Source organism: Myotis nattereri (genome assembly GCF_964212035.1).
Source record: "Myotis nattereri genome assembly, chromosome: 8".
NCBI classification, from domain to species: Eukaryota; Metazoa; Chordata; class Mammalia; order Chiroptera; family Vespertilionidae; genus Myotis; species Myotis nattereri.
In genome coordinates, this window is record NC_138083.1 from 37832673 (window position 1) to 37903435 (window position 70763).

At 46.5% G+C, this 70763-nt stretch overlaps 3 protein-coding genes and 1 pseudogene across 6 annotated transcripts in view; 2 read left to right on the plus strand and 2 right to left on the minus strand.

The window, feature by feature from the left end:
• Nucleotides 1–13808: 13808 nt before the first annotated feature.
• Nucleotides 13809–32715, plus strand: TGIF2 (TGFB induced factor homeobox 2). 2 transcript variants are annotated; one of them, XM_081097078.1, is made up of 3 exons: nucleotides 13809–14114; nucleotides 18860–19085; nucleotides 30005–32715. In XM_081097078.1, the coding sequence occupies exons 2-3, from the start codon at nucleotides 18894–18896 to the stop codon at nucleotides 30524–30526; spliced, it is 714 nt and encodes a 237-aa protein (XP_080953204.1). In that variant the 5' UTR covers nucleotides 13809–14114; nucleotides 18860–18893; the 3' UTR covers nucleotides 30527–32715. The 2 variants fall into 2 exon arrangements, with proteins under 2 accessions (XP_080953204.1, XP_080953205.1); XM_081097079.1 differs by lacking the exon at nucleotides 13809–14114 and having other exon boundaries at nucleotides 18598–19085.
• A 3037-nt stretch (nucleotides 32716–35752) lies between these two features.
• LOC308523286 (splicing regulator RBM11-like) lies at nucleotides 35753–37781 on the minus strand (annotated as a pseudogene). The gene has a single exon. The product of its transcript is annotated as a splicing regulator RBM11-like (transcript).
• Nucleotides 37782–44912: 7131 nt separating this feature from the next.
• Nucleotides 44913–54014, plus strand: RAB5IF (RAB5 interacting factor). Its single transcript, XM_081097081.1, has 4 exons — nucleotides 44913–45697; nucleotides 47133–47236; nucleotides 52563–52692; nucleotides 53630–54014. Exons 1-4 carry the CDS (start codon nucleotides 45584–45586, stop codon nucleotides 53669–53671), a joined length of 390 nt encoding a protein of 129 aa, XP_080953207.1. The 5' UTR covers nucleotides 44913–45583; the 3' UTR covers nucleotides 53672–54014.
• A 152-nt stretch (nucleotides 54015–54166) lies between these two features.
• SLA2 (Src like adaptor 2) overlaps nucleotides 54167–70763 on the minus strand; it is a 23457-nt gene continuing 6860 nt past the window's right edge. For both annotated transcript variants that reach the window (XM_081097077.1, XM_081097076.1), the window contains exons 3-8: nucleotides 69548–69647; nucleotides 69097–69183; nucleotides 67342–67445; nucleotides 56726–56875; nucleotides 55665–55797; nucleotides 54167–55243 (exon numbers count right to left, since the gene is read on the minus strand). In XM_081097077.1, coding sequence (XP_080953203.1) covers nucleotides 55090–55243; nucleotides 55665–55797; nucleotides 56726–56875; nucleotides 67342–67445; nucleotides 69097–69183; nucleotides 69548–69647 — 728 coding nt within the window. In that variant the 3' untranslated portion in view covers nucleotides 54167–55089. The remainder of the gene's footprint in view (nucleotides 55244–55664; nucleotides 55798–56725; nucleotides 56876–67341; nucleotides 67446–69096; nucleotides 69184–69547; nucleotides 69648–70763) is intronic.

The window sequence follows — 70763 nt, forward strand, 5'->3', positions numbered from 1 at the left end:
CACCATTCTCTCTCCCTGCATTAGGGCACAGCCTTCTAACTGTTGCCTCCTCCAATTGTCTGTTCTCTACAAAACCACCACTGCCATGCTTTTAAAACATGGTGATGCTATGTCTCCATTCCCCTATTCTCAACTCTGCAATGATTTTCCATTGTTTGTGGAATAAAATAGCGCTCTTTGCCATGGCCTACCAGCCCTGCAGATCTGGCCCCAGGTGTCACTCTCCCCTTTGCCTGCAGGGGTCCAGCCACACTGTTCTTGTTATTTCTCAAACTCGCCCAACTTGTTTTGATCTCAGGGTCTTGGCCCTTTGTATCCTCTGCCTGAACACCCCCCACCTCTAAAGACCTACGCATGGCTGGAGTCTCCAATTCACTGGAGAGCCTACTCAATGTCACCTCCCAAGACAGTGCTCCTCTGGCCAACTTACCTCCAGCAGCTCAGACTCTCACAGTCCACGCGGGAACTCTGCTTTCTTTTTCTTCCCAGTACTTATCTCTACATGACATTGTCTGTTTATTGCCTATCTCCTTTCGCTAGAATGTGCTCTCCCTGAGGCGGGGCCTTTGCTTTATATGGTGCTTTTACCTCCAATGCCCAGATCAGAGCCTGGCACATGGAATGTACTCAGTAAATATCTACTGAAACAGAAGTGAAAGCTCAGCAGTAGGACCCACAGAAAAATGGGACTTTGTATTTGGTGTATGATAAAGTTGGCATTGCAAAAAGGCAGACAAGTCAACACAGGTGTTGGGACCATTGGGAAGCCATGTGCAGGGGCTGGGGGGGGGGGGGTGCAGAGAAGACAGGGATTTATCACAGGCATGTAATTTGGCTCCCTCTTGAAATGCTACTTTCCAAATGCATAAACCCACAAGAAAGAGGAGAAGGGAAGAGGGGATGACAACAGAATTTTTGAGGGTAGAAAGTAAATGGACAAGTACTATCAGACAACGAAGCCAAGCAGGCAATAAGAAAAAGGGAAAATTTAACCTGATTTATACCTGAATCTTTAAAAGGCTCAGAAATTTTAGAAGGGGGCTGGAGGTGAGGTGAAGGGGAAGCTGCTACAGGAAGGAAGATTAATAGAAGAGGATTTTAAAAGGTTACAAAATAAAAACAGTAGAATCCTAGATCTCCCGCTCCCCCCACCATACCCCTGCATCCTCATGATTGCAACCCAGAACCTGGCAGATCCGAAATGTACTTTTAGGAGAGGGGAGAAGGAGGTCCCTAGACAGGTGGACACTAGACACAGGAGACAGAGAAGATACCAACAACAGAGGCATTTTACCGAAGTTCATGTACTAACTGTTGAGGATGTCCAGACCCTCAACCCTCTTTCCACCCTTCAGCTCTGGGAACATTGCCAGAGAGGCATGGAGCTCATAATACTAAACGGCGAGCCTCCACCCCCACCCTAGGCTTTCATCCCCAACTTAGCTCCCAGCACACTGGGAAAAAACAGACTCCTATCAGGGCATACTATCAAGAAATTCCAGTTCACGAAAGATGATAGGAGATTCAAAAAAGTCCTAGAGAAGAAAAATTAGCTCATATACAAAGTATCAGTATTCAGAATGACGTGAGACGTCCCAACTGCAATACTGAAAGCTGAGGAACAGCAGAACAATGCCTTCAAAAGCTTATGAAATTCCTGGGCATATACCCCAAAGAAGGGAAAACAGAGACTAGAGCACCCCTGCTGACAGCAGCATTATTCAAAAGTGGAAACTCAGGTGCCTAATGAATGAATGGACTTAAAGACTGTGATAAATACACACAATGGCTATTATTCAGCCTTAAAAAGAAAGGACCTGCCCTGGCTGGTTTGGCTCAGTGGATAGAGCGTCAGCCTGCGGACTGAGGGGTCCCAGGTTTGATTCCAGTCAAGGGCATGAACCTTGTCTGCGGGCACATCCCCAGTGTGGGGTGTGCAGGAGGCAGCTGATCGATGTTTCTAACTCTCTATCCCTCTCCCTTCCTCTCTGTAAAAAAAAATCAATAAAACATAGTAAAAAAAAGAAAGGACCTTATGACACAGGGTACAATATAGATCAGTGGTTCTCAACCTTCTGGCCCTTTAAATACAGTTCCTTATGTTGTGACCCAACCATAAAATTATTTTCGTTGCTACTTCATAACTGTAATGTTGCTACTGTTATGAATCGTCATGTAAATATCTGATATGCAGGATGGTCTTAGGCGACCCCTGTGAAAGGGTTGTTCGACTGCCAAAGGGGTCGCGACCACAGGTTGAGAACCGCTGATATAGATGAACCCTGAAGACGGTATGTAAAGTGAAGTAAGCTAGCCACAAAAAGACAAACACTGTATGATTCCACTTATGTGAGTTACCTAGAGTAGTCAAATTTATAGATACAGAAAGTAAAATGTTGATTTCCAGGGCTGGAGAGAGAGGGAACTAGGGAGTTACTGCTTAATGGGCACAGAGTTTCAGTTTGAGGTGATGAAAAAGTTCTGGAGATGGATGGTGGTGATGGCTGCACAACAAAGTGAATGGACTTACTACCACAGAACTGTATATCTAAAAATGGTTAAAACGGTACCTTTTATATTATGTATATTTTTCTTTTCTTTTTTAAAATACATTTTTATTGATTTCATAGAGGGAGGGAGAGGGAGCTAGAAACATCAATGATGTGCCTGGCTGGTGCAGCTCAGTGGCTGAGCATCAGCCTATCAACCAGGAGATCACGGTTTGATTCGCGTGAGGGACATGCCCGGGCTGTGGGCTCCACCTCTGGTAGGGGGCGTGGAGGAGGCAGCCGATCCAGGATTCTCTCTCATCATTGATGTTTCTCTCTCTCTCTCTCCCTCTCCCTCTGAAATCAATAAAAATCCTATATAATAGAGATAATATGCAAATTGACCATCAAACCCTCACACAAGATGGCCACTCCCATGTGGTCAAAGATGGCCACCCCCATGTGGTCAAAGATGGCCGCCCCTACGTGGTCAAAGATGGCCGCCCCATGTGGTCAAAGATGGCCGCCCCATGTGGTCAAAGATGGCCACCCCATGTGGTCAAAGATGGGCACCCCATGTGGTCAAAGATGGACGCCCCTACGTGGTCAAAGATGGCCGCCCCATGTGGTCACAAGTTGGTCACCACAAGATGGCCGGCAGGGGAGGGCAATTGGGGGCGACCAGGCCTACAGGGGAGGACAAGGGTGACAAGGTCCAAAGGGGAGGGCAGTTGGGGGCAATAGGGCTGGCAGGGGAGCAGTTAGGCGTAGATCAGGCTGGCAGGGGAGTTGTTAGGGGGCAATCGGGCTGGCAGGGGAGCAATTAGGCATAGATCAGGCTGGCAGGGGAGTGGTTAGGGGGTGATCAGGAAGCCAGGCAGGCGAGCGGTTGGGAGCCAGCAGTTCCGGATTGTGAGAGGGTTGTCTGACTGCCAGACATCCCCCAAGAGGTCCCAGATTGGAGAGGGTGCAGGCTGGGCTGAGGGCCCCCCCCCAAGTGCATGAATTTCGTGCACCAGGCCTCTAGTATATATATATTTTTAAAAGTGTCAAAATCAGAGTAAAGGGCAAGAAGTTTCATTGTCTAAGAGGCTAAGGGGACAAATTATAAGCAGATCTTCTGAATGAATAAGGCTTAATCTTTGCCAAGATATTTATCTAAGGGTTGAAGGCAGATACAGGTTTTGTGGAACCTGAAACATAATTTGGGAGGCCTTCATTAAGAAAAAGAATGGCCCTGGTTGGAGCATTTGGTGTTGTCCCATACACCAAAAAGACTGCAGGTTCAATTTGGGGCACGTTTGGAGGGCAACCAATTTATGTTTCTCTCACATTGATGTTTCTCTCTCTCTCTCTCAGTAATCCTCACTCAAAATAAAAAAGAAAGCATAGGGAAAAAAGAAAGTGTGTAGGTAAATAGGCTTTGATCACTGGTATTCTTTCTGAGGCTAAAAGCAACAAACATCACAAAGATTGACATTTAACCAAGTGAAAAGTTTAAACATTAAAAAAAAAAAAAAAACAGCTTAGAAAGATGTAAGGCAAACAATACTAGTAATCTTGGTGGGGAAAACCTACCTGCAACAAATATGACAAACAAGGGTTAAGTAAGCAGCCTCACTACTAAAAAAAGGGCTTGCAAGTCAAGTGGGGGGTGAGGGGGGACTGGAAGCAAATCTTCTGGATTATTTCAGGCTGAAAACAATCAAACCCCAACAAACTCAGGCAGAGTTTGGCATGTTCCCCCTTTCCTGCCTAAAGACATGCAGAGGGCAGGGAATCTTAGCATATCCAGTTTATAGCGCATATGAATACAGTGTGGCAGACAGGGAGGAGCCAAGCAAAAATCTGCACTATAGATTCCCCTCTGTGTCATTGTTTCTGGGTGACTTTGCAGGAATTTGTTTGCCAAGTGTTTGCTTTCTCAACTGCCTATGAATTGCTTGCCTCCCCCTCCTTAGTCCACAATGACATATATACCTCATTTAGCCTCACTCTCTCCGGAACTTTCAAGCTTCTGTCAATTCCCCACGAAAACATATTAAATTTTATTTTCTCTTGTTACTCTGCTATATAACATTTGAATTATTCTACTAGTCAGAAGAACTAAAGGGTATGGGAAAGTTTCCCTGGCTGGACATCAGAAAAAACTCATGCCTAGCTGGGTGTGGCTCAGTGGTTGAGCCCCGACCTAGGAACCAAGAGGTCACGGGTTTGATTCCCAGTCAGGGCACATGTCCGGGTTGTGGGCTCAGTCCAGTGTGGGGTGTGCAGGAGGCAGCTGATCAATGATTCTCATTCATCATTGATGTTTCTCTCTCTCCCTCTCCCTTCCTCTCTGAAATCAATAAAAAATATTAAAAAAAAAAAACTCATGAGGACTTTATGAGATAATTCAGGTGACAAATATCCAATAATTATTAAATTTTAAAATATTCAATCTCACACTGAATGGCAGCTCAGTGGTTAGAGCACCAACCTGTGAACCAGAAGGTCCTGCATTCAATTCCCAGTCAAGGGCACATGCCTGGGTTGCACATCGAAGTTTTACTCTCTTCTTTCTCCTCTCTCCTCTCTCTCCCTCCCTCTCTCCTTCCCCTCTCTCTCTCCCTCTGTCACCTCCCTTCCACTCTCTCTAAAAATCAAAGGAAAAAATATCCTCACTCCTTAGCTGAGGATTGAAAAACATATATATATATTCAATCTCAGTGATAATAAAAAATGCAAATTAAAAAAAAAAAGGCTCTGGCTGGTTGCTCAATTGGTTAGAGATTGGTCCCTATATGCCAAGGTTGCAGGTTTGATCTCCAGTCAGAACACATACAAGAATCAATGAATGCATAAATAAGTAGAACAAGAAATCAATGTTTTTTTCTCTCTCTCCCTCTCTCTCTCTCTCTCTCTAAAAATCAATTTTAAAAAGTTTAAAAAAAAAACCAATGGATACTCTTTAACCACCAAATAAGCAAAGATTAACTTAAACTTGTACCACTTGATGTGGCTAAGGACTGAACTAGAACTCTACAAATGCTGTCATGGAGAGCACTTCAGTAATATGCCTTTAAATTATTCACTCTTAGTCTTTGCCCCAGTAATTTCACTGTAGAGAATCTATTTCAGGAGAGTGTCAGAATTGCAAAGATACTTATGTAAAAAATATTAATTGCAGCCCTGATGAAAACTCAGAAGGAATGTAAATAAGAGGAAGGAGAGAAAACTCTCAGGCTGCGTGTATATTTGCATGTGTGCACATGAACACAGAGAAAGGTGAGAAAGAACACATACCTGTTATCACGGCTAATGCTGGAACATCAGAGTGAGCGGGGGGTGGGGGGGGTGTTACTTTTTCTTTACATACTTCTGCATTGTTTATATTTGCCATAATTAACATGGTGTATTTGCTTTTGTAATTAAAAAATACTCCAGAGATAAGAGAATTCCCACATAGAAAAAAGATGAAACCATTCCAAAGGGAATTTGATCCCCATCTATCCTATCACCCAGACTCTAATAAAAACAAGGACTTAAAATACAGTCATTAAGTCTCCCAGGCAAAACAGGCAACTCTGACCAGCTGGTTTCTATAGCTGCTTGAGTAGCTGTAACTAGAAGTGCCAGCACCCAGTGGCTTATGGGCAGGAGAGCAGAATACCAGAAACTCAAAACAGATTTTTTAAATCCCCAAATTAAAAGCACAATACTCTCTATTTAACCTGTGGCTAGAAGCCAGGAGACATCAAGAAAAGCGACTGTATATGGAGTTTCCTCAAAAAATTTAAAATGGAACTCCCATTTGACCCAGTAATCCCACTTCTAGGATCATATCCCAAGAAACTAGAAACACCAATCAGAAAGGATACATGTAACCTTATGTTCATAGCAGCACAATTTACAATAGCTAATATTTGGAACCAGCCTAAGTGCCCATCAGCAGATGAGTGAATTAAAAAAACTGTGGTACATCTACACAATGGAATACTATGCTGCTGTAAAAAAAGAAGGAATACTTACCATTCACAACAGCATGGATGGGCCTGGAGAGCATTATGCTAAGTGAAATAAGCCAGTCGCAGAAAGATAAATATCACATGCTCTCACTCATTTGTGGGATCTAATAAACAACATAAACTGATGAACAAAAATAGATCCAGAGACAGAGAAACATCGAACAGACCATCAAACTTCAGTGGGAAGGCAGGGAGGAGGAGGGGTAAGAGATCAACCAAAGGTTTTGTATACATGCATATAAGCCTAACCAATGGACACAGACACTAGGAGGTGGGGGTGGTGGCCGGGGAGAGGTCAATGGGGGAAAAGGAGACAAATGTAATACTATATGTAATTCTTTAAACAATAAAGAATTTAAAAAAGAAAGAAAGAAAAGTGACTGTGGCATCCCTACCTGCAGGCCACCACCACATCCCTGCCACACCGACACCCCTGAGTTATTATGCCATAACTCAGGCCCATCTGAAATATTCTTTTCATGCAAACTGTTTACACAGGAAGAAAATTTGATAATTAAGCATAACTAGACCACAGCTTAGCCTGGTTGTTTAAGAGAGCCATGCAGAGCAGACATATATAATTTTTAGGTAATATTCCTCACCATTTAAACCAGCAAAGATAAAATAAAGATAAATACCAATATTGCCTAAGCTTGGGCAAACAGGCATTTACGTTTATATATGACTAGTGGCCTGGTGCACAAATTCGTGCACATTGAAAGGAAATTAATTAGAAGAAATATTTTAATATCACTATTAGCCCTTTCTCTATAAGAGAAGTGTCAACCAAATTCATGATCAGCAATGACAGATCGAAACACACGTGTGCAACTGGCGCAAGACCTTTATATGTATCGCACATGCGCAAGTCAACTTAGCCTTTTATAGATATAGAATAAACTTGCTTAATTAGACCTGCTATCTGATTTTGCTAAACTTTTTCCAGCCTAGTGAAGCACCCCAACTTCTCTTTCAGGTAATTGTCAGTAACACAGCAGTAAATATCAACACGAAGCAGACAATTATTGCAGATCACGCAGGAAGAACAAAGGGTAACCTATTTAACTGCAGCAGTGTTTGACTATATTCTGTGCAGTGAGAAAACCTGAAGTCATTTTCAAAGTCTACCATTTTCTTACTTCTTTTCAGTTGGGTCAAGTTTCTAAGCTTTCTAAATCTCCATTTTCTGGCTAATGAAAAGAAAACAAGATTCCACTGAGTCTCCTATCTACCTACTCCAGGACTTCTGTGAGGATCAAATGAGATGAGGCACAGGAAAACGCTTCACAGACATTTGGTTAAAGTGTAAAATATTTGCACCTGGCTATAAAGCAAGTTGTGTTCCTGGGCTGAAGAAACTCCAAGGAGGCTAGTCGCTAGGGAGAGGAAGCCGGGCGTTGCTATGTAATGTCATTACCCAGCGACCATTGATGGGCTGGGCTGGGCTGAGCTGGGGGCTGCGTTTGCGCCATGGGGTCTCGGCAGCATGGGCTGCGATTTGGCCGGCTGTGGCTCCAGGGTAGTGGTGGGGCCTGTGTCCCACTTGGGGGAAGCCGAGTGTTGCTTTGTCGGTGCCGGGTCCATGCCAGGTCCGCGCTGCCATTTCTCTGTAAATGGCCAGTGCGCATCATGGCAGCTCCTGTGTTGAGCATCTGCCCCCTGGTGGTCAGTGCATGTCATAGTGACCGGTTGGACCATGAGAGAGACACTCAGCATATTAGCCTTTTATATATATACTAGGGGCCCGGTGCATGAAATTCGTGCACTGGGTGTGTGTGGGGGGAGTGTCCCTCAGCCCAGCCTGCCCCCTCTCACATACTGGGAGCCCTCAGGCGTTGACCCCCCATCACCCTCCGATCGCCTGATCGGCCCCTTGCCCAGGCCTGACGCCTCCGCCAGAGGTGTCAGGCTTGGACAGGGGACCCCCATCTCCCCCCGATCACTGGCGCTGGCCCCCGCCCAGGCCTGAGGCCTCTGGCCCAGGAATCATGCCTGGGCAGGGGACCCCCATCTCCCTCTGATCGCTTGCTCCACCCCCCGCCCAAGCCTGACGCCTCTGACCCAGGCTTCAGGCCTGGGCAAGGGGACCATCATATCCCCCCAATCCCCGGCTCCGCCCCCCACCCAGGCCTGATGCCTCGGCCAGAGGAGTTGACCCTCATCACCCTCCGATCACCAATCACCGGATCGGCCCCTTGACCAGGCCTGAGGCCTCCGGCAGAGGTGTCAGGCCTGGGCAGGGGACCCCCAGCTCCCCGCAGTTGCAGGCTCCGCCCCTGCCCAGGCCTAACGCCTCTGGCCTAGGCATCCAGCCCAAGCAGCGGGGACCCGCAGTGGCAGCGGGGGGCGCCGCGATCATGGGCTTCGCTTTAGGCCCAGGCAAGGGACCCCTAGCTCCTGGGACTGCCAGCTTCGACCGTGCCCAGCTCCCATCGCTGGCTCCACCCCTACTTCCTGTTATCACTGGCCAGGGCAGCAAAGGCGCCTGATTCTCTGATCATGGCTGGGGGGCAGGGCAAAGGCGGCCCCAGGGCCGCCTTTGCCCTGCCCCCCAGCTCTTAGCTCCCCCCTGGGTTTCTGATCACTGTCAGTGGCAGGGGGCTTCTTCCTGCTTTCCCTTTCGCCTCCCTGCATTGTGCCTACATATGCAAATTAGCCACCATCTTGTTGGCAGTTAATTTGCATATAGCCCTGATTAGCCAATGAAAAGGGTATCGCCGTACACCAATTACCATTTTTCTCTTTTATTAGTGTAGATAGATTACTTTAAAAAATATATAAGCTTTAAATGACAGAATGTGAAAGAAGAGATCTTTAGGATTATCATGTCCAACCCTCTCATTTCTCAGCTGAATTTTACATCTGGAGACTGTTTTATAACTGCCAATTTATACTTCTTAATCCATTCACCTTGCCCAAACCCTTCATGAATGGTCTAGCCCAGTCGTGGGCAAACTACGGCCCGCTGTTCTATCCGACCCGCGGAGCCGAAAGAGCGGAGGGTTCTCTTGCTCTCCCCTCCGCTCCTTCACCAGCAGCAGTGTTAACATGTATTAGTTCACACAAACACTCCATCCATGCTTTTGTTCCGGCCCTCCGGTCCAGTTTAAGAACCCATTGTGGCCCTCGAGTCAAAAAGTTTGCCCACCCCTGGTCTAGCCAGTGGGTTCCCCATCTTCAAACACACAGCCTGACATGCACTAGGCACAAAGAACTATATGAATGAGTGCATACCCAACACTAAGAGCAAGTAAATTGTGGTTGACTAACAAGATATTACGGGCTTTTAAGAAACTGTCAAGCTGAAAGTCACATTAGATGAAAATGTAGAACCTCATGTGAGAAAGCCACAAATCTCCCAGATCTTAGAGCTAGGACTCCATTTGTTTAGCCTTAGTTACCCAGAGCTGCTTCACCTGTTCCTCCAACCTCTTTCCACCTTTCCCGAGGCACCATCTCAGGACACCCATAGCAGCCCCTGCAGGCCAACTGTCCTAATAAATATACCTTGACCATCCCCCAGGTTAGTGTGCACAAACTTACCCATTGCAACATCCCGTTGCATGGAGGTCCCAGAGTTGCTGTGAGCTGTCATCTCCTGGTGAGTGGCCATGTAGTTGCTTGCAATTTTCCACCGGAATGCAGAGTGCTAAAAAGAACAGTCTTGTATAAGCATTTATCTTTGGGCTGAGATTATTTTTCATAGAGAGTCCTAAATGGACACATTTTAAATTCTGATACTAATTGAGAAACTTTACATGGCAATTCTCAAACTTCATGTACTTAGGCTTTACCTGATGGATTTGTTTACAATGCACAATCCTAACAAACAACAAGTGATGGTGAAGATGTGGATGAAAGGGGACCTTGTGCTTTGTTGATGGGAATGCAGACTTGTGCAGCCATTACAGAAAACAGTATGGAGGTTCCTCAAAAAATTAAAAATAGAACTACCTTATCACTCAGCAATTCCACTTCTGAAACACTAACTCAAAAAGATATACGCATCCGTACGTTCATTGAAGCATTATTTACAATAGCCAAGATATGGAAGAAACCTAAGTGCCCATCAACAGATGATTGGATAAAGAAGATGTGAGAGAGAATGTATTCATATATAAAATATTCCATAATGAAATATTACTCAGCCATAAAAAATAATATCTTCCAATTTTCAACAACATGAATAGACCTAGAGGGTATTATGCTAAGTGAAATAAGTCAGACAAAGACAAATACCATATGATTTCACTTATATGTGGAATCTAAAAAACAAAATAAAATAGAAACAGACTCATAGATGCAGAGAACTGATGGTTGCCAGATGCAAGGGGGGTAGGGAGATGGCTCTTAAAGGTGAAGGGATTAAGGCACTTACAAAACAGTCATGGGGATGTAAAGTACAGCACAGGAAATACAGTCAATAATATTATAAAAACTATGTATGGTGCCAGGTGGGTACTAGACTTAAGAGGGGATCACTTCATTCGTAAGTTATGTAAATGTCTAACCACCATGCTGACACCTGAAACTAATATAATACTGAATGGCAACTGTAATGAAATAAAACATCTTTTTTTCTTCTTATATCATTTATCCCCCCTATACCCTCTTCTACCTCCCCCCACCTCCCTTTCCCTCTGATAATTACCATACTGTTGTGTCTATGACCTGTTGTTTTTTGCTTAATCGCTTCACCTTTTTCACCCTGCCCTGGAACCCCCATCCCCTCCAACAGCTCAATCTGTTCTCTAAAAAAAAAAAAAAACTTTTAAAAAATGCAAAGTCCTGCCGAACCGGTTTGGCTCAGTGGATAGAGCTTCGGCCTGTGGACTGAAGGGTCCCAGGTTTGATTCCGGTCAAGGGCATGTACCTTGGTTGCGGGCACATCCCCACTGGGGGGTGTGCAGGAGGCAGGTGATTGATCTCTCTCATCGATGTTCCTAACTCTCTATCCCTATCCCTTCTTCTCTGTAAAAAAAATCAATAAAATATATTTTTTAAAAAACCTGTGAGAAAATAAATTTTTTTTTTTTTTCAAATATATTTTATTGATTTTTTACAGAGAGAAAGGGAGAGAGATAGTTAGAAACATCGATGAGAGAGAAACATCGATCAGCTGCCTCCTGCACATCTCCTACTGGGGATGTGCCCACAACCCAGGCACATGCCCTTGACCGGAATCGAACCTGGGACCTTTCAGTCCGCAGGCCGACGCTCTATCCACTGAGCCAAACCGGTTTCGGCGAGAAAATAAATTTTTAAAAAAATGCAAAGTCCTGCCAAAACTGGTTTGGCTCAGTGGATGGAGCGTCGGCCTGCGGACTGAAGGGTCCCGGGTTCGATTCCGGTCGAAGGCATGTGCCTTGGTTGCAGGCACATCTCCAGTGGGGGATGTGCAGGAGGCAGCTGATCGATGTTTCTCTCTCATCGATGTTTCTGACTCTCTACCTCTCTCCCTTCCTCTCTGTAAAAAAATCAATAAAATATATTTAAAAAAAAAAAAAAGCAAAGTCCTGACACACTAACAGCCTTGCTCTATCTTTCAACTCCCCTCCCCCTCCACGAAGTCTGGGGAGGGACTCCTGAAGCTTCTGGCTAAGGGGGAAAAGGAGCTACTCCCATTTGCTCCAATGCATCTCATCTAGAATGAGACGGAGGATGCACTGGCCTAGGGGGCTGCTGCTGGTGGCCAGTTTTCGGGGAAGGTCTCTGGGTTCAAGCCCAGGTCCCCAGTGGCTTCCCCAAAATGGGACAGTCTGGCTCTCATGCACAGTGCCTGGCTGCCTGGCACGTTAACTGCCAGGGAGAATCATATCTCCAAGGGTCACCTGGGTGCACCCCTGTTTTCCCTCCTAGGTCCCCCCTTCTAAAGGTCCCTGCGCTACACATGTTCATGATCCTAGCGATCAGGGCCCAGTGGTTTTATCTGTCTTACCTGAGGCTCTCCAAGCCTCTCTTTTCTTTCCCAGAAGGCTGTGGACCAAGCACCACTTCCCCACGATGTTATTTGGGGCCTCCTCTCTGGGCCTCAGGTTTCCCATCTGCGAAATGGAGAACACCGGGTCATGGCACTGATACTTTGGGTGCTGCTGTGAGGAGAGCATCTAGGTTTTAAGCGTTTGCAGGGAAGTGTGGCTTCAATGGGAAATTCAGGTGCATCCTATTAACAGCCACTTAATCAGCATTCTGATTGGCTTAGGGCCTGTTTGGAGAACATTCGATTTTTGTTCAAGTCTCCATTGCTAAAGTGCAGTTAAGACCAAAAGCCGTTTCAAGGCTCCTGATTTCCAAACTCAAGGGTCCTAAATGTCTGGATCCAGATGAGGAACCGGAGGCCCAGAAAAGGCCTTGACCAGTTTTAGGCTGACTCTGTGCTGGGTAGGGGCCAAGAGCTGGGGTGGGGAGGTAGCATACAAGGTATTCCCCGCACCCCCAGGTCCTAGCGGGGTGGGGGTGGTCGACAGGTGTTCCACAGTAAGTGGTATAGAGATAAAAAGCAGGAAAGAGTACTGGCAGGCAGAGTTGGGGAAGAGCAAGGGAAACGTCCTGGAGTTGGTGCGATGGGCAGAGGAAAAAGAAACCAGCCAGGAGCACTGGAGCTCCTGGGCCGGTGGTCTGCCTCTCAAGGGCCCGTCTCAACGGGGCAAAGCCGTGGCTCCGGCTCCGCCGTGGGATCCACCTGGACTGAATGACACTGGCTGACTGGGTGACAAGGAGCAAGAGCCTCTTTGAAGCGCACGGGCACCTCAGCGACTGACGTACCTAGCACCCACCCCAGCAGCCGGATTGGACCGGATGGTACACCTGCGTGCCCCGCTCGGCGTCCTCGCGTTACCAACGCTCCCTCGGAACGGGTCGCTGTTACCTCTAGCCGCTGCGGGTGAGCGAGACCTGCGGCCTACATGTTTTGTGATGGTGTCGATGGGCCCTTGTGGGCAGAACAGAGGTTGCATTCAGAGCCCGGTCCTTACCAGCGGGGGGTAAACCCCCGGGCCTCACTGGGCCTCAGTTTCCCCTCTGTGCAATGGGAATAACCACACTGCCGGCGGGAAGATCCTACTGAAGGGAGGATTACAAATGTCGGAATTGACATTATTTCTCCTCCAAGCAGTGCTCCCCCCGCCCCCACAACCTGAAGCACACAGTAGGCGCCCCGGAAATGCTCTCCGAAAGGAGCTTCGGGCCACTTCCTGCCCCCGAGCGCACCATCCCAGCCCGGGTTCCCACCGCTCCTCCGGCCAGGCCATGCGGCATTCCTGAGGGGGGGAGGCGCAGGAAGAAGGTGCCCCCGGCCCCGCCCCCTCCGGGCGCGGTGGGCGGGGCCAAGCCCCTCGCGGCCGCCGGCACGCCCCGCGCGGGGTGGGCGTCGCTCGCGGCGCTCGCACGAAGTTTGTTTTCTCGCTCCGGGCGGGTGGGGGAGGGCGAGCGGCGAGAGCCGGCAGGCGGGGGAGAGGGGATCTGACGTCAGGCCGCGAGGTGCTTTCCAGCCGCGAGCTGTCAGGCCGAGTGTCAGGCCCGGCAGGTACGCGGCGCGCTCCCCCGGCGCCCCCCGCCCGCTGCCCAGACGCCGCGGACCGAGCCCCAGGCCGCGTGGACGGAAAAGCCGCTCGGGAAAGTCAGTGCGGGGCGCAGGGGCCGAGTTGATGAGGGGCGGGGGGCGCGCGGACAACTTGGAAAGTTTTTTCTTCTGGGCCGGAGGGGGAGGTGGCGTCGTCCTGGCGCGTGCGATGGTGGGTGTGTGAGCTCGGGGGTGTCTGTGAGTCCCGGCCGCACGGTGCTGGCGGGGACTGGTAGGGGGTGCTCCACCCCCCCGCCGGGAGAAAACTCGTCTGGGGACCTTTTGGGGAACCCAGCTTCCTGGGATCCCACCACGGCAGATGGGCCGCCCCTGGCCCTGCCGGGGTGAGCGCGCGGGGGCGGGTTTGTTTGGTTTCAAAAGTGCACGTTGCTAACCGCCGGCAGCCCCCCGCTCCCCCCCCCCAACCGCGTTGCGGCGGAGCGGGCGGGCGAGGGGGCCGCGGAGAGTGACAGCTGCGGGTGGGGGCCGCGGGAAGGGCCCGGAGCTGTGAGGGCCGGGGAGCCCGCGCGAGTTCCCCTTTCCTTTGGAACAAAGGAAAGTCTGTCTCGGAGGCATCTGTCACTCCCGGGCGGGTCAAGGAAGCGGGGCTCGGGGGGCCAGCGACCCCAAGAAAGTTTGTGCGCGCCGGGACCCTCAGGCCGGCCGAGCGTGAGCCGAGCCTCCGGCGGGGGAAACGCTCGGTCTCCCGGGTAGGGGGCGGCCAACATGGAGTCTGGGCGCAGGTCGGAGGGGGGGGGCGGTGCGGAGGTGGGAGCCCAGCCCCCTCCCATCCCCTCCCCCTCCGGGCCGAGTTCCGAGCACAAAGCCGAGCGCGCAGGCTCGGCCGGCCCCGCGCCCCGAAGAGTCAGTCAGCGCCGAGCCGCGGGGGAAGGGGGTGGGAACCAAACTTTTTCCTGCCCCGGGACGGACACGTGAGTTTTTCTTCTTCCAGAGCCCCCGCCCCACCGAATTGCGGGCCCGCGGGTGAGCTGGAGCGCCCTGGCTGACGCGGGGCGGGGGGCTGAGGGGTGCAGGCGCCCCGGCTCAGGCCGATTCCCCGCCGCCCGGGAGCCATGTGCTCTGACGGGGTCTGGGCCGCGGGGGAGGCTGCGCGCTTTGTGTGAAGTGCGGGGCGTGCGGCGGGGTGCGCGGCCCGGGGGAGTGGCCCGCCGGGCGGGGAGTTGTCAGAAAGTTGGTGCGGAGTGACTGCAGGTCCGCATCGCGGCGTGTGCAGCCGGGTGCCCCGGGCGGTATATCGCCAGCTGCTGCCTCAGCCAGTGGGGGGAGAGCTGCTGGCCGGCGCGGTGACGTCCGGAGCTCTCCTGGCCCGAGAGGTCGTGGGGGGGCGGGGCGGGTAGGCTTGAGTTCGTGGGTGGGCTGATACCCGCGAGTTGGGCTGGTTGTGTGGGTGCCCGCTGGCCGTGCTAGAAGTGGGATCTGGAAACTGAGTGTGTGCTGTATGTGTCGGTGACATTTATGGGGATTCCAGGGGCCGAGGGATGAGTGGGTGCTGTTGGGGGGTTGTCTGGGGTGATTGTGGGGTGTCTATGTGGGGTACCTCCCTGGATTGTAAGTGGGCTGAGGTGCAGGCCACCAGGGTGGAGAGGTCTGTGTAGACTTGAGGGGGTCGTGCCACCGGCCGACCCTGGGACCCCACAGTCTGGAACCTGGCTAGCAGCCAGGGTGGAATTTGAACAGATAACCCTGAGTAAACTCGCAGCCTGCCAGGGCGGCATCCCTTCACCCAATCCCAACTGCCCCGGCCACTCAGCTTCAGACACCTGACCGCGGAAAGCAGTCGGATGTTGGCGCTCTCTGAGGAGTGGCACCTCTAATCAGTGCTGTCTCGCCTCCAGGTGGCCTGGCTGGGAGGGTGGACCCTTCCCTCGAAAGCCTGGCCTGCCCAGCCCAGTTATCTGGGCTCTGGCCCAAGTTGAGGAAACAAAACCTGGGAAATGCCAGAGTCTGTTGGCCCAGCCTCCTGGGGAACTGTTAAAAGGCTGAGAAGGGAGGAGTCTTGAGATTCTGGCATCAGCTTGGCCTGGAACTTTTGGTTTAAAAATGTAAATCTCTTTTGCATGTGTGAACAAGAAGTTTGTCAGGGGGCTGAGCAACTGAGTTGGGTTGTCTAGGGAAACACCTTCTTTCATTTGATGTGGGGGCTCAAGCCCAGAAAGGGGAGGAAGGACATTGCGCAAGGTTAGGTAGCCGGGTTGGAGGGACCAGAGCCCCGGCCTTGCTCATTTATTATAAGTTTTTGAGGAGTTGATTCTGGGACCAGGCCAGGAGCTAGATCACAAAGGAGAATGTATGAGAGACAACCTGTAGGGATGGCTCAACACTCTGCAGGGCACACAGTAGGTGCACAGTAAATGTTACATGGGTTGCTATAGGACCATGGTGATTGATAGTTTCCTGACATCTTGGGAGACTTGGGAGGCAAGTTGGTATGGAGTAAGGGTGGGGGACCAAACTACCTTGGTCCAAACCCACTATACTATATATACTATATCCTGGATGTGAGTTTTATTTTCCATAACAGCTTTATTGAGATATAATTCACATACCGTAGAACTTGCCAATTTAAAGTGAACAAGGTAATGTTGTTTAGTACAGTTGAAATTTGAACAACCTGGGTTTGGACTGTGTGGGTCCACTTATGTGTGGAATTTTTTCTTTCTTTTTTTTTTAAATATATTTTTTTATTGCTTTTTTACAGAGAGGAAGGGAGAGGGATAGAGAGTTAGAAACATTGATGAGAGAGAAGCATCGATCAGCTGCCTCCTGCACACCCCCTACTGGGGATGTGCCCACAACCAAGGTACATGCCCTTGACCGGAATTGAACCCGGGATCCTTCAGTCCGCAGGCCCACGCTCTATCTGGTGAGCCAAACCAGCTAGGGCTGGAATTTTTTCAATAAGTACCTGGCTCTGGCTGGGTGGCTCAGTTGATTGGAGCATAGAGCAGTACACCAAAGGGTTTTGGGTTTGATTCCTGGTCAGGGCACATAAGTTTCAGGTTTGATCCTGGCCCCACATACAGGACCAATTTTTCTCTCCCTCTCCCTCTTCTTTTTCCCTCCCTCCCTCTCTTCCTCCCTTCCTCTCCTTCTAAAAGTCAATAAAAACAAATCCTCAGGTGAGGATTTAAAAAAAATAAATAAATACCATACTGTCTTCCATCTGTGATTTGAAGTCCATAGATGCATGGATCTACACCAGTGATGGCGAACCTATGACACATGTGTCAGAGGTGACACGCGAACTCATTTTTTTGGTTGATTTTTCTTTGTTAAATGGTATTTAAATATATAAAACAAATATCAAAAATTTGTTTTACTACGGTTGCAAATATCAAAAAATTTCTGTATGTGACACGGCACCAGAGTTAAGTTAGGGTTTTTCAAAATGCTGACACGCCGAGCTCAAAAGGTTTGCCATCACTGATCTACACCATCTTATTAGGGGACTTGAGCATCTGCCAGATTTGGGTATCAACAAATCCCTTGTAAATACTGCAGGACAGCCAAGTTTTGCGGGAGTCAAATGTTATTTGCAGTTTTTCAACTGTGTGGCTTGGCACCCGCAACCCCCCCCCCCCACACACACACGCACACACGCACACACACATTGTTCAAGGGTGAACTGTATATTCACAACTATCCAACCATCACCACCGTCAATTTTAGAACATGTTTATCACCTCAAAAAAACCTTCACTCCCTTTAGCTATCACCCTTCTATTCCTGCCTAGCCCATTCTGGACATTTCATTAACATGAAGTTATAGAGTGTGTGTTCCTTGTAATGCGTTTCTTTCATTTAGCATTATATTTTCAAGTTTCATCCACATTGTAGCATGAATCAGGACTTCAGTCCTTTTTATGGCCAAATAATATTGCACTGTATGGATAGACCTCATGTTATTTATCCATTCATCTGTTATTGATACTTGATTGTTTCCACCTTTTGCTTTATTTTATTTTATTTACTGATTGATTTGAGAGAGAGAGAAGGGAGAGAGACAGAAATCAACATCAATTGACTCTTATGAGCCCTGACCGGTATTAAACCCAAAACCTTTGGCATATCAAGTTGACAGTCTAACCCAACTGAATTACCCAACCAGGGTTCCACCTTTCGCTATTATGAATAATGTTGCTATAAACGTTTGTGTACAAGCTTTCGTGTGAACATAGGTTTTAATTTCTTTTGGGTAGATACCTAGGAGTGAAATTACTGGGTCACATGGTAACTATTTAAGAGCCATAGTATCTTAGGTGGCTTTCTTAATCTCTCTGGGCCTTAGTTTGTCCATCTATAAAATGATAATAATAGTGTCCCCCTTACAAGGGCTTTGTGAGGATAGAATTGAGATAGTAAATGGAAGATGCTCTGTACAGATCTCAAGAGTAACTAACTATTTCTAGGCTGGCACTGCTTATTAATGAACTGCCATTCACAAGGAACATTTTGTAAAGTAAATGATTGTCTAACCACTATGCTGTACATCTGAAACGAATACAAAGTAATATTGAATGTAAACTAATTGGAGAAACTTCTAAATTTAAAAAAATGAGCTGCTATTTAGTTCAGTAGCCATCTACTGAAATAGAGGCATTTTGGACTCACCCCTTCTAGGTTGCCTAGGCAGTGGAATGTCCTGAGGCTTTGACTTGGAATTTCCCCATAGTTCTGGTGTCCAAGGCTCTAATCATGGTGTGTTTAGAGAATAGGAAGAGGGTGAGAAGCAGTGCATGGTAATGATATAATGTCCCCATCCCCTTTGTCACTTGTTTCAGGCTTGCCTGGGGTCCAGCTTAGCCCTTAGACATCATGTCAGACAGTGATCTGGGTGAGGATGAAGGCCTCCTCTCCCTGGCAGGCAAGAGGAAGCGCAGAGGGAACCTGCCCAAGGAGTCGGTAAAGATCCTCCGCGACTGGCTGTACTTGCACCGCTACAATGCCTACCCCTCTGAGCAGGAGAAGCTAAGCCTTTCTGGACAAACCAATCTGTCTGTGCTACAGGTAAGGAGGGGGCAGCAGAAGACCTGGGTTGTAGTCCTATCCCAGCCCCGTCACTGACTCACCATGTGACCTTAGGCTGGTCACCGCCCTCTCTGGGCCTCAGTTTCTTCTTTGGTCAGATGAGAACACCCAGTCCCCCTGCCACAAAGAAGGACAGTGACATGAGGTCATTGCAGCTAGATTTCAAATTTTTTTGAGAGTTCAGAAGAGGCAAGGAATTGTGAATTGTGTTAATGTCTAGGTGTCTCGTTAACATTGGAGGCCGTGGGAAGGTGAGAATGCATTGAGTGTCTGGAGTTTGGCCCCAGCCCAGAGTGATGCTTGGATGTGACTTGGTGGCAGGGGACAGCTGGTGATCTGCAGTGTTGGAATCATGGTCAGAGAAAGGGCAAAAGTGAGATTCTGGGTACAAAACCCAGTTCTGCCACACAGAAGCTATGGACCACATCTTGATTTCCCCATCTATTAAGTGGGGGTTCCAATCCTCTCCTGCCTGACTGAATTGTTGTGAGGAACAAATTCAGAACTGGATGTGAAAGTGCTTTGAGTACTTCATAAGATATTTATCAAAGTGCAAGACACTGCCTCAGTTGCCAACATGTAGGTGTTTTGTGTAAGTGCTGAGGCTGGACACCCCCCCAGTCTGCCTTGCCTCCAGTTTGGCTCTCACCTACCTGGGAGACACAGAGCAGGGCCTCAGCCTAGCAAAGGCCCACCCCCCTTTCCACTTCTGTCCTTTCCTAGACCACTTCTCCAATCCAAGATATGGTTTCTCCCTCCTTCCCTTGCCCCACTGTGGACCTCCCAGGTCTTCCCAGCTCTTGTCCCTCCTCCATGAATTGTCATGGTGAGTATTCAGTCCTCAGAACCCCTGTCACCTGACTTACACTCGCTGGGCAGTGGTTGATTGGAGTCTGCCTACAAGAAAGGCTTTTCGTGTTACGAACCCTGACTCGGATCCCATCTTCTCCACAAGAGGTAGCTTTGACCTGGGCCATGTCACTGCCTCCTCACTGAGCCTCGAGTTTCCTCTTCTGAAAAAGGGAGGTGATTGTAGCATTTTCGCAGTGTGTAAGGAGGAGGGACGGAGAAGAATTCAAGGCACACTGTGAGGTGTTTGGCAGAGTCAGTGCTTCTGCTCTCCTTTTTCTCCTCATCTCTCCTAGATCATAGGTCTTGGACTGACCCCAGGTGTCTAGCAGTGCCTAGCTCCTTACAGGGTACTGCCAAGCACTCCACTATGCCCATCTCTATGCTGGACAGAGTTGGGATCCCAGCGGAACCAGACTCATTCCTACCCGCAAGGAGAGTGTATTCTTGGATGCAGTAGCAGGAAAGACTTGGTCACTGCTGGGACAGAGAGCAGCAGAGAGCCAGGGCGGGGCTTCTGCCCTGGAGCCTGAGAGCCAGCATCACCCAGAGAGCCTCTCTGCTGGTCTTCCTGCCTCCAGCCTTGTTCCTTTTAAGTCTGTTCTCTTGAACACTAAAGTGTAATTCTGACTGTGTCACACACTCCACAGACCCTATTGACTTCAGGATAAAGTCCAAACTTAGGTACTCAGCAGCCTCATCTCTCAGTTCTTCCTGCCCCTGGAGCCCTTGAGCCCTCTGGGCCTCCAGGCCTTCTCCCTTGGCTTCTTCCTGACCTTTCTGATCCGATCCGGGTTCATTCACTCCGTTTCAGCATGTTCTTTGGAAAGCATCTGATTTTCCTGGCCTAGGTGTGAGGCCACTGCTGTGTATTCCCACTGCCTCATACCTGCACTGTCAAACCACTGGTCACACGATAATGAAATTGCTTTTTGTCAGGGACACTGTTTCTCAATTTAAAGAAAATATTTTTATTATCACATCACTTATGTACAAATTGAAAACTGGGTAAAAAAATCTTGCTTTTGCTCTCATACATAACTATAAAATACACAGTTTTCCAAAGCAAATTACTGTAAAACCAGTGAGATTTCATCCAACTGCATCATTATAAATGGATGGTGTTATGCTGACTGGGCTATGGTATGTGGTGTGACAGAGGCACCGACGGGAGTTGAGCAAGTCTGGGTTGCCACAGGCCATGGTGCTCCTGCTCATAATCCCAACAGAAACACAAAGCCGCAATGTTCTTGTGGAGAACTAGTGGGTCCCTAGGACAGCATATCCCCAGATCCCACTTAGAGAAATGTAGGTCTGGGGCAAGGGTTAGCTAGAGACTTCTGATGAAGGCGTAGGAGGAGTTCCAGTGGCCACCTGGCACTACTTGATGGAAACTATATTATGAATTCCCAGAGTACACCTCTGCTTGGAGGTCTTACGGGAACTTTAAGTCTCCTTGATAACTGATAACATCTCCAAGCTGGCTCTTTCCCTTTAGAAGGGTTCCTCTTGAAGCTCTTTCTCAGCTTATGTAGTCAGTCACCAAAATCTATACATACCCCTTAAATATTTCTGGAATAAGGCTTCTTTTGTATCTGGACCTACTACCCTTGTCTGATCACTTGTCACCCCTCTACTTAAAATTAAAACCCTTCAATGGCTTCTGCCAACCTAATGACATCATCACCTGTCCCTATCTGCAGAGCTGCTTCATCCCTGGCACCCCTCCATATTTCTGCCACACTGATTGATACCCCAGACCACTTTGCTCCCATCTGACCAGGGAGACTCCCAACCCGTGGAGGACCTCTGCCTTCCCGTAGCACTAGGACTGGGTCAGCATTTGGATCCTTGACTGTATAATTGCTTTTTACAAGGCACTAAACTCTGGAGGTCTGATCTCATTTATCACTGTTTGCCAGTGTTTAGCTCAGTACCACGTATCTGATAGGTGCTTCAGAAATAATTATTGAAGTGACAGAAAATGAAAATAAGTGTTAGAAATGTCAACAGGCAGGACCTCGGAAGTAAGGAAATGTGGTTTATCAGTCTGGAAAAATGGGCTTAAGTTCCTGGAAGCATCTCTTTCCTGTATTTAATTTTTTGTTTTTAAGTGCCCTTTTTCTTTTTTCTTTTTTTAATTGTTTAAAGTATTACATATGTCTCCTTTTTCCCTGATTGACCCCCCTCCACCTCCAAAGACAAGCCCCCACCCCCCAGTGTCCTTGTCCATTGCTTACACTAATATGCATGCATACAGGTCTTTTGGTTGATCTCTTACCCCCCTCTCCCCTGCCTTCTCTCTCAGGTTGGACGGTCTGTTCAGTATATTTAATTTTTAAGACTTCATTATTAAAAAAAAAAAAGACTTCATTATTTAAAACATTTGCAATACTGAATCCATAAAAAGAGAATATTCTAATGAACCCGTGGTACCAATCACCTGGCTTCAACAAGCATCCGCATTTTGCCAAGGCCTGTTTCCTCTTTCCCTGGGGACATCTCTTTTGATTGTCTCTTTTAACCGCCCAGGAGCTATCTCATTAGCAAGTCAATGAGTCACTTAACTAACTGGTTTGCTGGTACTTGCCCAGGGCTAGGCAGGTAGGATGGTGAGGCCAACTACAAAGGTCATTTGTGAAGGATTTTTCAGTGGAACCTGTGACCCCCGTCTAAGCCCTCTTTATTGCTGTGGTTTTTTACTGGTCTAAGGGGCTGTTTTGGGGAGGGAAGGTGAGTGTAGCAGGGAGGTTCTGGCTCCATTCCTTCACTCTGTAATATTGACTGGGGTTATGCTCTGCTCTAGGCCCAGTGCTCTGAGCTGGAAGCTCCCTGCCCTTGGCTAGCCTCAGGGGAGGGATGAGAGGAGGGAAGACATTATTTAAAAGACTAAGTATTTAATGCAATTAAATACCAATTCGGTGTCTGAAAGGCTTCTCTCAGGAAAGCAGCATGTGAATGGAGTCTTGACAGATTTGAAGGAATAGGGAGGTAAGGGCAGCAGTCCCTTGGGAATGGGGAACCAGACAGGTAAGAAAGGAGCCTGCTGGAGAAGCTGTAGTGGGCTGCTCTGTGGCAGGTGTGGCCTGGCCCGACACTCAGCAACACCTTACCCTTTGAAGCTGCTCTCCTGACTCTGATGCCAAAGCTAGCTGCCTCCCGATTCTCCCTGCCTGCCAGCAACCTTGTCTCCCCACCTCAGGGCCTTTCATCTGTATGTATATCTTTTGAGCTTCTGTGTAAGCTTATTTGCGTAAATAAAGGGCTGGATCCACAAGGACAAATTACACCAGTGGGTTAAACCATTGGTTCCTAAGCCTGAGTGGCAGAACTCTGGGAAGCTTAAAAACACACATTTCTGACTTGCCCCCTTCCCCACCAGATCTATAAAGCAGGTGAGAAATAGCTATTTCTTTTATTTTTTCTTCTTTAGAGAGAGAAAAAAACATTGACTTTTGTTTCACTTATGCATTCATTGGTTGATTCTTGTATGTGCTCTCACCAGGGATAGAACCTGCAACCTTGGCATAGTGGGATGACGCTCTTAACCAACTGAGCTACTCAGCCAGGGCCAAAATAGCTGTTTCTTAGAATTACCCTCGAGGTGGTTTTAACACAGCCAGCCTGCCCTTAAGAGCACTTGGATGTGGTGATCACCACACAAATGGAGGTACCATGAGTTTGGGAAAGGTCTCTCCATGTCTTCACTTTCCTCTCCCCGCTTTTGCTTCTGTCTTTCACAGCTGAAAACACATTAAAATTGAAGCCATGTGTCGCCTTGTCAAATGCCCTGCTCTGATCCTCATGGCCTTCACCCACTTCCTGGCCCCTCCCACTCCCATTTGCCACAGTGATTCCTCCCTTGTCCTTCATCTCAGCCACTGATAAAAATGAAAAAGACTGACAGGGCAATAGCTGTTCAGACAGGGCCCTGTTTTATGGTGGAGACAGGCTTTCAGGCACCCAGTCTGTTTTGCCTTATCAATCACAGAATTCACCTTGGCATTCTCCCTACTACCTCCCCAAGGACCTAGAGTTGGAGTGAGTCACATGCTCTACAACTGGCATTGGTGGTGCACTCAGGCCTCCTGCATTTACCCAGCCCCCCTCAGCTGTGCATTTCTATCGGATGAGAAGACAAAACAGACAGCAGTCTGCCAAGTTTTCTGCAGATCGGGGGGGGGGGGGTGGGGGTGGTGAATATGGTGTGTGTGTGTGTGTGTGTGTGTGTGTGTGTGTGTGTGCGCGCGCGCGCACGCGCGCACATTTATGCTGTTTTCAGAATTATAAGCCAAAATGGGAGGTGCAGCTAGGGGCTAGATGCCCTCGCAGCTGTGAGAACACTCCCAGATTCCCTTCCCCAAGGCTGCTTTCTCAACAGAAATATTCATCCTTATCTCCCTTGACCCAGGTCACTGATCTGTTTCCCCTGCATACAGGGGTGAGGTGGAGGGGTGCAGTGCTCTCCCGTAGCACAGGTAACTAAAGAGACAGTTGTGGACAGAGGGATGGAAGCAGTTGAACCAGGAGAAAAGGCCTTAGGCTGATTCTCTTCAGTCCTTTCACCTGCCTGGAACCAGGCTGTCTGAACCGGGTCTGTTTGCACAAATGACCTTGAGCAAGTTCCTGAACCTCTGATCAGGGTCTGTTTCTTCAACAGTTCAAATAAAACGGAGATCCTCACAGAACCTGTTTCATAGGTTGTTGAAGATTAAATGAATAATTAGATGGGAAGTGTTCAGAGCAACACCGGACATGTTTTGGTTAAACAAGTGTTTGCTTTTTTAGGATTATGATAATGATTATCCAGCTATCTGTCCCTCTGGCAAAACAGAGCAAAGCAGAGTAAGAATAGCAGTAGGGACCTTAAAGCCAGGAGACCTGGGTTTGAATCCTGGATTTATACTCGGGAGTCTATGTGACTTTGGGCAAGTTCTTTCTTCTCTTTGGGTTCCAGTTCCCCATTTGGTACTTTGGGGACACTGCTCACTACCCTTCCAGGCTTGTATGCAAATTAATAATGCAAGTGAGATGGCCGACATGATAACCTGGTGTCCGGAGTGCTTAGTTAGTTCCCTCACTTCATTGCACCCAGTTGTCAGCCTTATCCTTGGGGATCCCTTGCAGCTCTTGCCAGGATTCAGCTCAGCCAGTGTCTGAGAAGGACGTGGGAAAAAGGGTAGGGGGTTTTGTGTGCTCAGTAGTACTGGTTGGACCATGGAGGTGCAAAGGGATAAGTGAGAACCCCAGGGGCAGGGTCCTTCCAGGCTGCCCGGGAGAAGGGAGAGAAGGCCCACAAGAAGGCTCTGCCCTGCGTAGGAGTTTTCCCATCCTGACAGAGCCAGGGGCCTAGTACTGTCCTAGGATCACCTGTGGAATGGATGCAGCTATAGTCTGCTAGGCAAAGACCCATGCCAACTCCAGGCACCAGCTCCTGTCATAGGTGGCTAGCTTTTCAGCTGTGTAGACACGGAGTTCATAGGAAGATGGTACCCAAGGGCTTGCCAGGATATCAACCAAGAAAGGTGATGGTCAGGGGTAGAATTGATAGAGGAGCCCTGAAGAGAGCTGGGCCTTTAATCCATTCAGTGAACATTAGAGGAATGTTTGGAGAAACATCATGCATTGCTGCAGCCCATACAGTTCCCAGTATCCCAGCCACAGGAGATGAAGGGGGAGGGTTCTCATCTTTTCTTCCTCCTGGTGCATGCTCTGTGCGTATCTGGATAAACTGAGAAAGGAGACAGGATCAAGAGAAGGACCTAGAGTGGAATTCAGGTCAAGCCACTGTTTAAGCCTTTAGTCTTTTTTTTTCTTTTTTTTTCTTTTCCAGAGAGGAAGGGAGAGAGAGACAGAGATAGAAACATTGATGTATTGATCAGCTGCCTCCTGCATGCCCCTTACTGGGGATCAAGCCCACAAACTGGGCATGTGCTCTGACCAGGAATCAGACCTGTGATCTTCTGGTGCATGGGTTGACACTCAACCACTGAACAACACCAGCTGGGCCCTTTAGTATTTTACCATGGTGTTCTGTCCTAGTGGGATCAGCCCTGCCTGCTTTTGTTAGTTTCTTAAACCAAACCCTTTCCTGCCTCAGCACCTTGACATTTGCTGTTCCCTCTGACTAGAACATTCTTCCCTCAGTTTTCTATAAGGCTGACTTTCTTTTTAATATATTTTTATTTCAGAGAGGAAGGGAGAGGGAGAGAGAGATAGAAATATCAATGATGAGAATCATTGATTGGTTGCCTCCTGCACACCCCCTACTGGGGATTGAGCCTGAAACCCAGGCACGTTGCCCTTCAACGAATCGAACCCAGGACCCTTCAGTCTGCAGACCGACACTCTGTACTCTGAGCCAAACCAGCTAGGGCAAGGCTGGCTTTCTTTTAGGTCTCAGCCTTCCCAGACCTCTTGTCTATGGTAGTCTCCCTTATCTTTATATGCTATGCTTTTATTCCTGTCTGTTTCCTCCCTGGCACTTATTGGTGTCTTCTTGTCACATTTGTTCATTGCCAGTCTCCACAACCAGGTGGACTATAAGCACCACAGGGCAGAGTGCATGTCTGTTTAATTCACAAAGGGATCACCAGTACTAAGAACTAGGTCTGGCACATAATACGCACTCAAATAAGTATTATCTGAGTAAGCACGAAGCCTTGAAAGGGAGAGCAATAGGAAAGTGAGAAGTTCTAACCTGACTGTTTTGATGAATAAAGTCAGTTGGGCTCTGAGGCCCTGTGACAGCCTGAGGGAGGTTCATAGAGGAGGGACTCCTACTCCTCCAGGTTCAGAGGCCCAGGCTTGGGGACCCATGGTTAGAGGTGGACACTCCTGCCTGACTGCTCCAGGCTGAGGTTTACGAATGTTCATCAGTAAAATAGGAATTGATCAAAGTCATAGACCTGATGTAATTATGAGAAAATTGTGTAGATGTTTAGTGCTCAGTAATTGGAAGCTATGGGAAAACTCTTCACAGCGAAAGCTCTCAGAAAGATGCCCAAATCTGTGGATATCTTCCTACCAGGCCACACCCACCATGCCCCACACCCAATATCCACAGTTTCTAATGTTTCTTCTCTCCTGTTACCTCTGAGATAGCAAGAAAGTTATTAGGCTGCTTTTCCCCTTTGGTGACCCCTCCAGTGGAGGGCAAGAGGAAGAAGGACTTAGGGAAAATAGTAGGGGGAAGAAACTATTTTCTAGTCTAATCCATAACTTTTAAAATAATGCCCAGAGGAGCTGTTGTAGGATCTGTCTTGCCACATTTCCAGGCCATTAGGAGTAATTGAGAGAAAAGAGGGTATGAGTGGTTGATCTTTTAGATCAGGGATGTAGGCAGTTGGAAACATAGGGATGGAGAATGTCCAGCCTGCAAACTGTGTAAGGCCTGTGAAATCATTTGGTCTGGCCCTGCCAAGGCATTAGGGGTGAGTTAATTAAATGTTTGACCAAATATAGCAGGCTGATTATTAAGTTGATAATTTTGTATGGCTCTCAAATGAAGTTATAAATCTGCAAATGGCCCTTGACAGAAAAAAAAAAACGGTTCCCACCCGTTTTATTTTTTAAATATATATATATTTTTATGTTGGAGAAGAAGGGAAAGGGAGAGAGAAATGGAAACATCAATGATGAGAGAGAATCATTGACCAGCTGCCTCCTGCACACCCCACACTAGGGATCAAGCCCACAACCTGGACGTTTCTCACTGAGAATTGAACCATGACCTCTTGGTTCATTGACGCTCAACTACCAAGCTACGCCTGTTTTTTAAAATTCTCACCCAAGGATATTTTTTTCCATCAGTTTGTTTTTGTTTTTGTTTTTTAATATATATATATTATTGATTTTTTTACAGAGAGGAAGGGAGAGAGATAGTCAGAAACATCGATGAGAGAGGAACATCGATCAGCTGCCTCCTGCACATCTCCCACTGGGGATATGCCCGCAACCCAGGTACATGCCCCTGACCGGAATCGAACCCGGGACCCCTCAGTCCGCAAGCCGACGCTCTATCCACTGAGCCAAACCGGTTTCGGCTCCATCAGTTTTTTAGAGAGAGTGGAAGGGAAGGAGGAAGAGGCAGAGAGAGAAACATCAATGTGAGAGAGACACACTGATTGGTTGTCTCCCACACATGCTGGACACTGCCAGGGATTGAACCTGCAAACATAGGTATGTGCCCTTGACCAGGAATTGAACCCACAACCCTTTGGTGCCTGGACCAGAGCGGTGTTTTGAATCCATTTCCTCTCCTCTAGCCCTATTGCTGATATCTTAGATCAGCTAAGGCTTAGAGGAGTAGGCATTCTCAGGTGGAAAGGAGGGCACTTCAGAAAAAAAAAAAAGTGATGTGCAAAAGGCATCATGGAGCTATTTAAAGGAAAAAAACAAACAAACAAAAAAAAACCCGCACAATCCTGATGAGCAATTTCACATGCTAAAGAACACAAGAGCTGGAAATAGAGGCCATGGCAGGGGAGGGTTTAACACCAGGTTTGGGTGTCTAGACTTGACCTTGTAGGCAGGCGGAAACATATGGCAGTTTTCTAGAATAGGAATAACAGTCATTGCATTTTATTTATATTTTTTTATTATTTTTTTAATCCTCACCCGAGGATATTTTTTCCCATTGATTTTTCAGAGAGAGTGGAAGAGAGAGGGAAAGACAGAAACATCGATGTGAGAGAAACACATTGATTGGTTGCCTCCTGTACGCACCCCGACCAGGGCCCAGGCTGGGGAGGAGCCTGCAGCCGAGATATATACCCTTGTCTGGAATCGAATCTGACACCCTTTGGTCCGCAGGCTGATGCTCTATCCACTGAGCCAAACCTGCGAGGGCAACAGTCATTGCATTTTAGAAAGAGAAGTGACAACTAGTGAAGAGGCTGGGCAGGAGAGCCATGAAGCTGTTAAAAAGATATCTTGGCTTTGCAGTGTAACTCTTCACAGTGAGAAACACTTGGACAGTGAGAAATTTCATGCCTCATGCATAGGTCCAAAGAGATTGATGTAAACAGTGAATTAGATGGGAATGGGGTCAACATTAAATGGGAGCTTTCTGAGCAGCATGTATGAAAAAAGACTTAAGGATGTTGGTTGAATGCACATTCAACTGGAGCCACTGATCCTAGTTTTGCCTGGAAACAGTCATTTTCTTCTTTCTGACATTCTTTGGTGTCTTTATAGAAATTTAGGAGTGAATTACCTTGGCACCAGGTCCTTTCATTTCCCATTTCCCAAATAGAACAAACATTTGTCATCTCATCACACCCCCTGTAGCAAGTTGCTCTTTTGCTTAGAACCCTCCTACACTCCCCATCACCCGTAGAATAAAGAACCAAATCCCCACCATCGAGGTAAGCTCTAGTTACCACTCTTAGCTTCAGCCCTTGGAGCTAAGCTGTTGCTTGTCTGAGCTCCTCAGAGGCACTCTGCTTCCACCTGTTACAGGGTCTTTTCAGATGTTGATCCCCCTAAATCAGTGGTTCTCAACCTTCCTAATGCCGTGACCCTTTAATACAGTTCCTCATGTTGTGGTGACCCCCAATTTCATTGTTACAAATTGAACATAATTAAAGCATAGCGATTAATCACAAAAACAGTATGTAATTATATGTGTGTTTTCCGATGGTCTTAGGCGACCCCTGTGAAAGGGTCCTTTGACTCCCAAAGCGGTCGCAACCCACAGGTTGAGAACCGCTGCCCTAAATTGAACGTTCCTCTCCCTTCCCACCTAAACGATTACTCATCCTTCAGATCTCAATTTAGGAGCCATTTCCTCAGAAAATACCACCCTGAATCCACAAAGACTAGATTGGGTCTCCAACAGCACACCATTATACCTTCCCTTCATTGGATAAATCATTGCAATTTTATATTCATTTGTATGAATTCTTCTTTAACTCTCTCTTCCCAACATGAACCTTTCTGAGGACTGTGATTGTGTCATTTGCTGCTATATTATGGGGCCTGACATAGGTGCTTCATAGCTGGTTTTAATTGAGTGAACTGATCATAGTCTCTTATACTCATTTCAGATATGTAACTGGTTCATCAACGCTCGGCGGCGGCTTCTCCCAGACATGCTTCGGAAGGATGGCCAAGACCCCAACCAATACACCATTTCCCGCCGAGGGGGCAAGGCCTCAGATGTGGCCCTCCCCCGTGGCAGCAGCCCCTCGGTGCTGGCTGTGTCTGTACCAGCCCCCACCAATGTGCTCTCCTTGTCTGTGTGCTCCATGCCACTCCACTCAGGCCAGGGGGAAAAGCCAGCAGCTCCCTTCCCACAAGGGGAGCTAGAACCCCCCAAACCCCTGGTGACCCCTGGCAACACTCTCACCCTGCTGACCAGGGCTGAAGCCGGAAGCCCCACCGGTGGACTCTTCAACACACCACCACCCACACCCCCCGAGCAGGACAAGGAGGACTTCAGCAGCTTCCAGCTACTGGTGGAGGTGGCACTACAGAGGGCTGCTGAGATGGAGCTTCAGAAGCAGCAGGACCTATCGCTGCCGTTACTGCACACTCCCATCCCCTTCGTCTCTGAAAACCCCAAGTAGGCATCTGCCCACAGGGGTGCTCGAGGCTCGAGCCAGCTGTCCTGGGTTTCTGTTTTGGTTCCCTTTCATACAGAGTTTTCTTTGGTTCACTGCCAAACATCAGGATCATCTCCTCTGTCCAGGATCTTCAGCAGGAAGACACCAGCTGGTGTCACTGCACTGTGATGGGGACCTCCTCTGCTGACTGCCTTTCTCCAGGCCTCCTCAGGTGAGGAGACCAAGAGAGCGGAGACAGGCATGGTGCTGCTACTTCTCCAGAGAACCCACAGGACACCTTTGTTCCAGCTGCTTTCCTGGGCTGCACACAGGAAACCTGCCGAGTTCAGACCTATGCTGGGTCCAGATTGCCCCTGAGCTGGCTGCTCTGTTAAGCAGTGTGGACATTCCTAGTTCTTAATTGTGAACAAAAGAAAAGAGGAACCCAGCAGGTAGAACAGACTCCAGTTGAATATTCAGGTTTTTGTCAAACTTGGTGTTCATTTCTCCCTTTTTGCTGTGGTTTGCATTCATGGGGGCAGCGAGCCCAGGTGTGGGGAATAAGAGTGCATTGTGTGACAGAGTCTGATGAACTGGGAATGATCCACCACTACAACAGGTGATTGTTTTACAAGGAAGGAGTATTTTTGTTTGGGGGACCAGTTAAATCTCTGCAGAATTCCTAATGGTTATTTTATTGTTGGTTTGGTTTACCCAAAAAAGGAGAGAAAGACTTTTACAGGCTTTGGCTTTTCTGGATCAGGAACTGAAGGAGGATAAAGCCAAAGCCAGCAAGAGGGTCCAACAGAGAATCTGACCAAACTTTCTAGGCACAGAGCAGAGAAGGATGGTAAAACTGGAGAGGTGTTTTTTATATTTCTGTTTTTACTGTACTTTTTGGGGTGGGATGGGGGGGAGGAAGCTAGACTGAGGCAGTAGGGTTTTATTTTTTTGTTTTTTCTCTTTAATGTTTTTCCCTTCTTTATCCTTGAAAGTTTTGCCCTGCAGCCTTTGGAGTCCTTTAGGTAAAGTTGGATTAGTGGCCAAAATGTCAAAAGCTCCATCTACTGGCAGCTTTTCCCACGGTGGTGGCAGGAAACTACTCCTGGAAGAAGCAGGGAATCGTTTCCTGCCACTAGCTGCCTGAGGAACTGTCTTCAGAGGAGGCTGGGGCTGGAAATTATGAAGCCTGTTCACCCTGAGTCTTTTTGTGTTTGTTGCACCTTTCTTTAAATTGGAGTTGCAGAGGCTCCTGCCCTGAACTTCACAGCGGAACAGATCACAGTTGGTCTTGTTCTCCTCCCTCCTCCCCGTTTTTATTTTGTTGTTTCATTGCTGACAGTGCTCAATAGCAGTATACCCCATCTTTATATATCCTAAGAAACACTAATCCTAGGTTATTAGCCAAAATATTTTTGTTCTGAATAATATTGTTACTGGGCCAAAAGACAGGGCAGGAGCCCCAGCCTGTAGTTTCCTGAAGTTTCCAGGTCAGGCACAAGGGGAAGAGTTACTTGGTGTTGGCTGACCTGGTTAGGTCTGGCCAGGAGAAAAGGCAGAAACAGGTATTCTGTCCTTTCTGGGCTGATCTCTGAAGACTTCAGGAAGGCATCCTCATTTCTGAGTGGTTTAGCCCACCTCTTGGTGTGAGAGTGGGGATTAGTATTTACAGAGAGGGAGCTTTGCTCTGAGTGGGCAAGTTTCCTAAGCTCTCTTTTGCGTGCTCCCTCGTCCTGTGCCCTCTTTTTCCATGCCCTGGGTGGGTGGGAAGGGGATCAGGGATCCTCACCCTCCTCCAGCCCAGCTGGGGAAAAATGAACATGAACATGGCAGCTTCAAGATTAGTAGACGCTGCTGTTTGCCCAGCCTCTTCTACCCCACCCATGTTTGTGAGCCCGGGTCTGGTGTGACTGTTGTAAGATGCTTGTAGCAGGGGACTTTGGAAGTGTGTTGGGCTGGGGTGGGACTTTTCCTTCCAACAGTGCACTGAGCAATGGAGGTGGTGAGGGTGTGGGAGCCATGCTGCTGAATTCTGGTTGGCATTCCCCTCTCCCCTTTGTGCAAGATAGGGAGGCTGGGGGTGGGGCAGCCTCTGCTTGGTTTGGTTGTGAGATAAACCTGGAGGAGAAGCACAGTTATCCCATTGAAATAATTTGAGCAGAAAACTACTGTAAATAAGTTTTGTTTTTGTCTTTTGTCAAATAAAACTGTTTTTGGTTTTGTTTTGGTTTTTGTTTTTCAAGTAGAAACAGATTGATCCACTGTGACCCAGGGCCCAGCCTGGAGATGGGGCAGTTGCCGAGTTCTTATTCTGCATTACCTTTTACCCGCTCTAGTAACCACCTGTAAGTGTACATTCTGTAGCCTTACTTCCTTGGCCTCAACCCTGTTCCATATCCCATTCATCATGGTGGCAGGGGGCATATGCATCCCAATCTGGACCAGTTTTTCCTGGGATCAACAATGAGCTTTGGATTTTGCTAAGTGGTGAGGGGACTCAGGGACCTAGGAACTTTTTCCTCTCCCTCTCCCAATGAGGAAAGAGCATGATTACAGTATGAGGCTAGCACAAAAGCAGAGACGAGATGGATGTTGTAGTCATATCTGAAACCAGTACCACCTCTGGACTTCCCAATTACATAAGCTAGTAAATTCCATTTTAAAAATAAGCTAGCTGCGGTTGCATTTCTGTCATAATGACTACACATTATAATTACAGCCCAAACAGTACAAAAGCTGCAAGAGTAGTAAACAGTCTTGCTATATGCTTGGGTCTGTGCTCTGTTCATTCTCTCTTAATTTCTGTATGCACACACAAGAAGTGAGATGCCCTTCTCAAAGGTAAAGAAACTAGGGATTTTTATTTGCCCACCTATTGGTGTGAGATTAGTATTTACAGAGAGGGAGCAAAGGATATGAATTCAAAAAGTGGAGCTAGGATATGAATTCAAGTCTGTCTTGTTTGAAGTCACCTTGAGTTCTACCCAGACCTTATTTGAACTAGTAATGGGCAACTCCCAGCCTACTGGCATCCAGCTATCTAACATGATTTGGGCTAAGCCCTAGAAACTTGTTCTACTGAACCAAATTGGCTTCTTTCCTGATTTCTCCCTAGTATACCTGGATGAAGGATATCAAATCTCCCATAGGTCATGCTCCTTTAGGAATCTGGAGACAACTTCACTGCTCAAGTTCTAGAGATTAAAGGGCCCCAATTTAGCCATTCATTCACCCAAGGTCCTGGTTTCACCACTTCCCTCTGTCAATATCCCTCAAATTGGACACTTAGTCCTGGGGCTTGGCAGAATAGGAACATGCTAGAAGTGCTCTTCAAAGTAAGTTTCATACTCATTTTACATTTGGGAAACAATATTCCCATTAAAGGGGAAGTCACTGAGTGGTTCAACTGCCTCAGGAGAGATGGCTTACAAATTCAAAGAATGAAACCAAAGTGTCTTCTGTACTGAGCTTCAAATTGATGAGCTCTGGGTGAAGAGGCACTTAGGTAATGAAAGTTGGCAGGGATAATGTGGCTAGGGCCTCTCCCCTCAAGCTAGAAATGTTACATAAGAACACCTACCTTTCCTGTAATAGTCTCATTGAAGAAAAAGCTTCTAAATGCATTTCTACTCTCTGGTCTTGACCCCCTCTTTATGCCCCTACTCTCAACAAAGGGGCCAGTATGATGCTTCAGGCCCGTGGTTATCAGTGTAAATGTAGACCCTGTGTACAGCAGTATGAAAAGGGGGTAGTGGGCGAGTTCCTTCAGATTAATGGTAAAGGAAGGCCTCTTCCTCCCCACTGTTCTTGAAAGTGGTAATTGCTCCATGGAATTCACTGGGAACTTCCCCAGTTCAGCCTCATGAATAGGAATACCTAGGGTAGGGATCAGAACTCTGGATTTAAAACGTACACTCTAGTTTGGAAGCTGATAATGTGAAGGCTCCCAGAAGACAGGGCCCACATTTGCCTGGGGGTGGCTGTAACCTCACTATGCTGGAGCTATAGAGGAAAAGGTCTGAAACTCAGAGGGGATGTGGAAATAATTGAGTCACTGCTCTCAATGTTACTGGTTTCCAAAGCACTTCTCTGATCTAAGCCTGGGTTCAAATTCTGGCTCTGTCACTTCATTAGCTGTTGTGGCCATAGGCAAGACGGTTTACTACCCCAAACTTCAGTTTCCTTATCAATAAAATGTGAATATTCACCTCCTAGGAGGATGAAATAAGATTGTTATTATCTGGCCTCTCAGCCCTGTGCTGAGAGTAAAACAAAACAGTTAAAATAACTTGCCTCATACCACACAGCTTTTAGGTGCCAGAACTGGTGCTAATTACCAAGAGTTCTCCAGCCTCAATATGCATCAAGATCATCAGGAGAGGTTACAAAGCTGCAAAATTCCCAGACCTCACCCCAGAGAGCCCAGGAATTTGCACTACTCACTGATGCCACAGGAGAGTCTCATGCTATTGCTCCAGAGTCCTAATCATTTATAATCAGGACACTGGTTTATCCCCAGAAAACTGCTGGGTTGGGAACACAGCACCTTATCTTTCAAAGTAAAGAGGTGAGAGGAAGAGGGTTCTACGAAGTAGTCTCCTCAAACCATTTGACTTCCCCTTAAGCCCCTCAGGAGTCTATGGTGGCCTGAAAGTTAAGTACTGCCTCTGAGACTATCATTTTAATTTTATATAAGCATCCTAGCTGGTTTGCTCAATGGGTAGAGCATTGGCCTGTGGACTGAAGGGTCCCAGGTTCGATTCCAGTCAAGGGCATGTACCTTGGTTGCGGGCTCGATCCAAAGTTGGGGGTGTGCAGGAGGCAGCTGATTGATGTTTCTCTCATTGATGTTTCTAACTCTCCATTCCTCTCCCTCTCTGTAAAAATAAATAGTTTTTAAAAATTACATAAGCAACCCACATTCACTATAGAAAAATGTTAAAAAGAAATCAAAGGCTGAAACTGGTTTGGCTCAGTGGATAGAGCGTCGGCCTGTGGACTGAAAGGTCCCAGGTTCAATTCTGGTCAAGGGCATGTACCTTGGTTGCGAGCACATCTCCAGTAGGAGATGTGCAGGAGGCAGCTGATCGATGTTTCTCTCTCATCGATGTTTCTAACTATCTCTCTCCCTTCCTCTCTGTAAAAAATCAATAAAATATATTTAAAAAAAAAAAAAATCAAAGGAGAGGAGTTCAATACCGTGGTTAAGAGCCTGACCAGCTTTTTTTTTTTTTTTTTTTTTTTAAGAAATACAATTCATAAATGAGTAGACGCAGATATTCATATTTATATACAGCTTTATAAAAGGGAATGATGCCAAAAATAGCTCCATAATAATCATTTTTCCTTAGGTATCACTGCCATTAGCCCCATTTTATGAAATACAGTAAGCCTGTAGAAACATAAGACTGGGAAATATATTGAAAAATTTAAAAATGATATTAACAAAGGAAACTAAAGTCTGCTTATTCCATTTTTGTTAGGAACAACAACATGTAACTTAAATATTTGCACTAGTTTCACTCAGAAAATCTACCACTCCATATAAGACACTCTAGGAAAGCATGGTGCCTTATCCATAAGTTGCTTTTGATTGACAGTTTAGTGAAATTTCATTATCACTACTAAAATATGTCACTCAAAAGTATATTTCTTGTTGACAATGTGTCAACAATACAATTACCAAAGAAAGAAGTAGTATATTATTTTTAAGTTTTTGTAATTGAAAACAAAATTTCAATAGCAAATCAGATGCCATATTATTATATACTAGAGGCCTGGTGCATGAAATTCATGCACGGGGGAGGGGTAAATCCCTCAGCCCGGCCTGCACCCTCTCCAATCCGGGACATTCCTCTTGCAATGCGGGACCGCCAGCTCCTAACCGCTCACCTGCCTGCCTGCCTGATCGCCCCTAACCACTCTGCTTGCTGGCCTGATCGCCCCTTAACTGCCCCCCTGCCAGCCTGGCTGCCCCCTAACTGCTCCCCTACTGGCCTGATTGCCCCTACCTACCTCTGCCTCGGCCCCCGCCACTGTGGCTATGTCCAGAAGGATTTCTGGAAGATGTCTTGTCTAATTAGCATATTACTTTTATTAGTATAGAGGCCCAGTGCATGAAATTCGTGCACTTGTGTGTGTGGGGGGCGGGGGGGAGGGTTCTCAGCCCGGCCTGTGCCCTCTTGCAATCCAGGAGCCATCAGGGGATGTCCGACTGATGGCTTAGGCCCATGCGGGAGTGGGCCTAAGCCATCAGTTGGACATACTTAGCACTGCAGTGGAGGCGAGCTTCTGGCTGAGCAGCGCTCACCCTGTGGGGAGCACAATGACCATCAGGGGGAAGCTCCTGTGTTGAGCTTCTGCCCCCTGGTGGTCAGTCCGCATCATAGCAACCGGTCATTCTGTCGTTTGGTCGATTTGCATATTGGCCTTTTATTATATAAGATTTCAAAAAAACATAAGAAAGCCATAACATTTGTTACTTGGTAGAATACAGGCTTTTTTTCTTCTTTCCTTAAGGATCAAGGCCAGTGTAGATAAATTCATTTGAAGGTAATACTAGTATCTTTTCTTCTTCTTACATTTTTGGAACTTTTGACCATATTCACTTTCTCTAATGTTTTTTGTGCTTCTATCACTAGTTTGTTTTTGCCTCTTTCATTTATTAATTTGGTAAAGGACAGGGTCATGTGGTTGTTGATGAGTCCATTCATAAGGGCTGGGTCCAGCCTCTAGATTTGGAACATGGTTTAGTGAAGAAGGCACAGCTGTGTTCTTAGGAAGTAATGCTGTCATCTCACAGTAAGGAAGCTACAGTGCTGGATTACATGCATGACACTGCATCTTCTGAAAGAAAAAATATTCTTGAGGTAAAGCTGCATTATTAGTTGGAAAGAACTGCATGGGAAAGAAAGAACTGCCCATGGCTTCTTCATTTCTGTAGCTGTGTGAACTGATCTTAACACAGCTCTCAAAACTCTGGTTAGCTGGTTCAGAAGAGTGAGAACTCCTAAATCGATACTGCACATTACTTGGTCTTTCATATAAACGAATTCCATTCAGCAAAGCTATGGCATAAGACACCGATTCTGGGTGTTTAAAGCAGCCAAATCCAAAAGACTTCAGCTTTCCTTCTCTGTCTTTTCATATAGTCACTCTGGTTAATGGCCCAGCCTATAAAAAACTGAAGGAACAGCTTGTAAAGGATCTCTTCCCACCCTCGGGCCTCTAAATTCCCCACAAACACCCTCCTGTCAGCCTCCTCCTGAGCAGGGAACATCCCCCTGGTCGTGGCGGAGGACTAAGGAGGAGATGCCAACACACCGCCCTCTTTCCTGGCCAGCTTTTGAAGGAAAACAAATGTATGTACAACATTTAGCAAAGCTAACACCTACTAAGGACTCAAAGTGCTAGTAAAACATTTACAGTAGGCAAAAAGAAAAGAGAACCAAGATACAAATTCAGACCTCTACCTCACAACAGATGCTCTTTCCATGGTTCATGGTTTTCCCTTCAGAACTGATTTCTGTGATTCCATCTATGATGTCTGGGGCCACAACCTTACCTCTAAGAGCACACCTTCCTCTCCAAACCCTACTACAAGCAGCTGGCAATAGTATAGAGGCATTCAGCTGGGAAGACACAGAGGACACCTCATTTTATTGCGCTTTGCTTTATTGAGCTTCACAGATGCCACGTTTCTTACAAATTGAAGGCAAGACCCTCCACGAGCAAAAAGATTACAACTCACTTTATTGTGAGTTATGGTGCTCTGGAACAAGATTTCAGGGGTATGGCTATACTCCCTCCAAGGCTGAGATCATATGTTTGAGAGGTGCTAAGAAGCCCCAATCTGACAAGGGCAAATTTTTCCTAATTTCAAATGTCTCTCTCACTTCCAAATCTGACTTCATCAAGTTCTTTTCCATATTAGACCACCCAGTATGTTTATTTTTTAACCAGATGGATGCACTGGGATTCAGCCAGATTCCCTACTTCCTAAGAGAAGGAAAACCTTGGGTGAAAGCAAAAAGGGAACAAGGCACAGGCCCACAGATAACCTACTAGGCAAGGGCTCTCCACCGTAGCTCCTCCACTTGGCTTTTTCTGCTCCTAGAAAGTTAAGAGGAAAACACAGATCATATTTTGGTTGCCTGTTGAATCTCAAACTTGCTGTATGACCTTGGGCAGGAGTGTAGAATCTGAGGAACCTTCCAAATATGACTTTCTGTTACACCCTCCTCCCATGAAAACACAAATTTAATGAATTTCAGAGTTAAGGTCAGAGCTTCACATAATGACAAAGAATTCTTTGGGGGGTTGGGAGATAAAATGATCTCTGCAGATGATATGATCATAGATGTAGAAAACCCTAAAGAACACACACACACACACACACACACACACACACACACACCTGTTAAACTAATAAATGAATTCAGCAAAGTTGCAGGATACAAACTCAGTTAAACAATAACAGTGAACAGTACAAAATGGAAATTAAGACAATAATTTTATTTAAAATAGCATTAGCCCGGCCAGTTTGGCTCAGTGGATTGAACATTGTCCCATACATCAAGGGGTCACCAGTACGACTCCCAGCCAGGGCACATGCCCATGTTGCGGGCTCGATCACCAGTAGGGGGCATGCAGGAGACAGCTGATGTTTCTATCTCTCCCTCTTCCTGTCTCTCAAAAAAATCAATAAAAACATTAAAATAAATAAATAAATAGTTCTAGCTGGTTTTTCTCAGTGTTTAAGAATGTTGGCCCACAGACTAAAGGTTCACGAGTTCTATTCTGGTCAATGGCATGTACCTCAGTTACAGGCTCCATCCCCAGTCCAGGGTCAGGCCAGGGTAGGTGTGGGAAGCAATCAATTAATGTGTCTCTTTCACATCAATGCTTCTCTCTCTGTATCTCCCCTTCTCTTCCACTCTCTCTAAAAATCAATGGAAAAAATATCCTTGGGTGAAGAGTAACAACAAAATAAAATAGCATCAAAAAGAAAAAAATACTTAAGAATAAACTTAACCAAGGAGGTGAAAGTTATATATACTGAAAACTACAAAACATCACTGAACAAACTGAAGAAGATACAAATAAATGGAAAAACATCTTGCTTTCACATATTGGAAGACTTGATATTGCTAAGATGTCAATACTACCCAAAGCAATCTATTGGTTTATTTCAATCTCTATCAAAATCCCAGTGTCTTTTTTTTTTTACAGAAATAGAAAAACTCATCCTAAAATTCATATGAAATCTTAAGTAACCCCCAGCAACCAAAACATTTTGGAAAAGAAGAATAATGTTACAGGACTCACACTTTCTGATTTCAAAACACACTACAAAGCTATGTTAATCAAAACTGTGTCGTACTGGCAAAAAGACAAATACACCAGTGGAACAGAATAGACAGCCCTGAAATGAACCCTCACACATATTAGTATGGTCAAATTCAAACAGCACACAAATCACCTGACCAGCCTAACACTGGTTCTGCTCCCTTAAAGCAGATCCATGATTAATGCAATCCTTGAGTTAGTTTACAGAGAGCACTGTACACATGCCACCTCTATCCTCAACCTGCACCCAGAACCAAAGTATAGGGACATGACAGGAACTTGAACACTGGAACCCTTACCATAAGCGGCAAAGTCCCAAGGTTCTAATTAATTAGAACTTGCTCCTAATCCCTTAAAAACCTGCCCTGAACCCTGGATCTGAGAGACTGATTTGAGCCTTGTCTGGCTGCCTGACAAATTTCCTTCTTTTTGTGAAAAACCTGTTGCCTCAGATTTTGGCTTCTCTGGGTGCCACAGGCAAGGGACCCACTGACTTTGTTCAGTATCAAAATGATTTTCAACAAGGGTGTCAAAACCACTTAATGGGGAAAGGAAAGTCTTTTTAACAAATGGTGGGAAAACTGGATATCCACCTATAAAAGAATGAAATTGGACCCTGACCTAACACCTTATTAAAAAATTAATTCTAGCCGAAACCGGTTTGGCTCAGTGGATAGAGCGTCGGCCTGCGGACTGAAGGGTCCCAGGTTCGATTCCGGTCAAGGGCATGTGCCTTGGTTGCGGGCACATCCCCGGTAGGAGATGTGCAGGAGGCAGCTGATCGACGTTTCTCTCTCATCGATGTTTCTGACTCTCTATCTCTCTCCCTTCCTCTCTGAAAAAAAAAAAAAAAATCAATAAAATATATATATATATATAAAAAAAAAAAATTAATTCTAGCCGAAACCGGTTTGGCTCAGTGGATAGAGCGTCAGCCTGCGGACTGAAAGGTCCCAGGTTCGATTCTGGTCAAGGGCATGTACCTGGGTTGCGGGCATATCCCCAGTATGAGATGTGCAGGAGGCAGCTGATCGATGTTTCTCTCTCATCGATGTTTCTAACTCTCTATCTCTCTCCCTTCCTCTCTGTAAAGAATCAATAAAATATATTTTAAAAAAAATTAATTCTAAAAAAAAAAAATTCTGAAAGGGATTAGTTGTCCTAAGAAGCACAAATTGCTAGTTATATAAATAGTCAAGGGGATGTGAAGTACAGCATAGGGAATATAGTCAATAATATTGCAATAACTATGTATGGTGCCAGATGGGCACTAGATTTATCAGGATGATCACTTCATAAAGAATATAAGTATCCAGACATTATGTTGTACATTTGAAATGAATATAATATTGTATGTCAACTATAACTGAAAATAAATTTTAAAAATTAACTCAAAATGGATCAAAGACCTAAACATAAGAGCTAAAACTAAAACTCTGAGAAAAATATAGGCGAAAAGCTTGATGACACTGGATATAGCAATGATTTCTTGTACATGACACCAAAGGCACAGGCAACAATAACAAATTATACAAACTGGACTTAATCAAAATTAAAAGCTTTGTTATATACAAAGACAATATCAACAGAGTAAAAAGGCAACCCACAGAATGAGAGAAAATATTTGCCAATTACATACATGATAAGGGATTAAATACCCAGAATACATACAGAACTCCTAAAACTCAACAGCAAAAAAACAAATGACCAGACTCAAAAGTGGGCAAAAGTCTGGAACAAATATTTCTCCAAAGATATACAAACAGGCAATAAGCACATGAAAAGATGCTCAACATCACTAATCAGTAAGGAAATAAAAATTAAAAGCACAATGAGATACCACTTCACAGCATTTGCTTTAAAAATAGAGAAAACAAGTGTTGGCAAGAATGTGGAGAAACTGGAACTCTTGTGCACTGTTGGTAGTAATTTAAATGGTGCAGCTGCTATAGAAAACAGTATGGAGCCCTAGCCGTTTTGGCTCAGTGGTTAGAGTATCTGCCTGTGGACTGAAGGGCCGTGGGTTTGATTCTGGTCAAGGGCACATACCCGGATGCACACTCGGTCCCCACCCCTGTTGGGGCACTTGTGAGAGGCAACAAATGGATGTGTGTCTCTCACATCGATGTTTCTCTTTGTCTCTCCTCCTCCCTTCCATTCTCTAAAAAAAAAAAAAAAAAAAAAAAAATCATTGGAAAAATTTCCTCAGGTACAAACAGTATGAAGGTTACTCAAAAACTTCAAAATAGAACTGTCATGTAATCCAGCAATTCAACTCAATTCAACTCTGGTTATACACCAAAAGAACTGAAAGCATGGACATGATGGATATTTGTACACCAATGTACATAGACAAATTATTCACAATAGCAAAAAGGGGGAAGTAGCCCAAGTGTCCCTCAGTAGGTAAGCAAAATGTGGTATATACATACAATGGATATTTAACAAAATTTAACAAAGCTATTATTCAGCCTTAAAAAGGAAATTCTGGCCCTAACCGGTTTGGCTCAGTGGATAGAGCGTCAGCCTGTGGACTCAAGGGTCCCGGGTTCGATTCTGGTCAAGGGCATGTACCTTGGTTGCCGGCACATACCCAGTAGGGAGTGTGCAGGAGGCAGCTGATCGATGTTTCTCTCTCATTGATGTTTCTTTTTTTTTTTTAATATATTTTATTGATTTTTTACAGAGAGGAAGGGAGAGAGATAGAGAGTTAGAAACATCGATGAGAGAGAAACATCGATCAGCTGCCTCCTGCACATCTCCCACTGGGGATATGCCCGCAACCAAGGTACATGCCCTTGACCGGAATTGAACCTGGGACCCTTCAGTCCGCAGGCCGACGCTCTATCCGCTGAGCCAAACCAGTTTCGGCTCTCATCGATGTTTCTAACTCTCTATCCCTCTCCCTTCCTCTCTGTAAAAAATCAATAAAATATATTAATAAAAAAAAAGGGGGGGGGAATTCTGGCCCAGCCAGTGTGGCTCAATGGTTGAGCATTGACCTATGAACCAGGAGGTCAGGTTCGATTCCCAGTCAGGGTATGCCTGGGTTGTGGGCTCAATCCCCAGTGGGGGGCATGCAGGAGGCAGCCTATCGATGATTCTCTCTCATCATTGATGTTTCTACCTCTCCCTTTCCCTTCTTCTCTGAAATCAATAAAAATATATTTTAAAAAAAGAAATTCTGACACATGCTACATGTATGAACCTTGAAGATGTTATGCTAGAAAATAAGCCAATCAGAAAAGAACAAATACTGTGTGATTCCACTCTTATAAGGTAGTTAGTCAAATTCAGAGACAGAAAGTAGAATGGTCATTGCCAGGGTTTGGGGGGTGGGAAAAATGGGGAGTTAACAGTTTAGAGGGCATAGAGTTTCACTTTTGCAAGATGAAAAGTTCTGAAAATGGATGGTGGGTATGGCTGCAAAACAAAGTGAACAGACTTCATTGTGCCACTGAACTATATATTGAAAAGTGGTAAATTTTGTTATGTATATTTTACAGCAACTTAAACAATTTTTAAGTAAAAATAATTAATTCCACTTTACTCCAGTTTTCTCCATCTTCAGTGCCCCACTAAATCTCACCTGAATAACTTTCACAGTCGTTAGTCTCACTCTGATCCAGTCCTCCAAACAGGAGCCAGAGTGATCTTGGTTAAGCTGCAAACCAGAAAAGTGAAGTCCTTTTGGTGGCTTCCTCCTCCCTTTTGGGATAAAAACACATTCCTCAACATGACCCTCCCTTTTCTTCCTCATTTGTGGCTTTATTCCTTACCATTAACCCTCATGGTTTTATCTTCTGAAATGTTCTCTCCTCCTCCCCCATCTTCCCCTTCATAACTCCTACTCTTCCTTCCGAGCTGTCTTCCTTAACGCCCACTACAAAAGAGACCTGTACCATCAAACACAGCAGACTGAAAACTTACCTTCTTTGTATTTGACCACGGGCTAGCCTTCCAATATTCTCTGAGAGCGGTCAGTTTGCCTCCAGTGCTGCAGACCACCAGGGAGCCTGTAAAAGAAGTTTTATACCGATGGTGCACTTTCTAACCACAGTGAGCTTGTTAGGCCTCGCCATAGTTTGCATATGGGAGGGAAAGGGGTTCAGAAAAGAGGTAGGGCCAAAAAGAACAAGATCCATGGGAAAGTTAGGGTAAAGGGGTACACCCAGGTCTGGTCCAGACAGAGTAATGTCTAATAGCGCCTCTGGGGTCCAGCCCCACGCAACCTCCTCAACAGGATCTTGGGGTTAGACTGCGGTGGGAAACCCCAGCTGCGGAATTCTGGAAAAGCTCTGCAGGAGACTCTCTCTTGCTCACCTAAGGTGGAGAACTGCAGTGAATGTTAACATGTATGCAAAGGCTGTTTTGACCTTATTGTTATTTTTTTTAATATATATTTTATTGATTTTTTACAGAGAGGAAGGGAGAGGGACAGAGAGTTAGAAACATCGATGAGAGAGAAACATCGATCAGCTGCCTCCTGCACACGCCCCACTGGGGATGTGCCCGCAACCAAGGTACATGCCCTTGACCGGAATCGAACCTGGGGCCCTTGAGTCCGCAGGTCGACGCTCCATCCACTGAGCCAAACCGGTGACGTTAGGGCTTACTGTTATTCTTTAAAACTTAAAGCTTAGGGTTAAAAGTACAAATTTTAAAGTCAGACAAACCCGGGTACTAGTTGCACGATTCTGGGCAACCTGCTTTGCCGCCATGAGTCCCCTGCACACAGCGGTGTGCCTCGGTCTCCCCTGACTGGGTAGCGGGGCGCTAAATGCGGGCTACAGGCCCGCCCCCCGATTTTCTGAGGAGGTCCGAGAATTTACATCTGTAACCCACTTTCCAGGCCATGTGGCCGCTGCCGGTCCAGAAACACGCTTTATGGACCACTGACCTGGCACATATTGAGGACACGGCAGATATTCTGATGCCTCAACAAGTACTTTCTCCACTTCAACCCCGTGAGGCGTCCTCAGCTGGTTCCAACGTGCTCCGCAGCCTTAGAGAATCATTTCTCCTCTTTGGAACTCGGGGCTCACTTGCCAAAAGAGGGTGCTGGGCAAGGTGAGACACTAAGTTATTACCGACAAGAGTTGGCATCCTGAACAAGGTGCTACGGAACATACAGACTTAAGGAGAAAACGAGCAGGGGCTAAGTAATGAGAGGCAGCGTGAGGCTCCCGGGGAGCAAAGTCTGGGCTAGAAAGGACGCCTCCGGAAAGGCAGGGTCGTGTTCTACCCCGCTGCTCGAATGGACGAGCTGCGGCGAACTGGGCGACGCTCCAGTCCAACCTCCGCTTTCCCTGCAAACGCCATTCTCCAGTCTCCACAGCGCCGCCTCGCGCTCGTGTCGCGCCCCTTCCAAGACTGTCCCTTCCGTCACTTCCGTCATGCGTAGAGCTTGCCGTCACTTCCGTCATGCGTAGAGTGCTTGCGCTGAGACCACGGGTACTTTTTTCACTCGGACGGCTGCGCGGCCGCCGATTGGCTCCGTGGGCACGTCGCCGGGAGGACGCACGGCGTTGCTCCTCCCTCCGCGGCACCTGGTCTCGGCCGAGCGAGCTGAGCCGACTGCTTGGCCAAGAACAGGCAGCTGCAACGCGCCCCTGAGCCAGACTGCGGAGCCTCCACTGCTTCCCCGAACGCTGTGACCCGCGACCCCAGGCCCCGCCTCCTTTTGGCTCGGCCCCCGCGCCCCAGGCCCGGTCCGGGGGGCGCGACGATAGGATGAGCGGCGGGAGGCGGAAGGAGGAGCCGCCTCAGCCGCAGCTGGCCAACGGGGCCCTCAGAGTCTCTGTGTGGAGCAAGGTGCTGCGAAGCGACGCGGCCTGGGAGGACAAGGTGAGGAGGAGCTGGTGAGGGCGCAGGTTTGAGGAGCCGGCGGCACTTGGCGACGCACCGCCGATCGTCTGGGGGTGGTGGGGCGGGTGGCCAAAGGGTGGCGAACTCGGCGGGCCCGGCCTGAGCTGAGCCAGGGGCTCCCCGCGGAGTAGCCTGACGGTCAAGCCGCCCGGGTCACTCGAGAAGCCGCGTGGAGGGGGCAGCGGAGGTGTCCCTCGCGGGCAGGGCGTGTGCCTGGACGGCGAGATGGAGCTGAATTCGATTTGACCTCCGCCTTTCACTCCTAGTAGGACCTTAAGGGACTTACCGTCTCCGAATTAACTACTTAACGTAGTCGTTAGCGCGAAAAGTAGCGGGACAGACATCCACTGGGTACTGCCAGGGGCTCGCCATGTGTTCGCAGAAGAGCTCCGAGCTGGGGTACAATCAGTGAGAGGGGCGTGAACGAGGTAGCACATAGCGAGGCTCCCCAAAGAGGAGTTGCCGCTGCTTGGAAAACCGAATACCTAAGTGTGAGAGTTGTGGGGAGACTGAGACCGCCTTGCAGGGGAGGGAGGAGGAGAGAGAGAGAAAGAGAAAACATGTCTGTGAGGAATGGCTGGGGCTTCCGGACTTCCTTCTCCTTACTGGTCACACACATGCAGATCCGAGTTCGGGCACTGCCCACCCATGGTCTGGAAGGGACCGTTACAGACAGCTTGATTCCCGCTGACCTGAAGACACTGTTATATCTGGGGGGCGGGGGTGACTGGTGAGTTAGGCTTTCCTTCCTGGAGTTCCGGTAAGAAGGGATGGGAGGCACTTCCTGGAGGTGCCCCAGCCCTGCCAGCTCCCGTGAAACCTCTCTGATCTGCTGTGTCATTTCTCTCTCCTTCCGTAAGGACTGGTTCTGCAATCTAGGGCAGGTCGGAAACCTGAGTCTTCCCTGTCCTTGTAGGTAAAACAGGTCTGCTGGCACCTGCCTCCAACACTTTCCTTTCTATCCTCTGTGACCTATTCAGAACCCGGTGTGCGGGAAGATAGTGCTGCCCAGGGTGACTGTCGGCCCTTCTTCCCGGGGCTGGTGTGTCTAGGTCTCCTCAGATGAGATAAGCTTATCAGTGTCCAGGATCACAGCTACTAGCACAGCCATTTCATCTTTGCAGCTTCTCAAAAAAGGTCAATGGATTTTTCTAAAATTCTTATTTAGAGCACAACCCTTAGAAGTCATCACTCAAGGCAAGCATTGTTTTGTGTGTGTGTGTGTGTGTGTGTGTGTTTACCACCGTTTAGTACAAGAAGAGGTGGAGATGCGAGAGCCTAATACTCTTGCTTTTGGGGGACAGTTCCCTGGAAGATATGTTGGTAGGAAGCTTTTCTGTTCCTCACCTATTACAGGAGGTTCTACTGTGGCACCCACTCCAGATAATGCATGCAATTTCTCTTTTTTCTACAGGATGAGTTTTTAGATGTGATCTACTGGTTCCGACAGATTATCGCTGTGGTTCTAGGTGTCATTTGGGGAGTGTTACCATTGCGAGGTTTCTTGGGAATAGCAGGGTAAGTCTTGGGTATCTTGCAGTTTCGTGATAGCATTTCTTTTTCAAATAGAGACTTTATTTTCATTTTATGGAAAAGGCTATTACTACATTGGAGGGTTTTTTAAATTATTATTTTAAATGACTCTGTGTGTGTGTGTGTAATGATTAAAGCAAAAAGTTGGCCCCAGGATGGCATTCCTGGGCCTGGTGTAGCTCTCCTCAGTTCATCAAGCCCAGGAGCATCTTAGGTCAGGTATGTTACCTTCCTGAAGGCTGGGCTAGTCCATTCATTCATGGGTCCAAAGTGATCTCATGCAAGAGGATACCACATGCCTTTTGGTGGCAGGCATCATCTAGTTCAGGGATGGGCAAACTTTTTGACTCGAGGGCCACAATGGGTTCTTAAACTGGACGGGAGGTCCGGAACAAAAGCATGGATGGAGTGTCTGTGTGAACTAATATAAATTCAAAGTAAACATCATTACATAAAAGGGTACGGTCTTTTTTTTTTTTTTTTTTTTTTTTTAGTTTTATTCATTTCAAACAGGCCGGATCCGGCCCGGGCCGTAGTTTGCCCACAGCTGATCTAGTTCTAGCATGACCTTTGTATGGAAGTTTGGAAGGTGGAAGAGCTTCTATACTTGAGGACCACTCCCTTGTGCCTGGAACTATGCTGGATATACTGAATCTTGGCTTTTTCAGAAGTTGTTTGAGGTCCTTACATTTTAGAGGCAGTGAAAAAGTGGAAGGTTTAGCCTTCCGTCTTCTATGCTTCTGTGGCCAGTGGAAACAATTGACACTAGCCCCTGGGTGTGTCTCTGCTTTTATTTTTTTAATCTGTTTTTATTGATTTCAGGGAGGAAGGGAGAGGGAGAGAGAGATTAAAAAAAGAAAAAAGAGCCGAAACCGGTTTGGCTCAGTGGATAGAGCGTCGGCCTGTGGACTGAAGGGTCCCAGGTTCGATTCCGGTCAGGGGCATGTGCCTGGGTTGCGGGCATATCCCCAGTGGGAGATGTGCAGGAGGCAGCTGATCGATGTTTCTAACTCCCTATCTCTCTCCCTTCCTCTCTGTAAAAAATCAATAAAAAAATATATTTAAAAAGAAAAAAAAAGAAAAAAGAAACATCAATGATGAGAGAGAATCATTGATGGGCTGCTTCCTGCACACTCACCATTGGGGATCGGGCCTGCAACCCAGGCATGTGCCCTAACTGGGAATCGAACTGGTGACCTCTTGGCTCAACCACTGAGCTACACTGGCCAGGCTAAGAAGATTTTTTATTTATGATACTGAGCAAAGCATTTGTACAAGGAAATCAGTAAGAGTTTAATCTCTGCCTGACTTTGACAGAGTGCACACTTCTTGAGGGCTGATTGGGGATTATGAGACATAGGACCTAGTGGTTATAGAGGTTTTCCCAGGTTGGAGGTGGTTATAGATGATATTTTTAGAATGGTGGTCACCCGTTTAAGCTTTCTATGAGAGAAAAGGCAGATGAGAGAAAAATAGCAGAGAAGGGGGGAAGGCAATCTAAAAGCTAGAGGGAATTTCTCATCTTCCCACAGCCACTTGCTAAGAGGTTCAGAGTCCCTTGTACCTATTATGTCTTGTAGGATTCCTAAAGGATTTCTCTGAAGTCACCAATCTGGAATAATTAACTAGCACCAGAGCTAGTCTGATATACCTTGTGGCAGAAGGATTAAGCTAGCCAAACAGACCTTTCTTTGTTTTTTATTTTTAACTTTATAGAAAGTTCTGAATTCAAGTTCTAGCTTTGCCACTTTCAGGCTACATTAATTTTGTGCTCAGCTGTATGAGATTCAATTTCCTAATCGTTAAAATGGGGGCAATAAGCCCTGGCCAGTGTAACTCAGTGGTTGGGTGTTAACCTATGAATCAGGAGGTCACAGTTAGATTCCCAGTCAGGCCACATGCCCAGGTTGTGAGCTCCATCTCCAGTAGGGGTGTGCAGGAGGCAGCCAACTGATCAGTGATTCTCTCATCATTGATGTTTCTCTCTCTCCCTTCCTTTCTGAAATCAATAAAAATATGTTTTTTAAAAACGGGGCAATAAAAACGCCTGCCTTATAAGATGTATGAATTAAATGAAATAATGTAAGTAAATTGCTGAATGTCGTGCTGAGTACCTCAAAGGCACTACTCTATAAATGGTTCATTGCAATTATTATATGATTAGCTTTACAAAGAATGGTTAAATATGGTTTTCTGGAGTATAGTCCCACACTGTCCTGCCAGAGCCAAAACTTGAATTCTTTCTCTCCTTTGGTTGGCACCTTTTCCCCTGCTCTTGGAAAGGACCCAAGGACATTGATTTTTCTACTCACATCTCCTCTCCTCCATCTGTCTGACCCAGCTGCCTGCAGTTCAGGGCAGACTTGCTCTGGCACTCAGTTCTGGTGACTCTCCTCCCACTTCTGCCTTAGCTGCTCTCTTTTTTGACCCCAGCTTGTCTTCTCATTTCTGGCGGGGTCACCAGTTAGGGCCCATTAAGGTAAAATAATTTCCTCAGCTCTCAATTATAATTTGCCTGAGAACTGAGTGATGGTTCTGCTGTGTCTGCTGAGGTTTTGCATGATCAGAGATGGGCCCTGTTCATCCTTTCCTGTCTCATAGAGCTTGGAGCATATTAATGTGCTTATTAGTGCTTATTAAATTTCTTTTAACAAGCATTCCCATTGACCATTGAAAGCAGGGCCATACATTACTGTTGTCATGTAGCCTTCAATCCCTGACGTCATGATATTTGTTAGATCCTTTATTTTGTTAAATTATGACAGGAGTTTTTAGAATAAAATTTAAATTTATTTATTTTAGAGAGAAGGAGAAGGAGAAAAACATTGATTTGTTGTTCTGTGTATTGATACATTCATTGCTTGGTTCTTGTATGAGCCCTGACCAGAGATAAGCCACAACCTTGGCTTATCAGGATGATACTCTGACCAATTGAGCTACCCGGCCAGGATGTAAGATAGAATTTTTTTTTTTTTAATCTTGATTAGTTTTTATTTTATTTTATTTTATTTTTTTAATTTATTGCTTAAAGTATTACAAAGGGTATTACATATGTGTCCATTTTATCCCCCCGCCCTAGACAGTCCCCTAGCCTCCCCTAGTAAGATAGAATTTTTAAAAACCTATATGAAAGTCAGTCTTTTTTAATGTTCTTCTCCAACCCCAATCCAGCACATTCATTTCTTTGTCTACACTAAGCATGTCAAACTTGCAGCCCGCAGGCCCCATGCCTTGTTTATTTGGCCCATGTTAGCCTTTGAGTTTGACAGGCTTGGTCTACACATTTGCTGTGAGGTTCTTGCCCTCACTTACAATATAGAAATTATGCCCATCTTTAAGCCCACTTTGAGCCTTTTTACTAAGTGTGTAGCCCTTAGAAGGAAGGGTTCGTGCAACCGTTTATTTCTCCCTACCATTCCTTATCTCGCCTTTCCCTTGTATTTCCATCTCATCTCACCAATCAGCCACTCTCTTACAGCTCATCTCATATGATGAATTTCCAGTCATTCTCTAGCCCTAGCTTATTAGCTGAATCCCAGAGTGACATTTTTAAGTCCCATTAGTAGTCTGTCTGGAGCCACAAACTCAACCTGCCCAAAATGCAACTCTTGTTAGAGGGAAGTAGCCAGATCGGCCAGATCCCAAGATTTCTAGCAGAAGATAAGGATGTGGTCACAATATAACCAAACCAAGGACTCTATTTTACGTGAAATCCAAGAAAAACCTTCGTTCTTCCTGACTCCCTACTTCTGTTACTGAAACCATTGTACTTCCAGTCCCTTAGGTTCCAGCCTTTGGGACCTCTTCCCTCCCCATTCAGCCACTGTCCTAGTCATTGTCCTCAAACTTTACACTCTTGTCCTGAAACGTGGTGTAGAGGTCTAAACCAGTCTCCCAGCTCCACTTCCTTCCACTCAGGAGAACGTTCGCACTTGCAGTACCTAGAAACTAGACTTCCTGATGTAAGCACACCCTACCTCACCCCCACCTTGCTCAGGCTGCCTCAGGATCCCCCCTCCTTATATACTAGTTTACATTACTCAGCATCATCTAACTGCCTTGCCCTACATCTGCTCACACTTCATCCACTCGGCGGAACCAGTTATCTTTGCATATTTCTACTTCAGTCTCCAGAAGGAATGGAACTTAACACATATAGTCCCCCATTAGATTAGATATTATAACTGGAAAGATCAAAGTCTTGATCACTTTATAAGTTACTTTTACCTGATGACCATGCCAAGAGAACAGTGGAGCAGGGTGATGTATTACTACTCACTGTATTCTAATTCTTCCATCAGTTACATAATACATGATGGGGCTCAGAGAACTTCCTAGAGGTGCTTGCAAACCTCTGGTTTCAATTCCACTCTCACTACTGGTATTACTATTATTATTGTTATTTGTTAATCCTCACCCAAGGATATTTTCCCATTGATTTTTAGAGAAGGTGGAAGGGAGGGGGAGAGACAGAGAAATATCGATGTGAGAGAGATACATTGATTGGTAGCCTCCCGCATGCACCCCAACCGGGTCTGGGGATCGACCTGCAATGGAAGTCTTGACCAGAATTGAACCTGTGACCCTTCAGTCTAGGGGCCGACACTCTATCCACTGAGCCAAACCTGGCTAGAGCTATTGATTTGAGAGAGAGAAAGAGAAACATCAATGTTGAGAGAAAAACATGGATCATTTGCCTTCCTACAGCCTGGGCATGTGCCCTGATGGAATCGAATGACAGTCCAGCCTACTAAGCCACACTGGCCAGGGTTTCACTGCTGTTTTTTGCCCCCTAGTAGATGGCAAGCTGAGGGCAGGAACTGTCATGTTCACTTCTGCATCAAGTGCAGTAGCAGACAGTGGCCATCCAGAAATTGTCTCCCATTGGGAATTATGCATGGGCTTTCTTATATATTCCCTTGCTTGCTCAATTAGGCATGAAGCAGCAGCTTAACGTGTGTTTATCCCACGTCCACCCCTCATCCCAGCAGGAGCTACCTGGAGGTTCCAGTAATGTACTGGTCCTACTTAGGACCAGTCTATCTTACTTTAAGGGTGCTTGGAGAACTTACATCTGCCCTTTAATTTATTTTTTGCTTTGGCTGGGCAACTAAAAAGAGTTGTTCCTTCTTTAAGTCTCTAGGTCAGCCAAATGGGTAGCTCCTTTGAGGGCTTAGGTGTTTTCATGTATTAGTTCACTGTCCTTGATAATAGAGGTAGTTAACTGTGTAACCTTGAGTACCTTGATAGAGCTGGACCATGGTGGTAGGAGTCCTGAGTCTTCTATTTTTGATGCTTGTCCTCCCTCCAGGTTCTGCCTGATCAATGCAGGAGTCCTGTACCTCTACTTCAGCAACTACCTACAGATAGATGAAGAAGAATATGGTGGCACATGGGAGCTCACGAAAGAAGGGTTTATGACATCTTTTGCTTTGTTCATGGTATGTGTACCTGATAGTTTTACTCATTTTCTTTTGAGGATGATGAAATGTTCCAGAATCATTTATATGGTGATGTTTACACACCTCTGTGACTATACTAAAATCTTCTGAATTGTGTGTTTTTTTTAAAATAGATTCAGTAAGAAAAATTTAAAAATACCAGAAAAAAAACCCTCTGGATTGTATACTTTATGGAATATAAATTATACCTCAAAGTTTTATTGTTGTTTTATTATTATTTATATGCTTTTATTGATTTCAGAGAGAGGAAGGGAGAGGGATAGAAAAATCAATGATGAGAGAGAATCATGGATCGGCTGCCTCTTGCATGCCCCCCACTAGGGATCAAGCCCACAACCCGGGCATGTGCCTTAACTGGGAATCTAACCATGAACTCCTAGTTCATGGGTCAACACTCAGTCACAGCCCACCGGCCAGGCATTGTTTTTGTTTTAATTTATAGACCCTAGCCCAAACCAATAAAATAAAAACCTCTGGGAGGTAGCACCTGGGCATCTACATACCAGTAATACTTTTAAAAGTCCTAGATGCAATGGTCAGTCAGTTTTGAGAATCTGTGCTTTATACCATAAGGCACTGACTGGGTATAATGGTGATTTTGTTTTCACCTTTATGGCTAAGCCTAACATCTATTGGCAGTACAGTCTGCTTTACCTGTTTCGTTTCTACATCTCTAAGTCCACTCCCTGGTGCTTAGTTTGCTGTATGGCAGGGTGAGAGGCTTTTCCAGGGTCCCTTTGGGATCACAGGTGGGTGGCCCTGGGCTGTTAGAGTCCGCTTGAGTTCAGTGAAATTATGCATTGGATAGCCCCTGGGAAGCCCGCTGTGCAGACATTCTTATCTGACATTTTTGTTTTGTGGAATAGGGACCTATTTTGACCAGGTGACCTATGAACGTTGCTTATCTCCTCTCTAGGTCATCTGGATTATCTTTTACACTGCCATCCACTATGACTGATGGTGTACTGTCCCCACCTGCTCCCTGTCGGGTCCAAAGGACTCTCTTAGTTACAGCATGAAACATGGTTATAGGGGCACCTCAGCCACATGGAACCTGGAAGACCCATGTTTCCTGAACCGAGAATCAGTGTGTTGGGCGTCAGTGTTTTCTGCAAGGGTTGTGACCTGAAACTTTTTAAAGAACCATCCACCTTTGGGAAAGCATTTCTACTTGTCCATCACCAATCATTTCTTCTTGGATACCATCATTGGAAACACTTGTTTGCAGATTGAAGCTGTCGTTTAATTTGATGCATCTCTGGATCCGGATGAAACATTAAATTGTCTTCCTCACTTCTCCATCAGGTGTACAATTTTTAAACTATCAGTGGCATTTCAAGTCTTCCAAAAACAGTATGGCAATATGTGCGTGGTCCATAGCACAATATAAGCAGCATCTGGTAACAGTTGCCATTGTAGAATGTTTTCAGATACTTGAATAAATCAGATCTTTAATTGACAACTGTTGATGATACCTGGTAAAGCCTTTCCCACCTCACCTCTAGCTTGAGAACCTAGTAGGAACACTAGAAGTGGTGTCCTCCAACATCCATCCCTCTTCCTCTCCCTGCTCCTTTAGCAGCCCAAGCCAGGCTTCTTCCCCTTTATGGGTTAAGGCTAAAGTCTTAGCTTTGTGGAGAGAGGGCTTACCACTTTCTGATGCCCTAGTGCCCCTGCCCAGCACTGAGAGCTACACATAACACCTCATCACAGTGTGCTAGTCTCAGAAGGTGTCATTTTGCATTGGGCCACTAGATGGCAAGGCCAGTAAGGCTTAACCAGGTCCCAATAATAAGTTGCAAAATGAAATAGAAATCTGAGAGCTACAACTGTCCAGAGAAGGACCTGGACTGTCAGACGTTCTCTCTGCTCTAGGGTTAGGGGGAGGCTGGACAGCCCAGGTTCTGCTGCTCTGGTGAGCCATCTATTCCCTCTGCTTCCACCACCCCCCCCCCCCCATACATTTTCTTCAAATGTTGTTTTTTCTTGATGTTAGTGGTTGTTTCTACCTTGTGGGTGGGACTGGGGACTGGTTAGCAGGTACGGGGGGCGGGGGGGTGGTTTGAATGGGACTCAACTAACGGGAGGAAGATGTGCTGGAATTCCCAAACTTGTGCACTGACTACATCAGACCCCAGAGGAAGTTTAGGCTCTTTGGAGCCCTGGCCCTGCTCTCAGCTGGTCTGTCCTTAAACTAGAGGTTGCAGGCAGGGCCATGGCACTGGGAGGAGGTATGTGACTTCTTAGGGCTGAGAGGAAGGAACAAGATAGAGGTGGGACCTTGAATGTGCCTCTGTATCCCTGTTCTCTCCTCACTCAGTTCAGTCTTGCCTGTGGGGTGCACAGTTAGGCTGAGCTGCCTTGGGATTCTAGGTGCTACAACCTTGGCTCCCCTTTTCGCCTCTGGGCTTTGGCATCGTCCAAGGAGATGTCATCAGTCAGGCTGATGTAGGAGCTGAGGGCCTCCCGGAGTCCCTCGCTGATGAGAGGTGCCTCCCCTGTGGCAGGTGCTTCAGAGAACAGGAGGGAGCTATGGAGAATGGAAAAGAGCTGGGTCAAGGAGCCGTCTCCCCTGCATTCACCACATAGTTCACCGTTTTTAATTCACTCCTGCTAAAAAAAATTCACAGTGGCTCTCTGTTTCCTATCAGATCAAACCAGAGCTTGACTTCTTCACTCAGGACTGGTACTCTTTGTTCTACCTTATCTTATCTGACCTTCCTCCCATTCTGGCTACCTTCATGTCCAGGCTGCCCATTGCATGCCCACTTTATCCTCCCTGCCACTGCCCCCTACCCACCTGATGAACCTAGGCTGTCCTCTAAGTGCTCAATCAATGCTCACTGGTCCCCCAGTATCCCTGAAGTTGTCAGGTTCATTCTGGGTTGTGGGTTCCCAGGGGTGAAGCCTCACTCCCTTGTTCTGCCTTCATGGCCCAGGGTTCCCCTCACCTGTCCAGCGCTTTCCAATTGAGGGGTGCCCTCTGCACAGTCACAGGTAAAGGTATGTCCTTGCCAGGGACCGGGCCAGCCCTCCGCAGGGCACAGGGCTTCTTGAGGAGGCAGCAGATGTCATCCGCCAGCTCTGAGGAAGAGACCTAGACCCTTGACATGGGTGACTCCAGCCCTGCTTTCCTCCCCAACAACCCCTACCCTCACCCGACAGCTTTACACACTTGGCAGATTGGGGCATGGTCTAAAAAGGATTACAGCACAAGAGCCCCAAGCTGTTGGTCTCCTAGAGGCTGAGATGCAATCAAAAGTTATTCTGGGCTAGGTTCTGGGAGACTTAAATTTACTGAGGTTTGGGGTAAGTTGATGGACCTCTGTGAGCCCAGTTTCTGGCTAGGAAAGCACTTCGGGAAGAAAACTAAGGAATGCGCAGTGTCCATCGCATGAGCAACCTCCCAACGAACCCCTGATCAGTTTTCCCAGTATTCTCCCCTCTACATCCTCCAGTGCCTGTTACTGCACAGGCACCAGAAAATGCTAAGAATCAACTTGAATTCCACAATAGCAACAGATTTGGGCCTAGTTCCTGTAGAGACAACTGCGCTTCCCACTGGGGCTTTGACTCGGAACTACTGTGGATGAGTTACTGGCCTGCACTCACAGGTGGGATAAAGATAGGACTGCCTTGCCTGGCTGGTGTGGCTCAGTGGTTGAGCGTTGACCTATGAACCAGGAGGTCACAGTTCGATTCCAGGTCATGGCACATGTCCAGGTTGTGGGCTTGATTCCCAGTGTGGGACATGCAGGAAGCAGCCGATCAATGATTCTCATTATTGATGTTTCTATCACTCTCTCCCTTTCTCAAATCAATAAAAATATATTTAAAAAAAAAAGAGACAGCTGCCAGCCTGTGTTTCTTGGCACAAGGACTGGCATGAGGGTAGGGGAGGCCCTTCTTCCATCTGTCTGGATACTCTTTAGCAGGTAAAGTGTCTAAGGATTCTCTGACCCCTAAAACTCACATCCCAGTCTACTCTCATGGAGGCAAGGAAAGGCCATACCAGAGTAATGGTCCACTAGGGCCTGGAGTGAGGGGAAAGTGAAGCGCGGCGAGATGTACAGCCAGCCATTGTCAAGGCGTTGGATCCTGTAGTGTCTGATCCGGTCCCAGGATGCAGGGCGGCTGAGGCGGACTGACAAGGAGTAACAGCCTAAGGAAGAAAGAGTCCAAGGTGGGACTGAGGTCCTCTGGGACCTGGCTCTGCCCAAGTTGGCAGGAAGAAGCGATGAGGTGGCCACAGTGGATGGCCCTGGGTCCAGGCAGAAGAAATAGGCAGAGAAGGACAAAGTCTTGTTCTCTTGGTCATAAATGACAATACATAATAGGTACGGCTCTTGTGAAATGAGATCACGGATACAGAGCCTGGCACAGTTTAAATGAACACTAAGTGTTGGCTGTTAGAAAGACTCAAGTGGGCAGAAGAGTTAGAATGTGAAAATGTGTCTGTAGATGTCAGCAAGGACAGGGAGAAAGAGGAACCTCTTACCCTGCCGGTGAAAAGATGAATTAGTACAAGCCACTTCGGAAGCAGGTGACATTAACTAGTTGAGCTGAACATGCACCTACCTCACACTCCCAGCAATTCCATCCCAGCATGTTACCTTAGAAATGCACGAGCAATATTCACAGCATTGTTTGGAAAATCCCCAAATTGTGAACAGCCCATAGGCACTCAGTAGAATGGTGGATTATATAATGTAAGACTGTAGAGAAGTAAAAGTTAATAACCACTACACATTTAAGCACAGATAAACCTTAAAAATAATGAGCTGAAGCAGGTAGTCACAGAAGCATACCTTCAGCATGATTCTATTTATATAAAGGTCAAAGGCAGTCAAGACTATTACACAGAGATACATGTATGACAAAGCTATGAAGAAAATAATGATTAACAGTGAAGCATGCAAGGGGCTTCTAAGGGATTGTACAATTTCTTAAGCTGGTAAGTGGACACCTGGATGTTGGTTTTCTCATTAGGCGTTAACTTAAATATGTACATTATATACATGCATGTGACAGAATTTTTCCTTTTTTTAGTTTTTAAAATCAACTTTATTGATGTATAATTTACATATAATAAAATGCACATGTTTAAAGTGCACAGTCTGACAGGTCTCAACAGAAATTTTAATTTAAAAAACTAAGTAAAAAAAGCATATGGTTGAAAAATGAACACAGAAAAAAGACTATGTAAAATCATTATACTATGCAGATCTCCAGCAGTTTTTCATCAGATGAGGCTGTATATGAGATAACTTGATAACTGTAAGAAATGATAACTCATTTCTTAAATCAACACTTCATCAACCAAATGGAAAGAAGATGCTTAGTGAAATAATCTGTTATTACTACCATCTAATGATCTAACGCTATCTGTAGCTTTCATTTATTGAGCGTCTACTATATCCTTCATATGGATTTTCTCATGTTATTCTTATAACTATCCTATGAGGTAAGTACAATTATTCCCTCTTTACAGATGAGAAAACTGTCACAGACAACCTGGAAGAGGCAGTAACCCTGTCACTTAATCTTTTCTGTGGAATGCTAATAAAAGGTGGGAATGAATACCAAACAATAGGTACTATCAGTTCTAGGAAGTTCTAGGAAGTGTTTATTTTGAGGAAGTATTAAATGCTCCAATTAAAAGGCAGAGATTTTCAAACTGGATTTTTTTAAAAAATATATTTTATTGTTTTTTGCCGAAACCGGTTTGGCTCAGTGGATAGCCAATTTTTTACAGAGAGGAAGGGAGAGAGATAGAGTCAGAAACATCGATGAGAGAGAAACATCGATCAGCCGCCTCCTGCACATCTCCCACTGGTGATGTGCCCGCAACCCAGGTACATGCCCTTGACCGGAATCGAACCCGGGACCCTTCAGTCCGCAGGCCGACGCTCTATCCACTGAGCCAAACCGGTTTCGGCTCAAACTGGATTTTTAAAAAGCAATATCCAACTGTATGATAAAAATACTTTGAATATTAAAACCCAGACTAAAAGTAAAAAAATGTATCATGCAAACATTAGTCACAAGAAAGCTAGAGTGGTAATATTGATATCAGACAAAGTAGAATTCAAGATCAAGAAGATTACCAGAGGTATGAGGGATATATCGAGAAGACATAAAAATCCTGAATTTGTATGCACCCAATTGCAGAGATTCAAAATATATAAAGCAAAACTGACAAAATGAACAGAAAAAAATAGACATTCATGATTATAATAGGAGATTTCAACATTCCTCTCTGAGTACTTAATTGGACAGAAAATCAATAGGGATATACTTGTAGAAGACTTGAACAAAACAATAAACTAATTTGACTTAATTAACATAGAACACTGCACTTATCAACAATATACGTTTTCTTTCAAGTTCAGATGGAATATTGAGATAGACTCTAGACTGGGCCATAAAAACATTTTAAAATATTGAAATAGCCCTAGCCGATTTGGCTCACTGGATAGAGCATCAGCCTGGGGACTGAAAGGTCCCAAGTTCAATTCCAGTCAAGGGCATGTACCTTGGTTGCAGGCACATCGCCAGTAGGGGGTGTGCAGGAGGCAGCTGGTCGATGCTTCTCTCTCATCAATGTTTCTAACTCTCTATCCCTCTCCCTTCCTCTCTGTAAAAAATCAATAAAATATATATTTTTAAAAAAGATTGAAATAATTAAAGATATGTTTGCTGACCACAGCAGAATTAAATTATTAATTATAATAAAAAGACATCTAGACAATCCCCAAATACTTGGAAATAACCCAGGTATCAAAGAAGAAATCACAACCATAATTAGAAAATAATTTAAATAAAAACAAAAACTTGTGAGCTCAGCTAAGTCAGTACTTAAGGATACATTTCTAGTTTAAATGTTTACATTGGAAGAAAGGTATAAATGAAATAAAATAAGCTTCCACCTTAAGAAGCGATAAAAATAAGTAGAAGGAAATAAAGCAAAAATAAAATGGAAAACAGTAAAATTAAAAATCAAATGTTGATTCTTTGAAAAAGATTGATAAAATTGATAAACCTCAAAATAGACTGATCAAGAAAGAAACAAAAAGGTTCTGGCTGGGTAGCTCAGGTTGTGAGAGCATCATCCCCATACACACAGTTGCAGGTTTGATTTCTTGTCAGGGCACATACCTAGGTTGTGGGTTCTATTCCCATATGGGAGGCAACCAATCAATGTTTCTCTTTCATATCAGTGTTTCTCTCTCCTGAATCAATAAACATGTCCTCAGATGAGGATTTAAAAAATCACGAGAAAAGAATCAACCAGCTGGTGTAGCTCAGCAGTTGAGGTCATGGTTCACATGCCCAGGGTTGCAGGCTCCATCCCCAGTATGGGGGTGTGCAGGAGGCAGCCGATCAATGATTCTCTCTCATCACTGATGCTTCTCTCTCTCCCTCTCCCTTCCTCTTTGAAATCAATAAAAAAAATATATTTTTAAAAGCATCAATAATTGCATAAATAAGAGGAACAACAAATTTCTCCCCCGCTTCCTCTCTAAAATCAATTTCAAAAATTTTAAAAGCCCACAAAAACACAGATTACCAATATCAGGAATGAAGAGAGGACATCACTATAGATTCTACACACATTAGAAGGATAATAAGGGCATATGAGCAATTTCATGCCAGTAAATTCCACAACTTAGATGAAATGGAGAATTCCTTAAAAGACACCAATTATGAAACTGACAGAAGAAATAAAAATTTTGAATATTACTATATCTGTTACATAATTTGAATGAATAATTTTCAAACTTCCTACAAAGAAGACTAGATCCAGATGGTTTCACTAGTGAGTTCTGTCAAACATTTAAATAAGAAATAATACCAGCCGAAACCGGTTTGGCTCAGTGGATGGAGCGTCGGCCTGCGGACTGAAGGGTCCCAGGTTCGATTCCGGTCAAGGGCATGTGCCTGGGTTGCGGGCACATCCCCAATGGGAGATGTGCAGGAGGCGGCTGATCGATGTTTCTCTCCCATCGATGTTTCTGGCTCTCTATCTCTCTCCCTTCCTCTCTGTGAAAGATCAATAAAATATATATATATATATATATATATATATATATATATATATAAATAATACCAGTTTTACACAAACTTTTTAAGACAATAAAGATGGACAGAACACTAAAATCTCTAAAAATCAAGTGAATAAAAAATCTGATGAACAGAATGAACTGGTGAATATAACAGAATCAGGGGCATAGAAAGGGAGTGGACTGACTATTCTCGGGGGGGAAAGGGGTGTAGAGGGTTTGGAAAGAGACTTGACAAAAATCGTACACCTATGGATGAGGACATTGGGGGGGATAAGGGCAGAGGGTAGGGTGAGAACTGGGTGTAGGGGAGCTATGGGGGGGAAAAAGAGGAACAACTGTAATAATCTGAACAATAAAGATTTAATTTTTAAAAATATACAAAAAAATAAATAAAATAAAAATAATAAAACTCTCAAAAGAAAGTTAAAAAAAAAAAAAGCCTAAGTGACCATTAAGACTGGATGATTGGATGACTGGCTGGTAGCTATGACATGCACTGACCACCAGGGGGCAGACACTCAACCTCCTGCAGTCCCTCCCACAGCCAGCCAACTTCCCAAGACAGCCCCAATCGCTGGCCAGGCTGAGGGACCCCATCTGTGCACAAATTCATGCACCGGGCTGCTAGTATTTTATAAATAAGAGCCTAAGGACCGTTTGCCTGCAGGGGCTCTTCATTTACTCTGTAAACTGGGAAGAACCTCAGACTGAACTCTCAGGTTCCCACACTATGCCTGCTTATTTACACAGTAAACCACTGCAGGGAACCCCTGGTTTTGTCTTTCAACCAATGGACTGAAACCTGCCCTGTCCAATCAGAATTGCACAATTAGGCCTAGCTGGTTTGACTCAGTGGATAGAGTGTCAGCCAAACTGAAGGATCCTGGGTTTGATTCTGATCAAGGGCATCTACCTTGATTGTAGGCTCGATCCCTGGCCGTGGTCTGGGAGTGCGTGCAGAGGCAACCAATCTCGCACATCGATGTTTTTCTCTCTGTCTCTACCTCTCCCTTTCACTCTCTCTAAAAAATCAATGGGAAAATATCCTAGGGTGAGGATTAACAATAAATAAACACACAAACAAATAAAAAGAACTACACAATTATATCTTCCTTTGCATCTATACCAACCAATAAGAACTGTCCTATACTGATTATTCAACTAACAAAACACACAGTACTAACCAATCAGAACTGCATAATTCAGACCATTCAGAACTGTATGAATTTGGAGTCCTAATTTGCATAAAATTAGACCAATTGGGAACTTTCTCTATAAAAGGTGGCCTCCCTTTGTCTGGGTAGAGTGTACTTTCAGTTTCCACTGGAGCCTGCATTTCTCTGGTTTGCAAACTGTTTCAACTGAATAAAGTCTCTTTTTCCTGCACTTTTCTGGATATTTTTCATGAAATTGGGAATATAGCAAAAATGTTCTCACCACTTCATTCATACTAGAGGTCCTAGTCAGTAATATAAGGCAAGAAAAAGAAATAAAAGATATATGGATTAGAAAATAAATTGTATTTATAGACATGGTGATCATATATATAGAAAATCATAAGGAATCTACAAAAAAGCTACTAGAACTAATAAGTGAATTTATCAAGGATACAGGATACAAAGAGAAGTGTGGAGTAGGATCCCTGCTTCCTTTTTCTTGTTCTCTACATGAATCTAAAAGCTCTTTCACCTCTGTATTTTTAAGAATAGTCTCTTCTGGAACTATGCTGTGACCCTGAAAAAACCCTGTATTTGGAAAAGGCTAAATATCTGAAAATAGGTTCCAGAGGCCAACCAACCCACATAAACTAAACGACCAAGTCCCTACATCCTCTGCATGGTTCTTCAGTAGCTCTACTCTGACCACTATCACCACAGTTACTAGAACCAGAAAGGTATAATAAGCTCTGTCAAACCCATGTGAGGCTTTTAACACCATTGTGGGGACAGGTCACCTACCAAGGTCATCTGTAAGTGGCCTGTGTGCCTGTTACCCATTGTTCCTTTCCACTGCATGTTTCAGCCAGTCCCAAATGCATACTGCTCTCTCCCAGCCCCAGGACATCTCCTTTGTAACTCAGACTCCTGGGTTTAAATTGCACACACTTTACAGCACATTATTTGACCTCTCAGATCTGTTTCTTCATCTGTAAAGAGTGATGATAATTGCCCAGTCTGACCAGATCACCACGAGGATGCAGGTGATGAAGCAGGTAAAGCATTTAGCATGTCTGGCATGTAGCAAGCACCCAATAACCCGTATAGGCCTCTGGCCCTTTGCTTACACTGTTCCTTCTATATGTAACACTCTTCCACCTGCGTAACCCCCTCCTTCCCTTTACAACTCAGCTCTGCTCAGACAACTCCTCCAGAAGGCCTCTGCCTAAGAGAAGCCCCAGCTCTAGGCCTGCCCAGGCACAAGTACTTTGTGGCACCAAGCGTCCTGCTCTGCCATCATCTGTCTCTCAACCCTACCCCTCACCTGCCCCAAAACACATAACCAACTGTGAGCCTCCCAAGGGGTGGTCTGACCATCTTCCCATCTCAGAAAACAGCAGCATTATTTACCCATTACTAAGCTACTAACCCTGGAGTCATCCTTGACTGCTGCCATTCTCTCAACCTCACATCCAGCCCAACAGAAAACCCTAATGGCTACACTGAGAACACATCCAGAATCTGACCACTTCTCACCCAGATGGAGCCTGCCGTGGCTTCCCATTTCTACCTGACCCCCTGCCAAACCCTCTCTTCATTGCAGTTAAAGGATCATCAGGTCATGTCACTCCCCTACTCAGAACCCTCCCTGTCACACTTAAATCCAAAGTCCTCATCCTGGGAAAGCTCCAGAAGGCTTAGCCAATGCCACACCCTGGCCTGCAGAGACCTCTGGGGTCAAGCACCATGTTCTCCCAGGTGTTCTGATGACAATGCCAGGAGTGAGGAGGGCGAGGGGTGGAGGGGGGTTCTCAGTGGTGAGAGGGGTCAGATTAGGAGCTGTGTGTGGGAGGTAGACCTAGCAGGATCCTCCTGAACTTCCTCTGCTGAAGTCTCTGAGAAGCTGATAGCCTTGAGGAGGATGCTGAACCTTGGACCCTCCACTGTCTGAGCCTGAGGGCAGGAACCATGAGTTAACAGCCCTGACTCCCAGGAGATGCCAACTGACAGAATGGACAGAGGTGAGCCCCTCAGTAGCAGGAAGCATGACTTGCTAATCAATCACCTTTACAGTGTCCAACACAGAACAGACACATAGTAGGACAGCAGGAAGACAAGGGGGTGATACTGTTGGGCCTGGCCCTGACTTCTGGAACAGTCCTGTGACCTCCACAAAGTCTTCAGTGCTCCTTCACAGACCAAAGTTTTGGGCCTGACTTGGGCCCTGCCATGGCTCATCCCTGGCCTAGAACACAATCAGGTATGCCAGAGGGACTCTAGAGAAATGAAGGGTGGCTTTCTCTCTCCCCCTACAGACTGTGAGTAGGGTTCTTGGAAGCTCACAGGCCTTCCTCCTCTGTCCACACACAGGCTCAGAGCCCCTGCAGAATTGCCTTCCCAGAGGTACATCTGGACCTTGAGCCAAAGAAAAGCTGGTCCTGATATTACTCACTCGGTCAACAGTTAACTACCATTGTATACACAAGATGCAACATGTAAACATAAAACACACAGTCTCTTATTCAATCTGGGTTCCCTAGATTTTAAGTGTGTTTTCAAACTTAAAAGAACATAAGAAGCGCCGAGGCCGGTTTGGCTCAGTGGATAGAGCGTCAGCCTGCGGACTGAAGGGTCCCGGGTTCGATTCCGGTCAGGGGCATGTACCTGGGTTGCGGGCACATCCCCAGTAGGAGATGTGCAGGAGGCAGCTGATCGATGTTTCTCTCTCATCGATGTTTCTAACTCTCTATCCCTCTACCTTCCTCTCTGTAAAAAATCAATAAAATATATTTAAAAAAAAAAAAAAAAGAACATAAGAAGCATGGGGGAGGGGGGGTTGTGAAGGGAGCAGATTTCTGACCTCGGAGCCCAATAGTCCGATTCGGTAGGTCTGAGGTGGGGCTCAAGGGTCTGCACTGTCAAGAAGCTCCGACAGTTCCTGTTCACTCACGTCTGAGAAGCACTGCTCTAGGATGTCACTCGGGCCCCAAAGCTGCGGTGTCAAACATTTTTTGACCACAAACCACAGTATGAAATTTTACACTATGAGCCAGGACACAAACAAAAGTTTGATGAAGCAATATTTTCCCCAACCCCAGTGATACACTCTTAAGTTTTCTGCTGTATTTCATTTCACTCACTGGTCCAGATCCACTATATCAATAGATTACAGGGCCCTGGGTTTTGACCCTGGCTGCACATCATAATCACCTGGGGGCAAAGCAATAAATAAAGACGACATGTATCCATATGTTCATTGCAGCATTATTTACAATAGCCAAGATATTCACACAACCTAAGTGCCCACGAATAGATGAGTGGATAAAGAAGAAGTGGTGCATATATACAATGAAATAAGACTCGGCCATAACAATTTAAAAAAGAATGAAATCTTGCCACTTGCAACAACATGGATAGACCTAGAGGATATTGTGCTGAGAAAAATAAGTCAGATAAAGACAAATGCAATATGTGGAATCCAAAAAACAAGTAAACAAACAGCAGACCAGAAGGGGAAAAGTCACCTGGAGAGCTTTTACAGATTCCAGGGCCAGGCCATACCCTTGACCGATTAAGTCAGAAACTCTGGGGGTGGGTGCAGGCATCAGCAGTTTATAAAGTTCCCCCAGATGATTTCAAAGTGCAACCAAGGTCCAGATCAGCGGTTTTAAAGTGTGGTCCCCAGGCCCGCAGCAGCAGCCTCATCACCTGTTGGAGAGGCGAATTCTCAGGCCTTGCCCCAGACCGTCTGCATCAGCGCTGGGTGTGGGGGCCAGTTTTTTGTTCTAATAAGCCCACCAGGTGACTCTGAGGCCCACACAAGTTGAGACTGTCTGGTCAATAACAACAGAACTAAAATGATTTCTTGGCCTATAAGACTCATGGTTTCCAGTTTGACAAACTGTCCAAAAGGAAGCCCCAGATGAGGGATTACAAGGTAATACAGGGGAACCCTTTGCCTTTCTTGCAGAATTGGCAAGTCTCTTCCTTTTCTGATACTGAGAGCTGCATTCTGATCTACCCCCGTGGTGTTGGCTGTGGGAAGCTCCGAGTCCAATCTAACCTTAACCCCAGTAACCATGTGGATCCTTATCTGCTTTCTCCTGTCCAAGTATTTCTCAGATACTTCCCTTGTATATGTGCCTTCTTAGGAAAGGGGTAGAGTGACCATAAGGGCTGGTCAGTATGCTCTTGGTGTTGAACCAGACCAGAGAAGGGGGCGGGAGGGGGGGGTAGGAGCTGAGCACAAAACACTTCCTGTGGCTTTCAGTGCTCACTGGGGCCCTGTCTACAAGCCCCTGACCCAAGGCAACACCATCGATGTGGTTTCCTGTTTGCAGCTGCTGCACTCGGACTCAGCCCCCATCCCAGCAACCTACAGGTGTGTGTGATGGTGGAATACTCATGCTGCCTGGAAAATAGCCAGAGGGGCTGGGGAGAGGACAAATCAGGGAGCTCCCCGAGAAAGGGGAGGAGAGGCAAGGATTCGCTGGAGGGGCTCCCCCAGGAGGGAGACTGAGTAAATAACAAAGAACCCTGACAGCCCATCATAGCTGTTTCAAATTAGGGCAAGGGCTGGAGGCTGGTCCTCACTTGTGAGTATCTCCTCCCTACCCCACCACTGTGCTTGTAGTTCTACCATTATTGTCACTTGTGGGCCTTTCCTGGGTGTCTAAAGTGAGGTGAACTCTGGCTGGGTTTGAATCCCAGCTCTGCACTTCTTAGCTGTGTCTCCCCAGGCAAATCGTTTCTCTTCTCTGGGCCTTAGTTTCCTCTCTGTAAAATGGGTACAATGGAAGAACAACCCCCACAGGATTGTTTGAGGGCCCTGAAAGGGCCTGAACACAAACGCGGCTGCTGCCACTCCTTCAACGTCCCTCTCTGCCTCTGCCGAAAGGGACTCAGGTCAGCAGCTCAGAGGGAGGAAGGGGCATCAGAGATAGGCTCCATCAACTTCATGTTTTGTTTGCAAAGGCCCTGTACCTGAGGTGGGAGAAGTCTCATCTGAATGTGCAATGTGACATGTCCCTATGCCTCCTTAGGCCTCTTTTCCCATCTGAACAGCAGAGAAAGGAAGGTCATGAGATGGCTTCCAATGGGTTTTCTGGCTCTGGCTGGCTGGTGCCCCAAAGCACGGAAACTTTGTTAACTTGTCAACGTTTTGCTAAGAGATAGGATCATGTCTGGTGTCTTGGGGAGGGAGAAATCATTGCTGGTCAGGGAAGGATATTTTGTTGGATTCCCTACTGAGGGCCATTTACATCCTGTTAGAAATGCAGGTTAGTGCTCAACTGCTAATGGGCTCTCACTGCAGCAACATGGCAGCCAGTTAGTCAGACTGCCTGACTCCAGCCCTTGGCACTTCACTTCTGACCTCTGCCCCCAAGTCAAGCCCCAGTACCCACCTCTCCTGGTCTGGCTCTCCCGAATGAGGAAGGCCCCTCCAGGGTTTCCAGGCAGCAACAGCAATTCCTCAGCTTTCTCCCGGCTCAGGCCCTCATATAGCCACCTGGGAAAGAAGCAGACGGGAGTCAGCCTGGGGGTGGCCCCCCAGCTTTGTCCTCCTGGTCCTGGCTCCAGGGCCTCTGAGGACACCCTCATGGGGTCAGCCCCAGCCTTTTCTGCCTGGAGATCTCATTCCCAAGAGCCCAGGGAGCTGGGAGCAAGTTGGGAGATCCTGGCCTCTCTTCTACCACTGCCCAGTCTCCTATCATCACTATGCTACTCACCTTTCCAAGAATTGTTCGTTGTATTTTGTTTTAAAATTTTAGAAAGTATTTTATTTGGGCATTTTAAAGATTAACTTTGTAGCCCAAGGTATGCAGGCGAACCTTTTTTCATTATCACAGAAATATAACTTGCAACGAAGCTGTTTTGTGGACAGACAAGCTGGAATTCAAATGTTCAAGACGCCTAAAATTTTGGAAAATATCATGCAGCCCACTGGTCACCATATGTGCCTCTCAAAGCTCAGCCCTTCTACCACCCTGCTCCCCGACGCCTCTTTCCATGCTGGGATTTTGATTACTCTGAGCCCATATTTTTCTTCCTCTTTTCCCTTAATCCCTCACCTATATATCTATATGGACTTAACTGTAAGGGGAAGTTCTGCAGGAATTTTCTGGTCCTAAGTCATCAGCCTCCTAAGTCATGCCCTGTGACCCCAGGCAAAGCCTACAGAAGCTGATTAGATGGAAATGCTGTCTCTGTGTCATTTTGTGAAATTCCACAGTCAAAGCCAGAGTCAGGGTTGAGATGATTCCAAGTAAATAGATTAGAGAAGCTGTGTCTCACTTGGTGCCAGCAGCAAACTTAGACGCGTTTTATAGAAAATAAAACAAGTCATTCTTGTTGACTTTTAAAAATTGTGATGTCTTATGAAAACTGAGGATGTAAATGAAAGAGTGGCAAGGGAAGGGCACTTCTAGAGAGAGGGAGCTCCTTAGCTTACACCTGGTGCCATGCTGTGGATGTAAAACCTCCAACCAGCAGGCCCAGACATCAGAGCACACATGGCAAGGTGGGTTCACCTGGCTTGCCGACAACTCTGAGAGCTGATCCCATGAGGTGTCCTCACGTCCCAGGATCCCTGTGTTACTCTCATCAGAGCCAGACACACCGTGAGCCCCAGAACAGGAAGACCCTGCAGTGCTGCAGCCCTACTTTCTCTCAGAGCTGCAGAGTGGAGGTCACAGCTTGCACTTGCACAGGGACACGTTCCTGACCCGGTGTTGTTCAGGCAGGTCCCACCGAAAGGCACTGCACTTCCTCTCTCTCCAGGCACGGGATTGGCTCTGGAGTCAGTTCCTTTTGTCACTGGCTTTTGGCAGAGAGCTGGCAGTGCTCTGTAGAGACCCTGTGTCCCAGGTCTGGCCCTCCCCCAGAAGCCCTTGTTTTCTTGCCTCAGGACATTTATTCAGGCTGCTCCATTTCCTGCAAGTCCCCTTTAGCATTCTCTACTAGTACCACCACATTGCCTGCAAACCACCTCCTCTGGGCTCCCAAGTCCTGCAGGCCTGTCTGCTCCTGAGGGCAGAGTCTGGGCCTGATTTTCCCCTGTCCCCAGCTTTGCTCAGCACAGGACTGGACATCAAGGACTATGCTTGTGGGAAGTGAAAGCAGGAAGGTCCCTTAAAGCAGGGCCTGGAGTGGAAACTCACCCATGGGAGATTTTGGCCACATGGATGCTAGGAACGCTGTACTCTCTGCCGGAGCCCTCTGACAGCACCGTCCACCAGTCTCCGTCTCTGCAGAGACAAAGGAGGGAGACCCTCTCAGAAGGCCCTTGGAACTGCTCATTTGAGATTTATGAGGCCCTACCAGGCTGGATCTCACCTGAGTTTCCCAGGTTTCCTTGCACCAACTAACCCAGGTACCCCTGGGCAGTAAATGGCATGATGCAGGACCCCTGTATGGCCTGCCCACCCACTGCTTCTCCCTGTAGGTGTGTCATGCTGCCTGAAATCCCAACATCAGGGCCACATGGGAGCTTGGCACCAAAGGCCATGCTCTTTTCTCCTGGAGGGAGTGGCCCTTCCTCCCATCAGTGTATCTTCAGGTATCAGGGGGAGGGAGCAGATCACCCCACACAATGCCCTTGGAACGACTTACTCAGAGATGATGGTCAGTGGCTCCCCCAGTCTCAGTGACAGCTCTGCCTGCTCTCCCACCGGGAAACTGCCCAGGGCCACGGCTGTGGCCTTTCTCCTTTCTGGATGGAGGGACAGAGATGGTCAGCCTCTTGGCCAGCCCGGTCTCCAGATGTGAGGTCTAGGAGTGTGGAATCCCACCATCAACCCTCACACAGGCACTCTGGGCTGGTTCCTATGTGTCTTCTCAGACACACATGGAGATCCCTGTGGTGACCCCAGATAGGAGCTCCTCTGAGCCTGGTGTTCTCGTTCTCTGAACTGTCTGCAGCACAGGACCTGGACATCCCAGGTGCAAGGAAATTCCCGACGCCTGAATAAACAATGCAAGCAAGTCTTGTGGAGGGCATCCTACAATAAGCGTCAAACCAGGTTTCCGGGAAAGGTCCCTCCCCCTCCTGGAAGCCCTGGCCATGCACCTCTAGGAACTGCTAAGCTGCATATGTTGTCCCCTCGATTGCCCCCCTCCGCCTGGCTGACTCACCTGCATCCTTCACTCCCCGCATGAGATGTCCCTTCCTTAGGGAAGCCTTCCCTGACAAACCTCTTAGCAGACACTCTTGGTCAGAGTCTCTTAAATCACACTGTTGCCAAAATCTAACACAACTATAACTGATCATTGGCTAAACACCCATCTCTGGGACCCTGTCTCTGAAGGCAGGGACTGTGGTCTTGTCTACTACTGTGAACCCTGGTTGTGCGTGCACAAGGCCTGGCACAAAAGCCTTAGACTTTGTATGGATGTAAGGCTGATGCACAGATAACTCATGGAACGGGTTGCCCAAAAGCCATGTTTCTGCTGTGACCAGAACTAGGCCTACAGAGAGAGGCCTGTCCTTTTCCAGGAGACCTTGGCAGAGGAGGGAACACAGCCCGCGAAGGCAGGGCACCTGCATGGGGGCTGGGAGACTTACACACACAACCCCCGCCCCCCCTGCCCCCCCAGCACCCTGGGCATGACTCAGAGCAGTCCTGGGGCTGCTGCTTATAGCTAGATTCAGAGGAAATGAGGTGGAGGTCTGTGTGGTTTCCAGGTCTCTTCCTGAGAGGCCTGCTGGGCCCCAGGCTCTCTGTGCAGATTGGGTGGCTACAGGGCATAGGGCTTTGGGACTCAATGGCTGTAGTGGCTGGAGACAGTGATATTAGGGAGATGAGGATACTGGGGGCAGGGGCTGAGG

Bases quoted from the DNA above. Each gene is read 5' to 3' on its own strand.
- TGIF2 (XM_081097078.1), top strand. From the start codon at position 18,894: ATGTCAGACAGTGATCTGGGTGAGGATGAAGGCCTCCTCTCCCTGGCA. The intron at 19,086-30,004 runs GTAAGGAGGGGG...TACTCATTTCAG, and splicing joins CCAATCTGTCTGTGCTACAG to ATATGTAACTGGTTCATCAA.
- RAB5IF (XM_081097081.1), top strand. From the start codon at position 45,584: ATGAGCGGCGGGAGGCGGAAGGAGGAGCCGCCTCAGCCGCAGCTGGCC. The intron at 47,237-52,562 runs GTAAGTCTTGGG...TCCTCCCTCCAG, and splicing joins GGTTTCTTGGGAATAGCAGG to GTTCTGCCTGATCAATGCAG. The intron at 52,693-53,629 runs GTATGTGTACCT...TCTCCTCTCTAG, and splicing joins CATCTTTTGCTTTGTTCATG to GTCATCTGGATTATCTTTTA.